General features: G+C 38.6%; 1 protein-coding gene across 1 annotated transcript; it reads left to right on the top strand.

The window, feature by feature from the left end:
* Positions 1-33,750: 33,750 nt before the first annotated feature.
* LOC100467389 (vesicle-associated membrane protein 714-like) lies at positions 33,751-64,143 on the top strand. Its single transcript, XM_034670937.1, has 7 exons — positions 33,751-33,859; positions 37,483-37,553; positions 41,192-41,288; positions 42,792-42,893; positions 49,710-49,868; positions 51,653-51,706; positions 64,005-64,143. The coding sequence occupies exons 1-7, from the start codon at positions 33,782-33,784 to the stop codon at positions 64,140-64,142; spliced, it is 699 nt and encodes a 232-aa protein (XP_034526828.1). The 5' UTR covers positions 33,751-33,781; the 3' UTR covers position 64,143.
* The last annotated feature ends 7,946 nt before the right edge of the window (positions 64,144-72,089 follow it).

Genomic DNA, 72,089 nt, shown 5'->3' with positions numbered 1-72,089 from the left:
CTCAGAACAAAGGCTCATACTCAATAGGAGTGAATGCTCGGGTCACCCACCAGGTAAAAAAAAAACACAACTCACTGAGGCACTAGCTGAAAGCATAGGGAATACAGAATGGGTAGTAGAAAAAGAAGTTATAAATACCAATTCTAATCTTATGGTCAGGTACATAAATGAGAATTGTAGTAACCATGTATTTTTTTTCCTTATTTTATCTCTACATTTTTCCATCTGCCTTTTCCCTATTTTATACAAGGTAGGTTGATGTGATAAACTTTTTTTTTTAGATTTTATTTATTTGAGAGAGACAGAGAGAGAGAGAGAGAGAGAGTATGAGTGGGGGCGGGGTGCAGAGGGAGAAGGAGACTCCCCACTGAGCAAGGAGCCCAATGTAGGACTCAGTCCCAGGACCCTGAGATCGTGACCTGAGCCAAAAGCAGACGCTTAACTGACTGTGCCACCTAGATGCCCCAATGTGATAAACTTTATAACGTACTTTTTAGGATATAGGATATCAAGTTGCAATTCTGACTTTATTAAGAGAGGTCTGAACATTACTCAGAACCAAAGATGAAAGTATATCTGATCCAAGGATGATGACTAATACAGTTCTGTAAGCTGGGTCCAACAAAGCAGGCAAGAAGGAGAAAAAACATACCCCAGAAATGGTGGCATTGACTGATGGGATGCTAGATCTCTCTTTTCTGGGGAAGAGACTGTGTTTCCACTGGACTGAGAGACAGTTGTATCACCTGAGGCAGGAGTATGTTATTGTTGTTGTTTGAAAATTTAAATATAGGTAGAAATGTATAAATAAAAACTAGCCATATAACATTCCATTAAAGAGATAAGCCACAATTGACCATACTATTCCCCTATCCTTGTAAGTTTGCATTTAAGTTCTTTCCAGTTATTGCCATTACAAATTATATACTGAGAACACTTCCAACGTTTTGTAATTTTTTAATAGAGTCACAGAATCGGGATCCAAGGATGTATTTCTAATATTCTCAGCCTTACACAGTTCTGTGAAAAAATTCCTTTTCTCTTTCTGGCAGAGTGGCCAACAGGGTCAGAAAACCAACTGATGGTGGCAACTTAGAGCCTCAGTCTTAATGCCTATTCATTGACTTCCCTGATTCTCCATGCTAAAATCTTCTTACTCAGAGGGGAGGAGAGCAGGAGGAAGCTCCTTCCCAAGCTGGGGTTGTACTCTTATTTATTTATTCAACAAACTTTTTGGAGAAACCACTGAATATTGTACCCTAACAGTGTTTCATTTACCACAAAATAAAACGTTATCACTCTTCTAGAAAATATATAGAATTTCATGGCATACCTGTTGTCCTCATTCCATCTTTCTTTTCCATCCTTTTTTATTTTTTATTTTTCACCTATTTCAAATTTCTTTCCTCCTACTGTATTGCAGGTGCCCTCAGTTCTTCCTGGTACAAAGAAGAGAAAGGGGCATTAAGAGTCTATCTTCATCCTTATTATTTATGACTGCAATCAACAGAACACCCAACTTAGAGTGCTTTAAACAATAAAGGCATATATAATCACTTCAAGTAATAAGTCTGAAGGCATACTGGTCAAGAATTGGTCCAGCAGGGGCGCCTGGGTGGCTCAGTCGTTAAGTGTCTGCCTTCAGCTCAGGTCATGATCCCAGCGTTCTGGGATCGAGCCCCGCACTGGGCTCCCTGCTCAGCGGGAAGCCTGCTTCTCCCTCTCCCATTCCCCTTGCTTGTGTTCCCTCTCTCGCTGCCTCTCTCTCTGTCGAATAAATAAATAAAATCTTTAAAAGAAAAAAAAAGAATTGGTCCAGCAGCTCAGTGATGTCATCCAGGGCCCAGGGTCTTCCCATTCTTTTGATCTGAGATCCTCAACACACTCGATTTTCATCCTCTGGTTTGGTTGTCTCATGGTGGTGTGATGGCTGCAGCAATGACAGCTATCACGTCCTCACACCATAGTGCAGAACACTGGAAGAGAGAAAGAAATGGCCTCCACATACAAATCTTTTGAACAAGGAGAAAAATCTTTCCCATTACAGCAGAATTCTCTTATGTCTCATTGACCAGAACTGGGTCACATGGATACCACTAGCTGTAAATACACTGACAAAATGAGAATCTGGCATTTTTAGCTTCATTCAAAAGGGGTGGTAGAAATGTGTATTGAGTAGAGAACCAAGTGACTGATATCAATACTGGATTATGCTGGTGAGTAGAGGGGTGGATGCATATTTACATAACTATGTAAAAACAAAGCCTTTTTTAAAAATTTTGAGGCCCAAATGTTGTGTTCTATGTTTCTACCTAACTATGTATCACAACATATGGTCACAACACTCACACACACTCTCTCACCCTGTCCTTGCCCACTCCCCTGTCTCTCCCATACATGAGAAGACTTCAATAAACTTCCTGCAACATATTTCCTAATATTTTCATTTCAATACTGTCGGTGATGCAATATCTAATTGTTCTTTGTTTGGAATGGTTGACATTAGCAGACGTATTTGCAACATTTCCTTCCTAGATAATACACCCTTCTGCTTAACAACAATCAGATGTGTCTGGAAGTCTAATGAGTCACTATGAATAAGTTGCTATATGTAATTCAGTAATTCAGGGAAAAAACTCCAACAAGAACCTTACATTCAAATACAATGATAAAATACCTACTTCTGAATACATAATGCTCCACCATTTATCTACTCAGTATTCTCCCATTCATCATCTTACTAATCCTCACAATGACCCTGGAAGGTTAGTATCATTATTAGCATTTTACAGATCAAGAAACAACTGGTCATTAGAATTAAGTTGACCTTGGCCAGTCGCAGAGAAGAAGTGACAGACCAGGACTTTAACTCACTTATCAAGACATTGTGCCAATTGCTTGCAGGTTCTACACAAGTAGGAAAGAATCCACTTATTTCTCATATTTTACTATATGACTATGTTTTTAAGAATTATGAAAGTTTAGGTATGTCACTTAAACTCTCTGTGATCCTTTTTGTTCTATAAATTAGGGTCTTAAATAGATTAAAGGTTCCCAACCACCAGTAGAGCAACCAGAAAAGCTGACCTAGTAAATCTCTGAGCCTCACCTGAGTAATATCTGAACAATTACCACTGCCACAATTCCTTTCCTCCCAACCCTTACCCCCAGTGTGGTTGTATTCATTCATATAGGCATTCAAAAAACATTTATGAAGCAACTACCATGGGCCAGAAACTTTCAGGGGGAAAGGTAAAGCAACAGGAACAGAGCTCTTCCCCAATGCTTATGCTTTCACTGTCAATAACTTTATACCCCTGCCCTGATTTTCAAAATTTTATGGACAGATTAAAAGTGGTTTATTTCTGATGCTTCTTTGTGTTCTAAAATGCTGTGAATCTATGACTTTAGACATGAGAAATCTAAGAGAGCAAATATAACAAAGAAGGACTGGGGCACCTGGGTAGCTCAGCCGGCTAAGCGTCTGACTCTTGATTTCGGCTCAGGTCATGATCTTAGGGTCGTGAGATCCAGCCTTGCATCGGGCTCCACTGTGGTGCCTGCATGGGATTCTCTCTCTTGCTCTCCCTCTTCCCCCCCCCCAAGAAAGAAAGAAAGAGAGAGAGAGAAAGAAAGGAAGAAAGGAGGGAGGGAGGGGGAAGAAGAAAGAAAAAGAAAGAAGGACTTGTAAGGAGAGAAATGATCAGTGAAAGAAAAGTACTAAAGCCAGACGTAACAGCCGAGTCATTTGTCACTAACAATTCCTCAGAAAACACACAGCCTCATTTGGGTGAGGTCCAGATGAAGCCAGCACTTCCACAGCCCCAAACAGAGTGGCCCCATCACATCAGCCCCATCTCCCTACAGGCCCACTGTGCCTTCTCACGAGATCAATGCCAGAGCTTGATGATCAGATCACAGTTTGTATTACAGGACCCACCTGGGACCCTGGGTGCAGCCCTATGCTGTGCCTGTGAAAGCTCAGATTTCCTAGTGGCAAAGATGGGTGGTGATGGATGTTTATGACTCCAGAGGGCCACTGTGAAGATTAATGACTTATGTTTTGCAAAGTGTTTTTAAATCCCCAGATGAGAGCTGCTCCTACAGCTGGCTGCTGCATGATTAGCATTTGCTTGCTTTAAATTGGTTGCTCCCACCATATTTCAAGGCCCTAAGAAAGACCTAGATTAAAGGAGATGCCCAGGAGTCCACTGATGGCTTTTAGATTGCACGTCCTCAGGGGCTGATGGGCTGACAGAGACAGAACACTCCCTTTCAGCACCACCTTTACAGAGACACACTGCATCTTGACTTTCAGATGTGGGATCAAGATCAGGAAAGTCACATTTGAACCAACATCTGATGTTCCCCTTGAGGCCACGCTGCACACTGCCAGCACGCTGTTCTGCTTTGGGAACATTTGCAGTCTAATAGCAAAATGATTTCTTATGGGACTATTGGAGGGGGAAAGACTGTGTGGAGATTTATCTTGTTATTTAGAAAAATAATTAGTAAATAAGTTTGAGTGATAATCACAAAAAAATCCAAACCCGTTTAATATGTGTGGCTTCTAATGATGTGAAAATTGATTAGAAATTATACTTACCATCTGATTATCCTTAGAAAATTTGGAACAGGGGCACCTAGGTGGCGCAGTTGTTAAGCATCTGCCTTCGGCTCAGGGTGTGATCCCGGGCGTTCTGGGATCGAGCCCCACGTCAGGCTCCTCCACTGGGAGCCTTCTTCTTCCTCTCCCACTCCCCTTGCTTGTGTTCCCTCTCTCTCTCTCTCTCTCGCTGTCTCTCTCTGTCAAATAAATAAATAAAATCTTTAAAAAACAAAAAACAAAACTTGGAACAAAGACCAATTTTGGAGCTCTGGATTATTTCAAGACTGATTTCTGGGGGGGTTGACAATTTGAGCAACTGACACTTTAAAAGATAAAAAATAAATTGCATTGATCCAATAAAGAGAATAAGATTACTGTATTGCTTTTCCCCTGTAAAGCGTTTTCCTTGGTCTTTCAAGTTTTGTTAAAGAATATTAAAAGAATCGAAATGAGCAAGAGATATAATCTATAATTCTGTGACCCATGCACACTCTAAAAGGTTTCCATAGTACCACTCACCCAGATTTGGAAGTCAACTTTGAAGCAGTTACAAGTGCAGTGAAAATCTGCATTTGAAAAGTTCTAATGGCCGGTGGAGTCAGAGTTTTCACAAAAATAGACAGACTAAACCCTTGCCCTCCAGATAAATTAGGTTTTAAATGAATAGCCAGTAATAATGCATGAGGTAGTCACATGAATATTATCAAACATTATTGACTAAATGTACCAAATGTAGAAGGACATTAGGAAAAATGGTGACTTCATCATGGCTTATTTTGAATTTTCAATTTTCTTAATATTTAGTTAAAGTACAAGTGGCTTGAGGAATAATAAGTTCTACAGCCTTTGGCTTCTGGGTTAGCCTCAGCAGTCCTCATTGAGTCTGTACTGAGAAAGAAAAAGAAAAATTTACAAAGGCTACCCTGTGACAACATCTTCTTATATTCTTGAATAAATTTCACAGGTGACTAGGAATAATATTGAAGGGTTAGGCTTCAATAAGTAACTCACAGAATATCCTTCTTTTGATCAGCTAAAAAGGAACCAGGGATTATCTGGCACTTAGTTCTATTTTTACCATTTAGAAGTAGCAATATTCACCAAGACACAGAGGCCCAGAAAGTGAGGGACAAAGCTACATCCGCTCTATTCCCAGTTTTAGTGCTGTTCCACAATGTAGATGAGACCAGAGTAATCCAGTAAGCATATAGTCTTAACTACATGTGACTACTAGGAGCCTAGTGGTAGGAACTGAATACCAAAGCACCAAGTTAGAAAATGGCCAAATAACAATAACAATACTTACCACCTTTCCTTGAGTGCCTACTATATGACAGGCACATTGCAAACATTATTATTAACATTCACAACTCCATAAGACCAGAATGATTATCCCCATTTTACAGATGTGAAAATCGAAGACCAAGAAATTAAATCACTTGTCAAAGTTCAAGCAGCACAACACAGGAAAAGCATAATTCAAACACAAGCTACTCTGATATCCAAGCCCATGTACCATACCTCTCCACAAACCCAGTGAGCTTGAATGGCAGAGCTGCAAACACGTATATGCACCTTGTATATTTACATACTTGGGTCTGTGTTATGGGCACAATCTTTAGTAACAAAAGCACAGAAATAATATAAAATGGTGATCATGCTCTACACAATACGTATTGAGAGCTATCATCTGAGAAATTATTTTTGTGTCCCTTTCCAGGTATGATAGTCTGCATGACATAATTGAAAAAATCAAGAATAATATACCTAAATCAATTGGATTGTCATGACTGGCTTAGACCACTGATTCTCCAAGTGTGGTCCTTGAACCATCAGCATTACCTCAAAGCTTGTTAGGAATGCCCCACGCCAGACCTGCTGAATCATATACTCTGGGAATAGGTCTCAGGGATGTTTAACGAGCCTCCCGCCGCAAGATGAGAGTGACGCATGTCTGAGAACACTTAGGCTTTGACCAGTCCTGATTCGACCTCTGAAGCTGGAGCACGATCACATCCCCGAGGACACCTAAACAAATGTGGGGCTCTGACGGCAAGAAAGGTGTCTGACACAGAGTCTCCAAGTCCAATGTTCCAGGGGATCAGAGAAAGTTTAGAGGCCTCAAGGGAAGTGACATGTGACTCAGCCAGCAGGATGGGGAGAACTTCACAGGACCAAAAAGGGCACTTCAAAAAGTGGAAACAAAATGAGAGAAGGAAGTCACTCTAGTTCCTTTAGCCCAGAGCCACTTAACTGATTAGGATTCATTTGTTGCTGATGAAGTAAAAATTCATTTCCCCTAATGTCAATCTAATATACATGAACACCCCCAACTCCTTCTTTTTCAATTATAAGTATGCCTAAAGGGGAATTGTAATTTAAAGTACCTCAATGTGAACAAAGCAACTAATTCCCTTGAGGTTATTTTTCATATTTAGATTAACTTAGTGAGACCTTATATTACCCACATCATAGTTCCTCTGTAAATTATTACTACTTTTCTCAAATGGCCAGTACAAATTTTAACAACAATATCTGGGGTAATATTTTCAACTACTGCTTTGGGGTTTTCTAATGGGAACAAGAAATGAATACCAAAATGTGGCAAATAAATAGGTTGCAGGTCAGTAACAGACTGAGGAGAACGTTCATAATACATAGACTAGAAATGGAGTTAATATTCATAATATATAAAGAGCTCCTACCAATAAAAAAAGAAAAACAACTCAATAGAAAAATGAGCAAAGGAAGCAAACAGGTCATTCAGTCATCATTCAACAACTACTATTTTTTAGATTCAATATCATTTGCATCCTGGCTCCACCCTTTCTAGTTGTGTGACCGTTAGCAGGGTTTTTTTTCTTTTTTAAGTAAACATGGGGCTTGAATTTACAACCCTGAGATCGAGTCACATGCTCTACCAAGTGAGTGAGCCAGGCATTCCTGGGCTTTAGCACTTTATTTAACCTCCCTCTGACTCGGTTTTCTCACCAGTCATAAGCATCCTAATAACATACCTACTTCATAGGGTCTTTGTAAGTAATAAAATATATGTAAAGTACAAGAAGGCTCAGAAATTGCTAGAGATTGCTATTATAATGTTACATATTATACGATGAACACTCTACTAGGCACTAGCAATTCTCAAAAGAAGAAAAATAAATGGCCAGAAAATAATAACGGATGTTTACTATCAAAGATATGCACAGGTTGGTGGGGAAATAGCATTCTCATACTGTGTCAGTGTAAATGGGAGGGGTGAAGATTGTGGGGCAGGTGCACAGTATCAACTTTAAATGCACATACCCTTTGATGTCAGAATTAGAACACTAGGAATTCAACAAAAGCAAGAAAATACTCATCACAATGTTCTTATAACAGAAAAAAACTGGAAATATCCTGAATATCCATATACAGAGATGATTAAAAGAAATATGGTACATTCAAATAATGGAAAACCCACTAAGAAGAATAAGATGGATGTGTAAGAACTAATATGAAGACATCTTCAAAATACATTGTTTTTCAAAAGAGTGTAATATGATCTTTTTGTGAACATCTCAAAAGGATTTGCTACACATTATATTGCATATGCATGAAAATTTTCTAGAAGAATAACTTAGTCACATTGGGGTAAAGAACTAGAGATTAGGGGTGATGGATGTTAACTAAATCTATTGGGGCAAACATTTCACAATCAATACATACATCATTATACTGTACACCTTGGACTAATATAATGTTATAGGCCACTTACATCTAAATAAAACTGGAAAAAAAACAAAGAGAGATCAGGGATGGGAAAACGAGTTTCATTTTAATTTTTCCTTTTTATACTATTGGAATTTTTCTGGAAATAGATATTATTCTTTCTATAAAATTACAGATTGTCTTTTTTCTCTATTTTTCAGTATTTTTCAAAAATCTAATTTAAAAAAGAATAAATATTTATTTTCTCACACAGTTTCCAAGAATCAGAAATCCAAGCACAGCTTTACTGAGGTGGTTCTAGCTGTGAGGTTGCAGGCAAGATGCGGACTGAGGCTACACACTCATCTGAAGGCTTCACTGGGACAAAGGGATCTGACTACAAGGTCACTGACATGTGTCTTGGCCAGAGGCTTCAGTTCACTCTGTGACCCTTCTCATAGGGAAATTGCTGTCTCTTTTACAACATGGTCTCTGTATTTATACACCATCGCTTCTGCTTCATTCTAGCTGAATGTTAACCAGCCCAAATGAATGAAGAAGCGAATTAAAAGTATCAATGAATTTGTAGACATTCCAAAACCACAACAGAAGAGGAATAGAGGAGAAGGAAGCTGGAATCAACATATTGAAGCAGATATGTGAAAAGAATACTGGCCTTGAATCAAGAGAGCTAGGGTCTATATCCTGACACATGGCCAGCACAAAATAAATGTTTGTTACGCGAATGCATGAATAACGACTTGTCTGAGATTGGTCTGAGATTGTTTTCCAGTCTTTGGCCACGGGCATAAGAGAAGTCACCACATTACAGGGCTCTCCTGAGGGCTGAATGGAGTAATGGATAACAGAGCTCTTTTTAAGTTCAACACTTGTATCCAGTGACACCTGGAGGTGAACATGGTCTGGAATATGAGGAAGTGGCCCCAGCACACGGGAGTCCTTGCCCATGCCAACTATCTTCTCTAGCTGTCTAGGGCCTAGAACCTAGGTCACTGCTCTGATTCCAGCTCTCTATCTCAGCCCCAGCCCAGACTCCTTAGTGTCCTCCCACCAGTTGTTGCTAACTACTTAATGTTTTATTTAATGAAACACCACCAAACTCTTCCAGTACTCCCCATCTCAATAAACAGCAGCTCCATTCTTCCCACTGTTCAGGCCAAAAACTTGGAGCTGTTCTCAACATCTGTCACTCTCACTCCTCCTGTCCGATCCATCAGCAAGTCCTTCTAACTATATCCAGAATCCAGCTGCTTCTCACCATTTCTATAACCACCACCACTCTGCCAAACATGTCAACTGATATACCAACATGATTTCTTCACCTCACTGCAAAAACTTTCTTCCACAAGCCAGTTGCCCAGATCGAACGTCCAACTCTGGATACAATTTCTTATGCTGCGACCAGCATTGTGTGCAACATCTTCCACAGATTATATAGCACAGTGGTATATAATAACTAGGCACGATGCCTGCCTAACAGCACTACGTTACAACCATATCATGATAAACCATCTGTGAGAATCATCTGTCTCCTGCATCCCAAGACCCAGGCCTGACCAAGGTCTACCATGGCACATGACATGTAGAACTACTGATCTATTCACTACAAGGAGGGGACACTGCCAAACACTGAAGTTCACAGAGCAGTAAAATAAAGTAGACATGGTCCTCTATGATATTGTTATACCATCCAATTTAATCAAGCCTTGAACTGTCAGTCTTGTGATGTCAGATAATAAAGAATTTATTGCTTGAACTAGTAGTTGGCTTTTCTGTTGCAGCAAAAACATCCTTACCAATATAACAGCTATAACTAGGAAGGAGGGTGGCAACTTAAAATAAAAACAAATACAATAGGTCAGTTAAAAATAAAGTCATAAAATGATTTTAGAAATCCAGCAAAGGAACAGAATAGATGATGCCACCAAAAATCTGAGCTCAGGTAAACATCAGCATTAAATTTAAAGTTCCCAACAAAAAAGAGAGAAAGAGAGAGAGAAAAGCATACCAACTCTTTAGAATGAGAAAACCTTTTCCTGATTCTAATTCCATAAGATATCTATCACGAAAAGATAAGGGACACAGAATAACATAATGGAGGCAGGGGGTCCGTAGCAAAAATTGTTGATGCTTCACCAAATATCTATGTGCTCCCCTCTATTTCCCAGCCCCCATAAATCCCAGTGGGATCATGTCACTAATTCTTTTTTTTTAATGGGAAAATTTATAGCTGCCACTGCTTTACTTAAAACTGTCTTTTAGTCCCAGGGCACCTGGGTGGCTCAATCAGTTAAGCATTTGACTTTGGCTCAGGTCATGGTCTCAGGGTCCTGGGATCAAGCCCTGCATCAGGCTCCCTACTCAGCAAGGAGTCTGCTTCTCCCTCTGCCCCTCCCCCCAGCTCGTGCCCTCTCTGTCTCTCTCTCAAATAAATAAATAAAATCTTTAAAAAACACATATATGTTTTAGTCCCTGAACTGTGTCAGGTTGTTACTCTTTTTTTTTTAATTCCACTTATTAGTTCTTCCAATCCATGACCGTGGAATATCTTTCCATTTGTGTCACCTTTAATTTCGTTCATCAACATTTTATAGTTTTCAGAGTATAGGTTTTTCACCACCTTGTTTATTCCTAGGTATTTTATCATTTTGGTGCAATTGTAAATGGAATTGCTTTCTTAATTTCTCTTCCTATTACTTCATTATTAGTGTGTAGAAATGCAACAGATTTCTGTATATTGATTGTGTATCCTGCAACTTAGTACTGAGTTCATTTATCAGTTCTAGTAGTTTTTCGGTGGAGCCTTTAGGGTTTTCTACATACAGTATCATGTCATCTGCAAATAGTGAAAGTTTTACTTGTTCCTTACCAATTCGGATGCCTTTTATTTCTTTTCTTGTCTTCTTGCTGTGACTAACACTTCCAACACTATGTTCAATAAAAGTGGTGAGAGTAGGCATCCTTGTCTTATTCCTTATCTTAGAAGAAAAGCTCTCAGTTTTTTACCATTGAGTATGATGTTAGCTGTGAATTTTCATATTTGGCCTTTGTTATGTTGAGGTATGTTACCCGTAAACTTTCTTTTTTGGGGGTTTTTATCATGAATGGATGTCATATTTTGTCAAATGCTTTTTCTGCATCTATTGAGATGATCATATGATTTTTATCTTTTCTCTTACTGATGTGATATATCACACTGATTGATTTGCAAATATTGAGCGAGGCTTACATCCCAAGAATGAATCTCACTTGATCATGGTGAATAGTTTTTTTAATGTATTGTTGGATTCAGTTTGCTAATACTTTGTTGAGGATTTTTGCATCTATGTTCATCAGAGATGTTGGCCTGTTGTTCTCTTTTTTTGTACTGTCTTTATCTGGTTTTGGTATCAGGGTGATGCTGGTTTCACAGAACGAATTTGGAAGCTTTCCTTCTTCTATTTTCTGGAATAAATAGATTGAGAAGAACAGGCATTAACTCTTCTTTAAATGTTTGGTAGAATTCACCTGTGAAGCTATCTGGTCCTGGACTTTTGTTTGTTGGGACTTTTTTTTATTACTAATTCAATTTCATTGCTGGTAATCATCTCTTCAAATTTTCTATGTCTTCCTGCTTCGGTTTTGGGAGATTATCTGTTTCTAGGAATGTAGCCATTTCTTCTAGGTTGCCCAGTGTGTTGCATATAACTTTTCATAATATTCTCTTATAATCTTTTGTATTTCTGTGGTGTCAGTTGATATTTCTCCTCATTTCTGATTTTGTTTGAGTCCTCTCTCTCTCTTTAATGAATCTGGCCAAATGTTTACCAATTTCATTGATCTCTTCAAAGAACCAGCTCCTGCTTTCATTGATCTGTTCTATTGGGGGTTTTTTTAGTTTCTATTTCATTTATTTCTGCTCTAATTTTTATTATTTCCTTCCTTCTACTGGTTTGGGGTTTTATTTGTTCTTTTTCTAGCTCCTTTAGGTGTAAGGTTAGGTTGCTTATTCGAGATTTTTCTTGCTTCTTGAGATAGGACTGTATTGTTATAAACTTCCATCTTAGAACAGCTTTTGCTGCATCCAAAGATTTTGAACTACTGTGTTTTCATTTTCATTTGTCTCTGTGCTTTTTTTTATTTCTTTATTTTTTCTTTATTTATTTTATTTCTTTATTCTTTGATTTCTTACTTGACCTATTCATTGTTTAGTAGCATGCTATTTAACCTCCATGTATTTGTGTTCTTTCCAGATCTTTTCTTGTGGTTGATTTCTACTTTCATAGCATTGTGGTTGGAAAAGATGCATGGTACAACTTCAATCTTTTCGAATTTGTTGAGACTTGTTTTGTGGCCTAATATGTGATTTATTATGGGAAATGTTCCATGTCATGTCACTAATTCTTAACAATGGAATATGAGCTGAAGTGATGTGTCACTTCTAATCCAAAAAGGATGCACCTTATCCATACTCTCTCTCCCATCCATGCAGTGGTATCCAAGTACTCTAAGACATCAGAGTTGTGAAAGAAAAACAACTTAGACCCTTGAGCCACCTCTTGGAGGAGAGCCAAGCCAGGGAGCTACCCAACCTACATCAGCCTATGATGTAAAAGAGAAATAAACCTTTGCTGTGTTAAGCCCCTGTGATTTTCAGGTTTATCTGTTCCATAGAAAAGCTTAGGCTAGCCTGGCTACTACAGTCTACTTAATCAAGATTCTGGAATCAAGAATGTCATTTAAAATAGATAACTGAAGTTTAATTCTTCTAGGTTGACCACACCCTTCCTTTTCTATAACCATCCTCAGCCTGTCTCCCACACATACACAGAAATACACACTTTGGCATCTTTCCTTGAGTCCACTAGGCATTCTATATCTCTAATAGATGCCCCCTTCTCAGGGAAGTCTTTTTCACATCAATTCCATTTCATCCATTTTCTGCAGCAGTTGAAAACAGAGAAGGAAGATGAGGGTAAGTTTAAAACAGAAATTTAAATGATGATAAGAAAGAGAAAATCACCTGAATGTTGTATATACATTGAGAGAATCCTCTGTTTTTCAGCAATAAAAATCATATCACACTAAATATATCACTTCAAATGCTCTGTTAAGAACTCAATAATCCATTGCTATAAAAGTTTGCCAAACTAAAAATATTTGAGATCTCCAAACAAGAGATTTTTCTTGACTAAAAAAATCATTAGCACATACATTATTTCAACTATATAAAAATAAACTCTGAAGGAGCTGAACACTGAGGGGATAAAAGGGATAGACATGCAATGAAAACCTGCTGAATTTCATCATTTCTGGTGCCAATTTACACAATTTTCCTCCCTCTGTCTTCCTGGGTATAATGCAAGTACTGATCTTCCTTTACTTGAGCTGTTCCAGCCATCACCCTGGAGATGTTTAATACTGAGGCATCCTTCCAGTTAGATGACTAGGGAAGGAGTTGCTAGATCTCCAATTCTAACCGGAGCCCCCTTTACCAGCACTCATACCCAGGACATTATCTCCAAAAACGACCACTAATTTCCTTTGTGAACCTTGAATCTTTCCCCCTTAAGTTCCTCTTATTAAGTTCCCACTTCCGAGTTTATAGAAATCTTTCTTTGGACCCTATTTCAGCTTATTGTTCCTAAAATTACTATTATTACTTGTCCTTCACTCCCTCCCCCCAAAAATCCCTACCCACTAAGTTTAGGGCATATACCCAAGGATAGTTAATAATACTAAGTACTCATCAGGCCATATGCTAGCAGTCTTTCTACATCTTTAAATCCCCACAACCATAATGAAGGTAGGTACCATTATTAGCCCCATTCTGCAAGTGAGGAAACTGAAACCCAAAAGTTAGATAACTTGCTCAGAGTTTCTAGCTAGGAAGTGGCAGGGTCACTGCTGTCTGACACTATTTAATTTAAGGAATTAAATGTACCACAGTATAATGGGTTTTAATAAATTAATGTCTTGTCTTAGAGGTCACATAGTGAGAGTGATCATTGGGTCAACAGACCACATGATGTTCCCAATCTGTCTAGGGCCTCCCAGGCTTGGGTGGATGGGGCAGCACCTGCTCAAAAGGGACCTGAGGATGTGTGTGCATGGGTGACAGTGGCAAGTGCAGGAAGGGGAACCTCATCCAGCCAGGAAAAGGTATCACCCAAGTCAGTCCACAAATGGGCAGCTTGGATTAAAAAGGTTAATTTTTTCCATCAGTAAATCAAGAAAAACAAAATGCAAACTTCCTAATTTTTGGTGTTAGCCAAATGTTTAGACAGGCTAATGCAAAAATTGAGTGCCCACACAAGGGAATCCAATTCATGTGATGTCTACACTGTCAGGACTGAGTAGGAGGAAAGGGTCAGAAGGGCTCCTTAAAGTTTCACCAGCTGCTGACCATCTTCTCATGCTGGTTTGATCCAGCCTCATTTCCCTCCTCACACCCTCCCTCCAGAATCAGAGTTAAATCAATCTCATTTTTGGAAGGTTCTTTATTCTTTTAAATCTGTGGTATATTCAAAGTAAGGGGAAAAGACAAGATTTCAGTTCTTTGAATAGGTAATATATATATATACATGTATATGTATATATATATATATATATATGGTATCTTGGTATCTTGGACCATATACTCAAGCTCCCACTCATTTATTTAATCAATAGGTAAAGTTATAAACTACATTTAACATCAATTCTCAAAACTTGCATTGAATGAGAGCACCTTCCTCAGACCACAACTAACTTACTGAGTTATATTAATAGTGCTAAACTGTCACTTGGCTTCCAAGAATAGAAAGTTGTGCAATAGAAGTGAAAATTACAGAAGTATATGTCAGCCATCCCATAATTACCCCCCAAAGTCATCTTAACTCAAATTCTCATTTAATAAAGGCAATTGCTGGGCAATGTTTTGTGTGGGGAAAAGAACACTAAAGTCAAAATGTTTTAGTTCAGGTTCTACCACTAACTCTGTGATCTTGGGTAAGGTGATGAACCTCTCTTAGTCTCCATTTACTCATCTCTAAAATGGGTATAACCCTTCCTAAGTCTGCCTCACAATAATCCAATAAAATACATCTCAAATAAATAAATAAAATACATCACAAAGTACTTTGTAAAATACAAAGCAATTTAAAAAATACAAAGCAATTATAAACGTCAGATAGTATTAGTATTAATCTTTACTGAAATGATATAGCATGAAAAATCACTTCATTTTGTTCAGATCTAGAAAAAAAGACATTTGTTATTTTTGTATAATAGGTATCCATTTGTTTAAAAAGTGAATAAAATCTTCAATTACAAAAACAAAAACAAAACACTTGTTCTGCAGAGGACCTTTGCCGCACATAAAAAGGTGTACTTCAGACTCACATCTTAGATGATCTGCTTTTCAGCTGTCAGGCTTTGAATCATTTAAATTAGAGGTCAGTATCAACAAAGATTCGTCAAGCATGAGGTAGGGCATTGTGTCAGGAATTCAAAGAGAGCTCAGTGAAAAGCACTGAATTTGTATTTAAATCTTAGTTGCTAAAAATAAATTAAATTAAATTAAAGAAAGAAAGAAATCTTAGATGCTGGGAAGCACTCAAGAGATCAACTAATGCACCGAGTAAGTTTCTCTTACAGCTCCTGTGTCAGAGAAAGATCTCAAAGGATAAAAATCTGTTAATTATGATTTACCTCTAGAAACTGTGGTTAAAAGTAGGACCGTCACATCCGTTTTGTTCAAAAGTTTTAAATAATAAATGCATGTTGCTTTGTCATCTAAAGAATCAAACAAAATGATTTGTAAAAGCTGGTAAACATTTTTTAAAGACTGAAGCCAAAAAGTACAATCAAAGCCTCAGTTTAAAGAACATTCTAGAGATAATGATGCCCAGCCTAACACAAAACTTCAGACTCCTTTGCTTCCACTTCACCTTTAGCAACTTTGTAAACAATGAATCTTGCACAGTTTTAAATGAAATATCTAATTTTATCACCATTATTTAAATATTTTCAAAGGATATCATTTCTGGCATGCTGTAAATATTGGTATTTTTAAATGTATACACGTGAATCTAAATGTCATAGTGGTTTCATATCCATTTATCACACATTAATAAACAAGCTCCTTAAAGTTGAAAATGCTACACCCTTCATCTCTCTCCTTAAACTCGGAGTGAACCAACCAGGGTTGGGTGGAAGAAACAGAAGCCCCTAAGGGCACCGGCCTGGCTCAGCCAGTGGAGTATGTGATTCTTGATCTTGGGGTTGTGAGGTCAAGCCGTACGTTGGGTGTAGAGATTACTTTCAAAATAAACAAATAAATAAATTTTTTTAAAAAACAGAAAGGGGAATGAACCATGAGAGACTATAGACTCTGGGAAACAAACTAGGGCTTCAGAGGGGAGGGGTGGGGGACTGGGATAGACCTGTGATGGGTATTAAGGAGGGTTAGGATTGGGTGTTATATGCAAATAATGAATCACGGAACACATCAAAAACTAAGGATGTACTGTATGGTGACTAACATAATAAAAAATTATTATTAAAAAAAAAGAAAAGAAACAAAAGCCCCTCACGGCCTTTTAAGTAAAAAGGAATGTAAGGAGCGCCTAGGAGTCTCAGTCGGTTAAGCGTCTGACTTCGGCTCAGGTCAGGATCCCAGGGTCCCAGGATCAAGCCCCACATGGGGCTCCCTGCTCAGCGGGGAGCCTGCTTCTCCCTCTCCCTCTGCAGCTCCCCTGCTTGTGCTCTCTCTCTCTGTCAAATAAATAAAATCTTTAAAAAGAAAAAAGAAAGGAATTTAATACAAAGAATTAGGTTCTCAGAATCACCAGAACAAACTCTAAGTAGCCTTCCCAAATTCCAGTCTGGGCAAATCTAGAGAGATAAAAGGTAAATGCCTCACTTACTAGGGCTGGTGTGGGGGTGAAGGGAGTGACCGTTAATAGGGGAAGTAACTTCACTGGAACACAGCCCTGTCCTTTCGGTATCATCTGTGGCTGCTTTTGCACAATAAGGGAGGGCTGGATAATTGTCACAAAGACTGTGGGATCCTCCAAGTCTGAAATATTTACTACAGGACCTTTAAGAAAAAGTTTACCACTCTCCCTCTTAGTCAAAGATGCAATGTTGAATTGTCAGAAGTAATCTGTAATTTTTCACCTTCCCTTCTTGAAATGAAACTAAATAAGCACCCAGGACACAGAATGAGACACTAGGGAAAACAAATCCTCACCAGGCTGTTTCTCACTAATAAGAATTGTAAAAATACAGAATGGTCCTCCTTGCAGGTTGGAATCTCCCAGCATGCTTCTTTACAAACTATAAATATTTTAAATATAAGAAAGATAAACAAGTTTTATTTTTAAATGGTAATATTTATAGTACACCAGAAGTTGCATCTTTTCCAACTATCTAAACTTATGATGAAAAATTTTAGATGTAAACTTTAAAATGTATATGGAGAACATGGCTGGTTTTTTGTGTTTGTTTCAAAATTTTTAGAGAGGATGTGCAAGCAATAAACTTTAAAGACCACTGCCCTAAAAAAGAAAATCATCTTTGATTTGCAGCAAGAGCCCTAGGTGGAGTTATAAACTCCCCCTCCTCAATTGCAAGTATTAGAATTGCCCTAAAAGTTAGCTATCTTCTTTTATTTCTTTGAAGATTTATTTATTTATTTTTGAGAGAGAGAGGGAGAGAGAGTGCACGAGTGCGGGGAGGGGGAGGGGAGGGACAGAGACAGAGAATCTCAAGCAGGCTCCCTGGCCAGTGCAGAGCCTGAAGAAGGGCTCGATCTCATGACCCTGAGATCATGACCCTGAGATCATGACCCTGAGATCATGATCTGAGCAGAAATCAAGAGTCAGTCACTTAACCAACTGAGCCACCCAAGCTCCCCATCTTCTTTTATTATTATTAGGGTACATAGTGCTTCTGTTCATTCAGTATATCACATTACAGAGGTTTCCAGAAGAAAAAGTGTATGTACAAGTCATTCTGTATATGGATACATAAGTGAAAAGCAAACTAACATTTACTGAGCATCTATTATTTGCCAGATTTTCTACATCAATCATCTTATTAATTCCTCATAATTATACTGTGGGGCACATATTATATTAATCCTATTTTTCAGCTAAGAAGCAAAACTGATACCAAGTGAGTTTAAGTAATGTACTTAAACCCATACAACCAAACTAGGATTCAAACCTAAGGCTGACACCAGAGCCCGTGTACTTTCCACTCCTTGCACTGCTGGGTTCAGCTTTCTTTAAAGATTTTTTTTTTTTTAACAGAGAGAGACAGCCAGTCAGAGAAGGAACACAAGCAGGGGGAGTGGGAGAGGAAGAAGCAGGCTCCCAGTGGAAGAGCCTGACGTGGGGCTCGATCCCATAACGCCGGGATCATGCCCTGAGCCGAAGGCAGACGCTCAACCGCTGTGCCACCCAGGCGCCCCAGGGTTCAGCTTTCTAATACCTCAGGCCTATACTTGCATGTATTTGAATCCATAACATGTAAGGATTCGGGAACCTACAGTGATAATACTCTGTTTCTTAAAGTCCCTGGTACTTAGTTTCCCTTCCACCATCAGTTAACAGGAGCAGTCAAACTATGTAATGACCAGTGAGGCACCAGGACCAGCCCCTGGGAACCAATGCCAGTATAAAGACAGGTACAGGGCTACCTGGGTTTACCAGCTGAACATCCGCCCTGACTATACCCAAAACCATAGCATTTTTAGAAAAATTGAAAAGGATAAACACGCCCAACCACCTCAGTTTTCAGATAAAGAAGCTAAAAACTAAGAGATTCATGTCTTGCCAAATGTAACACCATCAGTTATTGGCTGGGCCAAATTAGACCAGTCTCCAGAATCTCCCATATTTTAATGATTGATTGATGAGTGTGTGAATGACTGACCTAACTCTGCTTTCTTTCTTTTAAAATCTAAAAGAACTCAAGGTAGCTCCATGCTTACAATCTTCAGCACTAGAGCAGGAGCATTTCAGGATGGCTTCAAATAAGCAATTAAAAGTTCAGAATAAATCTCTGAATATCTTTTAAATGATTCCAGTCCTGATAACTGTCCTACTTCTTTTTCCTTTATATCTCACATCCACTGCTGGCATTTGACCAGTGGAGAACAGTGTATCTTACAGTGCATGCAAAAAACCTAACTGCAGTCTGATTCAGTAAGTATGAGGTGAGGGCCAAGATTCTGCATTTTTAATAAGCTCCCAAGTCCAAGTGATGCCAGTGTTGCTGATTAGCAAACCACCCTGTGAGTAGGAGGGACTTAAGATGACACTGTATAAGGAGTCTTACTTTACACAAGGATTTTTCTAAATTAAAAAAAAAAAAAGAGGGTGCCTGGGTGGCTCAGTCAGTTAAGCATCTGCCTTTGGCTCAGGTCATTATCCTGGGGACCCTGAGAACTGGGATTGAGCCCCGCATCAGGCTCCGTCTCCCTCTGCCTCTCACCCCACTCATGTGCTCTCTTCTCTCTCTCTCTCGTTCTCTGTGTCTCTCAAATAAATAAATAAAATCTTTCAAAAAAAAAAAAGAGAAAAGAAAGAAAAAATGGTGCTTAGGATTACCCAAATTAAGACAATTTCTAAAAATCCATATTTTTGAGCACTGAACTCTAACCAGTAAGCATGTAGCTTCATCTGACATACCGGGAAATGGAATCATCACACCTCTTTAGGTGTGATAAAAAAAAATCACTATTATATGAACATACCTACCTTGGATTACATTCTCTCTTATACTTTCATAAATGTAATGCTACTGCCTAGAAGAATACCTACTAAAAATATATGCTACATATATAAGAAATTAATGAGATTCTGTTTTTTTTTACTTAAACCACTACTCTTTACACTGCTTTCTAAAAACAACTCCACCACCAAGTGGACAATACAAAAATTAGTTTATGTGATACAATATTCAGGCTTTTTCCAATTCTACCTCCCAACTTCACAGGTTAGTGAAGGATTTATTAATTCTGGGCTAATTAATAGAGCCCCATAAGGACTCTCTGATTCAAGATGAACACCCTCAAAAGATAAACTGTATCAAAGAATCATTTGCCAGTACATTTTAAACAATGGCATCTGAACAGAACCAACACTGCTGATTAGGGAATGTATAACAAGTAAATATTTCCTCTATGATACCACAATGATTAGAGTACACAGTTAAAGCAGTTTTCTAACATATGAATTCATGCTAAGTATTAATTCACAACCAAGGATCCTGAACAATGAAAGCAACATGGTTTTCACTGCTTTTATCTTGGGTTTTTACAATTCTATACCTACTTCAAGAAGAGGGAAATAGAAACAAGCAACATTATAGGGAAGTACAATAGTGAGAGCACCAAGGCCCTCCCACGGTGAGGAGCGTTTCCTGCCCCTCCCCTTAACTCTGTCACGTAATTTATTTTAGCCAACAGGATCTAAGCAGATTTGTAACACAAGCAGAGGCTTGGAAAGAGCTTGCTTGACTGAGTTTATTTATTCCTGCTTCTCTGCTATCACATGAGCACATGCCTTGAATAGTATTCTGTATTTACCTGTCAATTTATAGAATTTGTATTTGGGATTCTTACCTCTATATATAATTTCCCTCTAAAGGCTTTTTTTCGCTATATTCTATATTTTGGCATGTTGTATTTTCACTTTGACTCATCTGAAAGTATGGATGAATTACTCTTGTGATTTCTACTTTGACCCACTGGTTAATTTAGGAATGTGTTATTTAATTCTCATATATTTTGAATTTTCCAAAATTCCTTTTGTTACTGATTTCTAATTTTATTGATTTGTAGTTATAGAACATATTTTCTAATGATTTAAATCCTTTCAAACTTACTGAGGCTTTTCTTATGGTACATATATTGTCTATCCTATAGAATGTTCCATGTGCGCTTGAGAAGAATGTGTGTTCTGTTCAGGGATGGAGTGTCCTATAGTTGTCTATTAGTCTGGTTGGTGTATAGTGTTACACAATTCTTCTATTTCCTTATTGATTATCTGCCTATTCTACCTATTACTAAAAGTGGGGCATTAAAGTCCCAACTATTATTCTTGAATTTTCTATTTTTTCCTTGAGATCTGAGAGTTTTAGATTCATATAATGGGACACTCTGCTACTACATGCAGATGTTTATGTCTTCCTGATGAATTGCCCCTTTCATCATTATAAAACATCCTCTTTGTCTCTAGTAACATTTTTTGTGTTAGAGTCTATTTGTCTCACATTAGTATACCTATAGAACTTCTTTGAATGCTAGTTGCATGGTATATCTTTTTCCATCCTTTTACTTTCAAACTATTTGTGTCTTTTAATCTAAAGTGAGTCTCCTGCAGACAGCATACCGTTGGATCATGCTTTTTAACTCATCCTACCAATCTCTCCCTTTTACTTGGAGTATAATCCATTTATATTTAATTACTGATAAGATTTACATCTCCCATTTTGCTATTTGTTTTCTACATATCTGATTTTTTTTGGTCCCTTGATTCCTCTGATACAGCCTTTTGTGTTAAATACTTTCTAGTGGACCATCTTAACTCCCTTGTCAACTCTTTTATTATATATTTTTGAGTTCGTTTCTTACTGGTTCCCCTGGTGATTACCAGTAACACCTAAATTTATCACAATCTGTTCCTGATTAATACCAACTTGATTTCAATGGTATATTTTATTTTATTTTTTTAATTTTTTATTTATTTATGTGACAGAGAGACAGCCAGCGAGAGAGGGAACACAGCAGGGGAGAGGGAGAGGAAGAAGCAGTCTCCCAGCCGAGAAGCCTGATGTGGGACTCAATCCCGTAACGCCGGGATCACATCCTGAGCCGAAGGCAGACGCTTAACGACTGCGCTACCCAGGCGCCCCTCAATGGTATATTTTAAAATCTGTTCCAAATAGCTCCATTCCCCACTACTCCTCTAAGCTCTTATTATCACAGACTATATCTGTATACATTGTATGCTCATCAACATACATTTATAGTTAGAGATTTATGCAGTTTGTCTTTTAAATCAGATAAGGGGGAAGGAATAACAAAAAGTACATTTATGTTATCATTTAAATTTAACTGTGTTTTCTTTAGTGGTGTTGTTTATTTCTTCATGTGGATTTGAATTACTGTATAATGTTCTTTTACTTAATTTTTCTTACAGGGCAGATCTGCTAATGATGAACTCCCTCAGTTCCTGTTTATCTGGCAGTGTTTTAATTTCTCCTTGCCAGATACTGAATTTGTGGTTGACAATGGTGGTTTTTTTCTTCTTTTTTTTCTTTCTTCTTTCTTTTTTTCCTTCAGTGCTTTGAATATATCATGCAACTGTCTTCTGGCTTCTATGGCTTTTGACAAGAAATCAGCTGTTACTATTGGGGTTCCTATATATGTAATACATCCCTTCTCTCTTGCTATTTTCAAGATTCTATCTTTGCCTTCAGCTTTCAACAGTTTCATTACAATATGTCTACGAGTGGATCTCTTTGAATTTAAACTACATGGAGTTTTTTTAATTTCTTGGATGTGTAGATGAATATTTTTCATCAAATTTGTGCCATTTGCAGCCATTATTTCTTCATGTATTTTTCTGCCGTTTTCTTGCTCTCCTTTCCTCTGGGACTTTCATTATGCTTAATGTTGGTACCATTTGTTGGTGTCCCACTGGTTTATGAGGCTTTGTTCACTTCTGTTCATTCTTTTTATTATTCTGTCATCCAGGCTAAATAATATCAACGTATCTATCTTCAAGTTTCCTGATTCTTTTTTTCTGCATCTTCAACTGCTGTTGAGGTCCTCTAGTGATTTTTTTCATTTCAGTTTTTGTCCTTTAAATTCCAAAATTTATATTTGTTTCCTTTTCATAATTTCTATCTCTTTATTGATATTGTCGATTTAGTAAAACGTCATTATCACACATAAAATCTTTAGATCAATTCTTAATTACTTCTTTAGTTCTTTGGAAGACTTAAAACAGCTCATTTAAACTCTTTTGTCTTGGGGGGTGCTGGGTGGCTCAGTCAGTTGAGTGTCTGACTCTTGGTTTCAGCTTAGGTTATGATGTCAGAGTCCTGAGATCAAACCCCACACCAGGCTCCATGCTCAGTGGGGAGTCTGCTTGAGATTCTCTCCCTTTCCCTCTGCCCCTCCCCCTGCTTGCACTCTCTCTCTCTGTCACTCTCTCTCTCTCGAATAAATAAATCTTAAATAAATAAATAAATAAATAAAATAAAGTCTTTGTCTTGTAAGTTCAGTATCTGGGGTTCCTTAAGGACAATTTCTATTGACTGCTTTTTTCCTTTTATGGAACATATTTTCTTGTTTCCGTGTATGTCTCACAATTTTTTGTTAAGAACTAGACATTTAAAATAATATAATGGGACAACTCTGACAATCAGATCCACCACCCCCACCTACAGAGTTTATTGTTGTTGCCACTTATTATAGTAATTGTTTGTTTAGTGACTTTTCTGAACTAATTCTGTAAAGTCTACATTCTTTGTCGTTAGTGCCTCTACTTAGCTTAATGGTCAACTAATGATTGGACAGAAATATCCTTAAATAGCTGGAACTAATAAATCTCCCAAGCTTTGTTGTGAGCAGCTCTGTGTAGGTGTTAGAGCAGACCTTTAAAACTCAGTCCAGGGGGCACCTAGGTGGTGCAGTTAGTTGTCTGACTCTTGCTTTCAGCTCAGGTCATGATCTCAGTGTTACGGGATCAAGTCCCAAGTCAGGCTCTATGCTCAGTGCAGAGTCTGCATGAGATTCTCTCTCCCTCTCTCTGCCCCTCCCACTTGTGCTCTTTCTCTCTCTCTAAAATAAATAAATAAATCTTAAAAAAAAAAAAACTCAGTTTATAACTCCATCTCAGCCTTCACTTCCTACTTGCATAAAATCTCAAGGTCAATCAGACATGACAGCTTAGGGCCCTCTCACATCTTTCCCAACCATCCTCAGAGCTCTTCCATATAACATGGACTTCTAGATTACCAGAAATATGTCAGAAGTTTTCAAAGCCCTTATGGACAGTGCATTCACCAGCTTTTCCTTTTAAGCTTTTGGTTTAGTCTACTGTCTTCCCAACTGTTACCCATCACCTAAAGCATCTGCAAGTTGAAACCCTTGACTGTGATTGTTTTGACAATAACCCCTGTGGGAGGAGAAGGCTTTTTAGCACTGAGTGAGCTCTGGGTCAGTCTTGTAATTGAACTCTTCTGGAGAACCACTGGACAGATCAGATAATGACAATTCTATGAGAATGGGGCTTTGAAAGAGTTCCAAATTCATTCTACGCTCTCTGGTGCCTGCCAAGCTGCCCCCAGGAATATAGACTGTTATTAAGACTACTACATAACTGGAAAGTGGGGGGGGGGGGGGTTTGGGANATAAGTTAAAATGTCACAGAGCTCACTATTCTTACTAAGATTCAGCCACTTTTCTTGAATAAATGATCCTTGGGTTAGTAAACCTTTGGTTAACTTCGAGGGTTCTAAAAATTTAATTCTGAATTTTTTTAAAAGTATAGATGACATATATTAGTTTCAGCTATACAATACAGTGATTCAACAATTATATGTTACAAAATAAATTCCAAAAAATTTTGCCTTTTTTTCATTGCTCTTATGAAGGGGAATATTTTTGGAGGTCCTTTATTCTGCCATTTTTTCTGACATTCTCCCAAAACCTTTTTTAAGCCAAAAATAACCCAAACCATGGCTAAGTACAAAAGCACTAGCAGCCAGACACCAGCACCATGGAAATGCAGAGTGAGGAACTGTGAAGTAATAAAGACATAACAAAAAGCCTGTGTCTTCTGTGAAATTGCCCCATAAGGCCCATTCAGAATATCCACTAATTTCCAACACCTCTCTAGTCTCCTTTAATTAAACCTGCTCTTCCTTAAACACCAGCACCAAGATGAATGGGAGGGAGCTAATTCAACCTTATTGATTCCCTGTTTTGTTTAATCACTAGAGTTGCTATTTTGTTTAATTACTAAAGATTGTTTTCTACTATTTCTATTACAAATACACCCTGACTCAGTTACAATATTTCTGCAGAAAAATGTGCTCTACATTCCAAACAAACAACTTATATGCTTTTTAAATCTTGTTAGCTGTATGTTATTCATGGCTGAAACCCATCCTGTAAAAAAATAAGTGGTATAGCTGGTGACCTCTGAAGGTCTTTACGTGGGTTTCGAAGGATGGAAGAAGAATTAGGACAATGCTGAGAAAATTATACGAACAAAAGCTTCCAGCCTGGAATCAACATAATATGATCTCAGATCAGTGAACAGACTAAATTGGCTATGGTGGTGATTAATGTGGGGAAAAGAAGGTTAAAGGTAGGGAGCTACTGGGGTTGGGGACGACAACAGCAAACCTTAAACAACAGGCAGAGAATTTTGTACTTGACTTGTAGGACAACAGTTCACAACCATTTTATCTCCTCCTCCAATACACCTGAGATGTACGATCCCTCCCAGTTACATAGTGGCTCACAATTCAAGAGAGCCTCAAATATGGGGGTGAGGTGATGAGAATGGTATCAGACTCTGGAGGGGGGTGCAGAAGGGAGGGACACGAGATTTCAGAAAGCCCCGCTTGAGATTCTGCTATTCCTTCTTTAACCACTCCGCTCATTCCTCTACACCTCCTTCAGTGGAAATGGGAAGTCACAGGAGATCTCTGAAGAAAACAGTGCCCTTTCATGGCTCTATCTCATGGAGCAATTGCCTAATTTCCTGAACATTAGACAAGTCTATTTCAGCACTTTCCAAAATGGGAATCACGAAATACTCATCCCATAGATGCCATCTGTTAAAAATGTTCAGTTCACATAAGTTTGGGAAATCCCATATACATATAATATCCCCTTTTACCAGAGATTCACAAATCATATTTACTAGCCTACTAAAGGATCTAAGAACTCCCACAGTACAGAAATCTGTTCAATTTTTTAACAGCTTCCACACACTTATTTGATCACAGACCTTATTCTCACTTAATATCTACCAACATCCTAGCTTTCCACAGAAAACACTGAGAAACACTGGCCTATATTAGCTTCTGTGGCTGGGGACATGTCACATGTGACTCTGCACGTGCCATAGATCTGCCTATGCAAGACAATACAGAGAGTGGCCCTCTCCCCACTCTCTAGAAACCCCACTCCCTACAACATGTCCAGTCCTCATTTGCCTCTCCAATTCCTCATGCAGAGAGGAATCCAACCCCGGGCCTTTCAGTCCCCCCAAATGGCTTTATTCAGAGAGAACTGTGAATCAAAGCACCTGGTTCCCTACTGTTTTTCTGGGACCCTCGCCAATGTCCATCCCCTGAATCTGAGGTAAGTAACTGAGCTAACTAACAGAGAAACTAGCCCAGAGAACAGAAGGGCACTTGTGAGTCTTGCTGTGTAATTAACTAGAGGAAAGGTAAGGGTTATGAAAAGCTGCTGAGCAAGGACTAAAGAAAAGATTGAGAAGAGGCCTGTCGGGGCCTGAATGAGTTACCAAAGAGAACGGGGTGAAGAGAACAAAAATGAGGAATGACCTTCTTCCTAGTCCTCACTTCCTTCCTCTATACAAGTCCTGAGTGGCCTTTTTCTTTATTCCCCAGTAGAGCTGCACCGCTTTCTCCTTCAAAGCTGTGCTCTGTGCTCCCTCTGCTGGCCACGATGCAGCAATGCGATTCAAAACCAACTACAATAGTTTGGGTGGCCTGCAGAGATGGTTGCCTCTACATACCCTCTCTTAAACCTGGCTACGCTTCCTAGCAAAGATGAGAATCCAATACCTTTTGTATTAGCAACAACAGAACAAAAACAACAACAACAAAATAAAGGTAGGCAAATGGTTAAATTATTGTGCTCCATACTATGAAATGCAGGCACCTAAATTGTGTCCACCACTGCATGAGGCTCTAGAGATAAGGAGATTGGTAATACTTGACCTCTGTTCTCAGGAAATTTATTACAGAGGGGAGACCAACAGATAAACACATTTCTTAAAAGGAAGAATTTTAGAAAACTTCTGTATCGTGTGCCTAGAGTGATGATTCAAATACGTTCACTGCATCTGTAGAGAGGCAACTCATATAGGCCAGGCTGTGCTTTCTTAAATGTGCATCTTAATAGATAGAGCTGGCCATGACAATATGGACTCAAGACGATCACAACAGCCATCCACACCGGAACACCTCCTGGGGGCAGTCATAATATGCTTTATGTATGTTAGCTCATTTTCTTTTTTTTTAAGATTTTATTTACTTATTTATTTATGGGGGTGGGAGCAGAGGGAGAAGGACAAGAAGACTCCACACTGAGCATGGAACCCAACACGGGGCTCGATCTCACGAGTCTGAGATCATGACCTGAGCTGAAACCAAGAGTCAAACACTCAACCGACTGAGCCACCAAGGCACCCCATGCTCATTTTCTGAATTAAGTTCAGAGATGAGCCTAAGAAAGAAACTGAGGTTCAGAGATGCCAAGATTACACAACTGGAAAGTGGCAAAGTCAGCATTACAGTCCTGGTCTGTTTGACTCCAAAATCCCTTCAATCTCCTCCCACTACACTATCTTCAATCATTATCTAGTTTTCACAAACATCATTGCGACCTAAGGTTCCCCTCCACTTGGATGCTGAATATAATGGAAAAGCCTAATACGAGAGCCAGCAACAGTATCCTACATCCTGTTCAAATGGAGGATAGCACTCTGTGCTGTACAGGGAGCCCCTGGCCTTTAGGAGTTTACAATATAACGGAGCAGGAGCTATATGTAAAATAAATTAAATATAGCTGATGAGGGATAGAAGCAGAAAAATGTTCAACTCTAGCCCAGAAGGCTGACCTGCATAGTTCTGATAAGGATCAAATCTGTGCTGGTTGCTACATCCTGAAAGGGACTCATGACTGCCTGGATATCTCACTGATAGTTAATATTGAACTGAATGATAAGCGCCACAGAAATCTTGTGAAAGTAGTTTTACGAGTAGAAATTCAAAGAAGACATTGATGATCAAATACTCCCTGCATGTCCCTTTCCCCTTGAGCACTAAGCTTATAACCACTAGCTTCATACGGCAACAGTGCAGCCCTTTCTGCCCATGGGTCCCGACCCCACGCTTCTTCAATAAACTTGCTAAGTTGTAAGAGACAGTATCTCAAGAATTCTTTTTTTGCGGTTGTGCTTAACAACCCCACATCACAGCCAACAGATTTCTGTATGCCCAAAACAGGGGCGCCTGGCTGCCTCAGTCAGGAAAGCACACCACTTTTGATCTCAGGGTTGTGAGTTCAAGCCCCACTTTGGGCATGGAGCCTACTAAAAAAAAAAAAAAAAAAGGAAAAACATATGCCAGAAACAGCCAATTTGAAGACAAAATGCGGAACAAAATCCATAATCAAAAATAGCCAAGGGACACCTGGATGGCTCAGTTGGTTAAGCATCTGCCTTCGGCTTGGGTCATGATCCCAGGGTCCTGGGATCAGGCTCACTGCTCATCAGGGAGCCTGCTTCTCCTCTCCCACTCCCCCTACTTGTGTTCTCTCTCCCTCTGTCAAATAAATAAAATCCTTAAAGCTAAATAAATAAAAATAAACAAGAGCAGTCAAAATACCCTAGAATAAACATTTTAAAAATTGGCAAGCCTTTATGAAAAAACTTACAGAGCTTTTATAGGAAGATATAATAAAGAATAAGTAGAAAGACAACCCATGTTCCTGGATGAGAAGACTCAATATTGCAAATATATTAACTTTTTCCAATTTGTTAAATTTAAAGCAATTCAAGCTACAGTTACTGAATCATTGTGATATCAGCACAGAAACAGACGTGTTAATCAACTCTAAAATCCAATCAACAACGCTGTGGAAGAATTTGGTTTATGGCAGAAGTGGCACTTCAACTATGTGGTTTGAAACGACTGGCATTACATTTGGATAAACACATATTTCTCCCTTACAGGAGACAGAAAAACAACTTCCAGTTGGATTAAAGATTTAAACATTAAAATAGGGGCACCTGGGTGGTTCAGTTGGTTAAGAAACTGCCTTCAGCTCAGATCATGATCCTGGAGTCTCGGAGTCTCGGAGTCTCGGGACTCCCAGGATGGAGTCCCATCAGACTGAGTCTGCTTCTCCCTCTGACCCTCCCCCTTCTCGTGCTCTCTCTCCCTCTCTCACTCTCTCAAATAAATAAAATCTTTAAAAAAAATAAACATTAAAGTAAACAAAAGCGACAAGAAAATTAAAGAAATATTTTCATATGGGAATAGGAAAGGAAGCCCTGCCTAACATGCCACTAAATTCCAACATCATAATAAAAAGTAGGGACATGATTCACTAAGTAAGAAACAAAAATATCTGCAAAAGAATAGGAACCAGAAAGAAAAATAAAATGATAAACATCAGAGGAAAATATTTGAACTATATGTGATAGTCAAAGAAAGCAATATATCAATTGAAAAACAAAACAAAAAAAACAGATTTCAGAAAAAAGTATGCATGTATCTGTTAATGTTAAATATAAAAATATCAAAACAGTCAAATATAAATTAGATTATTACTATCATTATTATTATTAGTGGGTTTTTAAGGGTTGGTAAAAATAAAGAGATTTTTACTGCTGTATTGTTTGAATTACTACAGCGATTACGTGCCGTAAGAAAACAATATATAAACATTCTCATTTTGAAGAACAGCATAAAGGCGGAGTCCTTCAGAGGAGAACTTCAATACTAAAGAAGGCATCGTGAATCAGTGAGGGCTTGATGCTCCCCAGCTTGTGGAGTATTTACAAACTCTGCAGTGACCTAAGAAATTGGATGATTCAAACGCCGGTGACTTTCCCGTCTGTGAAGCTAACCTGTAAAAAGCAATGACAGTAGATTCTCGAGTCAGTGAAAGCAGCCATGAAGTCTAAGAGCTTGTGTTAAAAGAAATGGACAATAGTGAACGTTCCATTTCTCCTTCCCACGATCCACCTTCTCGCCACTCACTGTGCTCCACCCTCAAGGTTTTGTCAGACTATCAAGGGAGAGATAAAAATGCCTGCGATGTTTTATATTACTGCTGCAGTTTTCATTGTTATTCTCTGCATAAAAATAGACAACAAAGAAAATGGAGGACAAGGACGGATAGAGGGAAGAGCAGGCAAAAAAGGAAAAGATTCTCCACTCTTAGAGTTTCAAAATAGGTTTGGGCAAGTCCCTGAAGAGAGAGTATATGAAAAGAAAAGGTCCGGGGCTGCAGAAGCCAACATTAATGCCATAAATTGGGAAGAATGCCCGGGGTGGTAGGACGTACCCCACCTAGACTTGCTGGAGTGTCTACAGGCTGGAGGTGGACAGAGGCTGAAGGAAGCAAGCCAATTAGCCAGAGTTCCCGCTGGAAGGTGAGGGGTGATGGAGTGTGGTGAAGAGAAGACTCTTGGTTAATTGGGAATCCAAGGGCTTGCTGCCCACGTGAGATTAAGGCCTAAGAGCTGCTCCCCACATGACAACAGAGTGACAGCACGACAGGAGGGGTGGCAGCATGACGTGGTGGCCAGAGGCCTGAGACAGCCTCTCAAGCATCCCACGGCCTCAGAATGGCATGAGGGGCCAAGAGAAAGTTTTCCTCACTCCAAGAGGGCTACAAAAGTGGCTGAGAGAGAACCAGAGAGCCTGAAGGGGCCTTGAGTTTCCAAGGGGAGTGTGTGAACTGATGACCAAAGACAGAAAACAAACATTAGGAGCAGGTGCCACCTTAGACAGATGACGATCACCAATCAGATCTCCCCCACCACCAAGTCCCTGACAGACACCCCAGCCCTACCCCATATAGAAACAGGGGAAGAGGGGCGCCTGGGTGGCACAGCGGTTAAGCGTCTGCCTTCGGCTCAGGGCGTGATCACAGCGTTATGGGATCGAGCCCCACATCGGGCTCTTCTGCTGTGAGCCTGCTTCTTCCTCTCCCACTCTCCCTGCTTGTGCTCCCTCTCCTGCTGGCTGTCTCTATCTCTGTCAAATAAATAAATAAAATCTTTAAAAAAAAAAAAAGAAATGGGGAAGGGGTAAATCCTGAGTTAACTGAGGAAACCTAGCATTGACTAGATTAAGCCTCAGATATCAGGTAAAACCGGCTCAAAGAAAGAGTTGTGGTATCACTTAAGTTTTACATTTCTGTGGGTCTAAATTTGTGGGCTGTGCAAAATGAACCCATCACACCTGCTTTACAGGATTGTTTTAACGTGACAAGGTGAGACCAAGAGGGGGGAGGCCCCATATACACCCCCCAACTATCAAATGCTCGTTGTCATTCCTACAGCTCATGATTTCATTGCCCAGTCTCTTTCGGCTCCACTAGTTACAAAACACAAGGGGTGCCGCCATGTGGCCAAGTTTATTTAGCTTATTTTTATCATGAGCAAGAATATTCCAATACATTACCTCAAAATTAACATATTTCACTTTCCCACATTATATAAACAATGTGACCAGTGCTCTTAATTCAGTCACCCCACCTGTAACACAAGACAGTCTCCCTAAGCTGATAAGGCACACGGATTCAAGATTTCCTTTATACAGGAGGATACATGATTCGACAAAGCATTTTTCTCAGGAGCTACAGTCCAGACAAGTTTTGCTACTTCCTAGTCAAATACAATTTGATTGCACTGGGCTAAAACAAACTCCATTGACTACCTGTCTTCGCCTCCGCCAATCACCCCAGAAGGACATCGATTGTTTTTCCTTTAGAGTTATACCACTGGGAGCAAGAAAGTAATTCTCACTAATGTATTTATCACACTAAGGGTGCAATTGCTTATCTACAGTATGCTAAGTATTTTGTATGATTACTTAATTTAAACTTGGCAACTATCTCCATTTTATAGATTAGGAAACAGTCTCAGAAAGGTTAAGTTACAATGAGGGCGCAGGGTATATGGCAATGTCTATATTTAATCCAAGTTTGTCTGATTTCTTTTCACTCTACCACTGATACCCTGCTAATGAAAATATATACACTTACCTGAAGCTTATATTTTTAAAAATGCCAACTTATTCTACCGCCCCTCCCCCTCTCATCTCCTACCCACTCTACCACACACCTTTCCTCTGCCACACTCATTCACATCCATTCCCCAAACCCACCTGCCTGCTCCAAGCCTTTACAGAAGCTGTTCCTTCTGTTTAGAGTGTACAGCCTTCCTCCCCACTTAAAGAATTCCGACCCCTCCTAAGTTAGGCAGTTCTCCCAAGAATTAGCTGCCTCCACTCCAGCTTCTGCAACTTAGTTTATCTTTCCACCACAACCCACACATATCACTTGAGATTGGCATCTGTCTGCACATGCCTCGGTAACCACTTCCAGAAAGAACCCTCCCAACCAGGGCCCAAGGCCTGCATGTTAGCATCCTCGCACTGTGAGAGTTCAACAAACACTAGTTGAGTTAATGGATGAATTTTATTTTTTTTAAGATTTTTTATTTATTTATTTGATAGAGATAGAGACAGCCAGCGAGAGAGGGAACACAAGCAGGGGGAGTGGGAGAGGAAGAAGCAGGCTCACAGCAGAGGAGCCTGATGTGGGGCTCGATCCCACAACGCCGGGATCACGCCCTGAGCTGAAGGCAGCCGCTTAACCGCTGTGCCACCCAGGCGCCCCGGATGTATTTTATTTTAAATCAAGGTCTATACTTTTCATGTTCTAGGCTGTGGATGAAGTGTAGGTAGGTAAGTACTGTGAAGTACACTGGCTCTCGCCAAATGACTTTTTTTAATGGGTTAAAAATTTTTAATTGTTAAGATTGTGGTTAAATATTCATAACATAAAATTTACCATTTTAACTGTACATGTTTAAGTGTACAATTCTGTGGCATTAAGTATGTTCACATTGTTGTGCAATAATTATCACCATCCATTTCCAGAACTTTTTCATCTTCCCCAACTGAAACTCTGTACCCATTTCACACTAACTCCCCATTTCTCCCTCCCCCCTCCCCCTACAACCACCATTCTAATTTGTCTCTATAAATATGACTACTCTAGGTAACTCTTGTAAGTGTAATCATATAATATTTGTTATTTTATGACTGACTTACTTCACTTAGCATAAAGTCTTCTGGGTTCATCCATGTTCTAGCATGTGTCAGGATTTTCTTCCTTTTTAAGGCTGAATATACCACATTTTATGTATGCATTCAACTAGCGATGGATTTTAAGGATAACCAGGAAGGAGAAAGGTTTCACTCGCCCAAAGCCAGTTTTTTCACGAAACCCCGCCCCCGTCTCATCATAGGCTCAGCCCAGGCTAGGGTTGGCCCCGCCTCCCTCCTTGCCAATCAATCGGTCCTCGCGCCTGCGCAAGCACCGTCTGGAGTCCCGCCCCAGACACCGCCCCGAGGCCGTCCTAGGCGGTTAAGTCCGGCCGAAGCCTTTCCTTCACTGGCCCGCCCACCATGACGATCACCTACAGCTGTATTGCTAATGGCCGAGCGGTCCTAGCGGAGCTGGCCCTGACCGGCGGCTCCTATCAGGTACCTCTGGGTCCGGACCTCCGCCTCGGCAAGTCCCGCCTCTTCAAGAGTGGCCCCTGCCGGGCCCGCCCCTCAGGACGCCGCGCTGCTGGGCGGCCGGGAGCTCACCGTGGGGGGTGAGGGGCTCCGCCCCGCGAGAGGCTGGCTTCTGTGAGCCGCGGAGCCTGTGAGCCCGAGAATCCGGACCGCGGGGCCGCACGTGCGCCAACTAGGGATTAGGGTTGGTGGTGCACGCGACCTATTTGGAGGCGATTAGCAGCCTCGTGCAGTTGCAATTCTGAGACCCTTAAATATTTTATCTCCCCTGCGGAGAAATGACTTGCAGTTCAGCACACATTTATTTTTTTTTTAAAGATTTTATTTATTTATGTGACAGAGAGACAGCCAGCGAGAGAGGGAACACAGCAGGGGAGTGAGAGAGGAAGAAGCAGGCTCCCAGCGGAGGAGCCCGATGTGGGAAACTCCGGGATCAAGCCCTGAGCCGAAGGCAGACGCCCAACGACTGCGCCACCCAGGCGCCCCAGCACACATTTATTGAACATCTTTTAGTTGCATAATCCCGGGATAAAGGTGTAGGGGATGCAGCAATGAAGAAAAGACGGGACCTGGAGTTGCCCCTTGATGAGCTCTTTGTCTCTTTTGACCAAGGGCTGTATACAGTTTGTCTACAGTGTAAAAGCCTTACAGTTGGAGATAGATCGAGGTAGATCGAGGATACTCCGGTAGCATGCAGGATGGTGGCTGCTGGTGACCACAACAGAGGTGATATTAGGATGGTTGGCTTAGGAGCCTTGTAAGAGTTAGTCTTCGCCTGAGGCATGAAAAGGAAATGGGTACTCCTTTCAGATGAAACAGTATGGTGTGTTTGTTTGGGGAACCTCAGGAACCTCAGTGTGGCTAGAACACAGGGTCACAGTATGTAGGGCTAAAGATGAGGCCAAGAAAGCAGACAAGATAGTTAATGAAGGGTCCTATATTATTCATTTTCTTATTGTAGGGAAACTGGGGACCAATGAAATAGGGGAATAGCAGGATCTGATTCATCTCTGGAAAACTTGGTTTGGTTGTAATATGGAAGGTGAACTGGAGGGGAGAGAACCAGTTAGGATGGCATTGTTGTAGATTCTGTAGGAGATTGAAGGGTGTGAGTGAAGGGCAGTGAGGGTGCAGATGGAAAAAAGGGGGCAGATCCTAAAGAGACTAAAACTAAGGGAACTGGGTCGTTCCTAGAATGATTCTCAATTTTTTTTCAATCTTTTTTCCCCAGAATTATTAAGACATAATTCACATATCACGGTGTATAAATTTAAGGTGTGTGACATGATAATTTGTCAAATTTTTTCTCAGGTGGCATTAAACAAGATTGAAACTACAGATGGAGGAGGATTGTGAGGGAAGAAGTCAGAGGGAATGCAAGGGAGGAGAGTGCAGTTTGGGACACGTTGAATTTTGTTGCCTGTTGGAAGTGGCCAATCTATTTGTGTCTTTTTTCCTCCACCTTATTCCCAAAAGACTTAAGTCAAAAAAATGTCCGTTAGGTAGCACTAATAGGTAGCATTCAGAGGGTCATGGCTAACAGTTGAAGCTAGTAGAAGAGGGTAGAAAAGAAAAGTATGAGAGTGAGGAGAGAAGAGGACCAAAAGTCAGAACACCGTTTAGGAGTAGGATAGAGAAGTGGGACCCCAAATGAGGGCACTGGTGTCCTGAAAGCCAAGAGAAGAAAGTTAAAGAATGTTTTATGTCCCAAAGAAGTTGAACAAGATCTAAAAAGTGCTCATTGGACCCTACAATTAGATGATTGGTGGGGGTGCCTGGGTGGCTCAGTCGGTTAAGCATCTGACTTCGCCACAGGTCGTGATCTCAGGGCCCCTGGGATCGAGCCCCATGTTGAGCCCCACATCGGGCTTCCCGCTCATTGGGGAGTCTGCTTCTCCCTCTCCCTCTACCCCCTGCTCCTGCTCTCTCTCTCACTCATACTCTTTCTCAAATAAAATAAATAAAAGTCTTTAAAAAAAAAAAAAAAAGATGACTGGTGACTTTACAGTTTGGAAGAAGCGGTAGAGGCAGAAGCCAGATTGCTTGAGGCCAACTGAATGGGAGATGAGGAAGTCAGGAGAGTGAAGTTAGACATTCTAAGCATTTTTTTTTAAAGATTTATTTATTTATTTATTTATTTATTTATTTATTTATTTATTTGACAGAGAGAGAGACAGCCAGCGAGAGAGGGAACACAAGCAGGGGGAGTGGGAGAGGAAGAAGCAGGCTCATAGCGGAGGAGCCTGATGTGGGGCTTGATCCCAGAACGCCAGGATCACGTCCTGAGCCTAAGGCAGATGCTTAACGACTGAGCCACCCAGGCGCCCCTAGACATTCTAAGCATTTAGAAACGGAGTGAGATAGGGTGAAAGCTAAAGAAGCATGGTCCAGGAAGGGGCCTCATTTTTCAAAACAGGGAAGATTTTCAGTGTATGGTAGGCTATTGGGAAGCATCTGACTTGGTTCCGGCTCAGGTCATGATCTTACAGTTGTGGGATCAACCCCTGGAATCTCATGGGTTGTGAGATCAAGCCCCACGTGGGGCTCCAGGCTCAGTGGGACATCTGCTGGAGACTCTCTCCCCCCACCCCTTCACCCACCCCCAAGCACATGTGTTCTTTCTCTCAAATAAATAAATAAATCTTAAAAAAAAAAAAAAAGTATGTGGCTATTCAAGTTTTCCTGGGTAACTTTCAGTTTCCTTTCACACTTCTAAAGTAAATTAATAGGACTCCATACAATTAACCATAATTAAGATATTCTGGATAATCGTCAACACCTTGCACATTTTCCCGCAGAGAATGAGCCTTACAAGAAACAGAAATTAAAAACCTTGACAATTATTTGTTTCATAGAAAGAAATCAGTGAATAATATCAAATTAAAATTTTTATCTTAATCAAAATAAGGAAAGAAGAATGATGAAAAAAAGAAAGAGAAAGAGAGAGAGAGAAAGGGAAAGCTTAGGATATTCAGAGAATAAGGGCTGAATACTTTTTTTTAAGATTTATTTTTATTTTAAAAAGAGAGAGAGAGCTCAGACAGGGGAGGGGCAAAGGGAGAGAGAAAATCTCAAGCAGACTCCCTGCTGAGCATGGAGCCCCCCCCCCCCAAGGCTCAATCTCATAGCCCTGAGATCACGTCCTGAACTGAAATGGAGAGTTGGACACTTAACCGTGAGCCGCCTAGGCCCCCCAAGGGCAAATACTTTTAATCCATTAACATTTTTAGGTATAGTTTCAGTGACTTCTAGTCACTGAAGATGTTTGATTAGATAGTGCTTCCTAAGCCTTAAAGCCAGATGAAAGATGTGACTCTAAGAATAAAACTGATTAGTACAACCTATATTTGCACACATATAAGTATACACACAAGTGTATGTATAGTTGTGTAATTTTAATATTTTCCTTCATAGTCAAATGACTATTTCATAACTTGCTTCTAACCACACATTATGACTAACTACCCATTGGTTCTTCTAGTGAACAATTGTTCTTTAACAAACCAAACCATTGGTAAATTTAGGGAGAGAAATAATTAAAGACACTACAATGTTCCACAAAGTAAATGCTGTTAATTTATTTTTAGGAAGCAGTGGCAACAGTGCTTAAACTCGTGCTTCTTAGAGCTGAGCCAAAGACCATAATGCAGATGGGAAGGTAAGGTCTATTCTCATAAAAGTCTGCTTGCTTTTTAACAATAGTAATGACATGAGGGGAAAAAATGTTAGCTGCATGTGCTCTCAGTTGAACCCTCAGAAAGGAGAACTTCTGTATGTAAAAGTGTAAGATCAAATGAGAATGATTAACACCAAATTCAAGGTAGTGGTTACCTCTGCAAAGGGAAGGGAGGAAAAATGAAGTTGGGGAAGGGTATCCATGGGACATAAATTGTTATCTATAACCACATGGTAGATCTAAAATATTCTTGTTATCTTATTCTCCAAACTTTTTTAGTATACCCAAAATATTTCATTAATAAAAAAGGAAACTTTCACTTGAAAAATCTTTAATAAAACCACTCTAAGCTACACTTGGGACACAACATGATATGGCCTAAACCAATCTTGACAACATTTTGCTAGTAAAAAACCAGGTGGGAAATAAGAGCATCTATTACTTTTAGACTCCTTTTTTTTTTTAAGAGCAGGTTTGTTTTAACCTTTATATTGTAGAATAAAACAAAATACAAAAACCACATCACGTGAAAGTATAGCTTTTATAAAGCTTTAAAAGGGAACCTCCCCACCAACTCCAGCTACCACCTAAGCCAAAAATATGGAATACTGTCAGCCATCCCCGAAACTCCCCACCACACGTCCTATCCCATCCACAGCTTCCTCCCTCTTCCCCAACTCAACCACCATTCCAGCCCCTGTCGCAGTCATTTACCCTGGGTCCTCATTGCCTCAGCAAATAAGCAACCTCAGACACAAGAGCCTGATCCTGCCCCGTTTTTCTCTTTTGGTGTCTTTTAAATCTCTTTAATCTATATTTTCCCGCTCCATCCCTTTCTTTTCCTTATGGATTATCATTGAAGAGCCTGTAGAGTGTAGTGTCCCACTCTCTGGTTTTGCTGATTGCATATTCAGAACACAGTTCACCATGTTTAATGTGGCTGGATCCACAGGCTGGATCCCTTCTGTGAGACTATAGGTGTTTTTTTCCATCAGATGGTACATGTGTCTACTTACATTTCCTTTTTTTTTTTTAAGATTTTATTTATTTATTTGACAGAGACAGCCAGCGAGAGAGGGAACACAAGCAGGGGGAGTGGGAGAGGAAGAAGCAGGCTCCTAGCGGAGGAGCCTGATGTGGGGCTCTATCCCAGAACACTGGGATCACGCCCTGAGCCGAAGGCAGACACTTAACGACTGCACCACCCAGGCGCCCCTACATTTCCTTTTGACATGCTAGCAGCCAGTGATATTCCTTGCCTGTATCCTGGACCCATTCATTGATTGGGGAGTGCAAAATGGTGCTATTCTAGTTTTGTTCTCACTTATTAGCCAGCATGATTTCAAAAGGAGGTTCTTTTCTCATCTACTATTTGCTTTCCTAAATTGTGCATTCTGATTTGAATCTTTTGAAGATCTCTTCCTGAACTCCTGATTCGTATATCCAACTGCCTGTTCTGCATCTCTGTTGGATGTCTGATGGGTATCTCAAACTTATGCCCAAAACCAAGCCCCCCACCCTGCAGTCTTGCACATATCACTTTTCTAGTTCCTCGGGCCTAAAACCTTTGAAATCCTTGACTTTTGTCTACTTGACATCCAAACCCAATCAATCAGCAAATCCTGTTTCCTTTCCCTCCCAAATATCCAGAATCCAACCGCCTCCAGCCCTACCACGGGAACCACGCCACCATCATCTCTTGTCTGGGTTCCTCCACACAAGTTAGGTTCATTTTTGTCATCACAGTTTTTCATTTTCAAGGATATCTCAAAGTTTGATTTAATAACTTTTACGATTAAGCAGAATATGCATGTGGTTCCAAAGTCAAATTGAGAAAACAAGTTTTCTTTAAGAAGTCCAATTTTCAGGGGTGCCTGGGTGGCGCAGTCGTTAAGCGTCTGCCTTCAGCTCAGGGCGTGATCCCAGTGTTCTGGGATAGAGCCCCACATCAGGTTCCTCCGCTATGAGCCTGTTTCTTCCTCTCCCACTCCCCCTGCTTGTGTTTCCTCTCTCGCTGGCTGTCTCTCTCTCTCTGTCAAATAAATAAATAAAATGTTTAAAAAAAAAAAAGAAGTCCAATTTTCAAAAAAAAATAGAAAGAAGTCTAATTTTCATTCCTTTCCTCTCCATACTATTCTCCCTTCCCACCTAGACAAGTGACCATTCTGAAAAAGTTTTCAGTTTGCCATTTTCTTTTTCTTTTTTTCTTTTCTCTTCTTTTCTTTTCTATAAGAGACACATGTACCTCATACACACTTTTCCTCATCTTGCCTTTGTTAGTTACAGTGTATCCTAGTCATCGGGTATTCAAGTTTTTTAACTTTTAAAGATGGTTTCTGAATGTTACTCACTAATAACATACTAAGCATAAATTTAAAATATTTCTTCCTCACATCCAATATCAATTTACTTCAAATCACATATATGCCTTTCAGAGAGATGATAGAATTAGCAACTCTTTTTCAACAAAGACTCCTCCCAACTTAGAAATAAAAATATTTTCCAGGTAAGGATTATGTGTATCAATCAATATCATCATTAAAAATATTTGTAGCATATTGTATTCATGATACGATATGAAGGATTTACCTGGAAAGGCTGGGCACATACTTTAAATTTTCTGCCTCTGGGATAATCTTTCCTCCCTGTTTCTGAGATTGGTCATTTTTGTGGACATCCAATTTAGCATTTGACCAGGTCTGTTGCCTGCTAACCATTTGGATAGAGAGTGTTCAGAATGACTAGATTAAAAGTCTAGGCACCAGGCAACTATTTTTGTTGCCATGTTTTTAAATATTCTGGATTATTGCGCAGTAAATATGGAGGCACTTTCCAAGAGTCTTCTAGCTTCCTAATATGTGACTCTGAGAAGGCAAAAAAGGTCAGAGAAGATACACTTTCACATACTATAGAGGAGTTTAATTTCCCCCTCCCCAATTCATCCTGTTCGTCAGAATATTTAGTATTGGCAGTTTACAACTTTTAAATTCTAATCTATCATAATAGAAAGCCAAGAAGTACCAAAATTAAATATGTCCACCTAATATATAGGGATAGTAAAAATCAGTGAACATAGCATTTTCTATTTGATGAGAATCTTTATTCAGTCTTGGAATGAGTGATTATCTATCAAAGCCATTTTTTTAAGATTGTATTTATTTATTTGAGAGAGAGAGAGCACAAGCGGGGGGGGGAGGGGCGGGAGGGAGGCAGAGGGGGAGGCAGACTCCCTGCCGAGCAGGGAGCCCTAGGTGGGGCTCCATCCCAGTTCCCCAGGATCACAACCCAAGCCGGAGGCAGGCACTTAACTGACTGAGCCCCACAGGCACCCCTATCAAAGCTATTTTAAATATAGGTAGATAAATAGAATGATAGAGTTTTCTCTTTATTGTATTTCATTTTTATTGATGAAATTTTAAATGCATATTCTAATTTAATAGAGTTTTTATTTAACATGATTTAATTTTTCACATGTATGAAAGATTTTCTAATTCTTATTATAGAACGTTATCTATACAACTTGTATACACTACTGAGAGCTTGGAAATAAAAGTAGATTCTCTACGAGGGTACTTAATTTCTTCAATGTTATCATGTAAATGAATGTATTCTTTTCAAAGCTTTGTCTACCACACTCTCTTTATTGATGGGATCACATACCTATGTGCTACAGACAATGCCTTGGATACCATAACACCATCTGCATTTCTTAAAAATGTAAGTAATTTCTTATGCTACTTTAAGGACTTTTTCAGTTATTGAAATTATGAGGTCTTTGTTTTATAGTGTGTTAGTAGTAGTGTCACTAACTAAAAGCAGATCACTCATTTGTCTATAAAGCAGAGCTATTAATGACCTTCAGAGATTTCTTTTCTTTTGTCTTTTTTTTTTTTTTACTTTCAGAGATTTCTTACCCCTGTCCTTCATCTGCCCTGTTTCCACATTTCTCCCAACCCTAAAGCAAGGTCTGCAAAGACTACCCACATAGATCTATTAGACTCTCTCTTTGTATTTATCTTGCTCTTTAAAAATAAGAAATTAAACTTTACTAATATTTAATATACCATTTCAATAACGTGTGTATTTAATTTACAAAGAGGGGTGCCTTGGATGGCTGAGTTCGTTAGGCATCCAGCTCTTGATTTTGGCTCAGGTCATGATCTCAACATCATGGGATCAAGCCCCACATCAGGCTCCCTGCTCAGCTGGGAATGTGCTTGGGTTTCTCTCTCTGCCCCTCCCCCCATTCGTGCGTGCTCTCTCTCTAAAATAAGTAAATAGATCTTTCCTAAAATAAATAAATAAATAAGTAAAAAACATTAATGGAAAAATCAGTCAGCAATACTATAGTTACTAACAGTTATTCTCCAGTCATATTCATGAATCATGCATATACTTTGTTAGCATACTATCTTGCTTTAACACAATTCAAACTGTAATCACATATAGAATCAAGGATTATAAGGACTAATACTGAAATTCACTCTTCAAACATACCTTAATAATTGCTAGAGTCTAGATGCTAAGCACTGTTAGCCATTTAAGTGACTATACTCTAATTTTTCTCCCTCTCTGCTACTATGACAAAACATCTGAACTTTACCATCTTTTCAAAACCAGATGATACCAAATTGCCAACCACATGCATTTTACCACTATTTCTGGGTAATACAACATTGAGTACAAACATTTGCAAGAATTCCTTCTTGAGACTTTGAAATGTCCTATAATAACCATAAGGGTTTGGAAAAAGAAGAAAAAAAAAACAACCATAAGGGTTTTGAAAGATAGTACCATGACATTCAGTTGGGATTGTTTTGTCATCGTTGAATGGATTTGGGGGGGGGGAGGCAAAATGAAAAACACTTATTTAGAAAATATCATGGACTCCCATCTTTCTTTGCCTGCCAGAGGTGAACATCTGTTCTTCCCCTCAAGTCCTTAGACATACCAAAGACTCAAAGTGCATTTGCAGTCTCACTGTGTGAGACTGTGATCTGTACTACAGCAGTGGAGAAGACTGGGCAAGCACAGTTTTCATAAATACTGCAGTTTTGATTAGAAAGGACACCCTGCCACTAAAAAGCTAGAAATAGTGTGGAAATAGAATATTCTTTTATTTCACATTTCTGCCAGACTTTGCTTCAAATAAACATTTGCTCTGTAATTCTCCAGTTGAAATTATCTATATAGGTTAAATATTTCCATTAATGTCCCCAGGTTAGTGATACTTTTCTGAGAAATCCTTTGATGTCGCAAGAACATTTTTCTCCTTCAAATGCAGTTGCTACAGATTTTCAACAAGTATTAGGAAAGTATATGGTATGTAACCTCAACTGTACCCCTAAACATTGTATTACAGCTGACAAAACAGTCTGGAATTAGGAGATAAGAGCTGTAAAGATGAGTGAGAATGGAGAACTTCTATCTTTATGAAATGATAAAGAATGATATTCTTGATATACAGATAAGTTAATAAAACAAGATAGAGAAAGTATGTATGGTATACATACTTTACCATTCTTATTTGCAACCATTTAAGAAAGAGGGAGTAAATACAAATATATGTATTTGTTTGCTTATAGTAAAAAAGGGGGGGGATGGGGGCAAGAAAAGGATAAACCAAAAACATTTTAATCATTGCCTGTGTAGGGATAGGGGACAGGAATAGAAACTAGGCCTCTCTGAATGAAACTTGTTTTCCAGATTGGACTTTGGAGCCATGTTAATATTTTACATAATTATAAAATAAAAAATAAAAGTATATAAAATTATAAAATTAAATATTTAAAAAATTGTCCATAGAGTGAAATAAGACAGTCAGAAGAGGACAAATACCTAAGTAATCAGATTTATAAAGACAAAAAGTAGAATGGTTGTTGCCAGAGCCTGGGGGAAAGGGATGAGGAGGAATTAGTGTTTAATAGTACAGAGTTTCAGTTTGGGAAGATAGAAAATGTTCTGGAGATGATGGTGACGATAATTGCACAACAATGTGAATATACTTAATGCCATTGAACTTATAAAGTTAAAAATCATTGTAATTATAAACTTTGTTATGTAAATCTTACCATAATAATTGTTTTAATTTTAAAAAGTAATCCCTAAAACTCAAAAGAAAAAAACATTAAGAACCTAATTGTGTATTGAGTTGATGGCTTGAAAAGACAGCAAAAATTTATTTCAAGTGATTTTAAAACACAATAATCCGATTGTATATTCCTAGTGAGAGTATACCCTAATGACAAAAGAACTAAAAATAAATCTTAACGTATTTATGTTCAAGTGTCACATTGTTAGTGATAACATTGGGTTGCTATTCTAAAATTGGTTTGTATAGATATATTACTTTGCATAATCAAGTTAATGTCATTAGGAATCAGGATTTTCAGCAAGAGTTGCAAATGTAAGATCAAAGAATTAAGTAAACCTTTTAATCCTAAATTTTAATTGAAAATTAAATATTTTTAAAAGAAAATCAAATTGTGACAATTTTTAATTGAAAATTAAGTATTGAATTTTTTTTCTTTTTTTTAAAGATTTTATTTTTAAATAATCTCTATACCCAGTGTGGGGCTCAAAGTCATGACGCCCAAGATCAAGAGTTACGTGCTCCACCGACTGAGCCAGCCAGGCGCCCCGAAAATTTTTTCATTGAAAATATATCACATGAATAATTTTCTCTTTCAAAAAAAAGTACTTCCCAGCATATCTACTGAAAAACATTAGAAATAATGAACAACCCAGGAGCAGTGTGACCCCTTAGCATCTAAATTATAGTCTTTAAATACCATTTTACACTAAAAGGAACCTGTCTGATTGCAGATATCAGGCAGGAAACATATAAGCCAGAAGCATTTGGTCATACCAGAAGCAAGGAAGCTATCAAAGTTCACTGTGCTCATGTCCAAAGGCTTTAGGAGCCAACTTAAAGAGGCTAACACTGGTCAGTAATGGGATAGCTTGAAAGTGGAAAAGAATAATAACTTCAGTGGATTGTAACACATCAAATATGTTAAATTCCATCAGTTCCGAGATACTATCAAAGACGAAATAATCCCTCATCAGTCAACTCTGGAAGATACTAAGGATCCACCTCATCACTCTAAAAACCAATAAATAAAAGACTCAATCATTTATTCTGACTTTCCTATATGAACTGTACCTCAAAGAAAACAAGTAGTTGCTAGGGAAAAGGTTCTTTTGGTCTTTATAGAAGTATTCCAGCTAATAAAGAAGATGTGATAAATTTCACTATTTTATTATCCCTGATGAAAAATGGATCTAAGCAGTCATAATCAATGACTGAAAAAAATTAGGTGAAAAGCTGGTAGGGAACTTCATAACAGAGGAAACGGGCTCAAAACACCTAAAACCATTGATTTTTCCTAAGGTCACAATAAGGGAGATGATCAATCATTAGTTATGTTTCCTATTGTTACACAATGAGTAGTATATTGCACACATCTGACGTATGCTTGCCCAAAACAACAAACCTGAATATGACCAAGCCTTCATATCGAGCTACCAGTTTACGGGAAATAGAGAGAGCAGTGACCACATTAAATGATACCACAGCAATGAAATCAGCAAAATCCAGAGTATGAGAAAATCTGTAAGACAATCCAATTTCTTCAACAAATAAATTGCAACAGGGAAAAAGTTAGGGAGAACTCACAGAATGAGACTTACACATATCGACTAAATGTGGACTTTGGATCCTGGATCAACAAAACAAATGTTAAAAAAAAACTGATTTGTTTTTGATAAATATGTACACAAACTGGATGTTTGATGATATTAAGGAATTTTTGTAGATATGATAATTATGTTGTGGTTTTATTTTTAAGAAAAATGAGGCTATATCTTTTAGAGATACAAACTGAGGTATTTACAGATTAAAATAATATAATGTCTGGGATTTGCTTTGAAATAATACATTTGGGGAAGGGGTAATCAGTAGTAGCACAGATGAAACAAGATTGGCCATGTGTTGATACTAGGTGATACTAGGGTACATAGGAATTGATTATACTGTTCACTCTCATTTGTATATGTTTGAACTTTTCCATAATAAAATATTCTAAGTATACCTGTTTTAGTTTTCTCTTATGTATCTAACAAATCAGCAGCCTAAAAGAGCACACACTTACCATCTCATAGTTCGTGTGGGTCAGGAATCCAGGCCCCACTTAACAGGCTCTCTTCTCAGGGTCTCACAAAGCTGCGGTGAGTGTCATCAGCCAGGCTGCGCTCTCATCCAGAAGCCTGGGAAGATTCGGCTTCCAGGCTCATTTAGAGCCTGTTGCAGGATTCGTTTCCTTATAGCTGTGCCAGGGATGCAGGTTTTTGCTGGCTGTTGGCCAGGGGACACCCTCAGATCCTAAAGACTGATAATAGTTCCTTGCTACTTTGCTGCTTGCTTCTCAAGGCCAACAGAGCAATCTCCCTACTCCAGTTTACTGAATTTTGTATAATGTGACATAATCACAGGAGTGACATCCTAATACCTTTGTTATTAGTTAGAAGCAAGTTATACTTGGGGGGGGTTTCAAGAATGTGATACATCGGGGGTCACCATAGGGTGTGTCCACCACAATGCGTGAAAAATAATTAAGGATAGATGCTTTTATATTAAATTCATAAATTTTCTTGTGAAGAATTCTGCATATTCAACACAGCCAAAATATATTATTGACATAGCTCCCTGAAAACTAGTTACCATATGAAAATATGCACATTTTAAGCAGTTAACACATCTGACATCAAAGAAATTTCTGTTTAACATTTATAAGCTAACCTGGTAAGCATTAAATCTGTAGAAAATTTTATAAAAGTTGTTGAATTTCTTATACAATAGTTAACAAAATAAAAATAGCTTTGAGATTTAAATATATGTGTGTGTGTGTGTGTGTGTGTGTGTGTGTGTGTATAGAAGCTGAATGTCAATGAATGGACTATGAATACATTATTCTAACAAAACTTAAATGATTCCCTTAGGTTAAAAAATAAGCTTTTTTTAAAAGGAGAGAGAGAGAAAAAAGGAGCAAAAAAAATTAATCATTGATCTTAACTTGATTATATCTGCAAAGACCTTATTTCCAGGTAAGGTCACATTCACAGCTATCTGGTGTTAAGAATTGCACATATCTTTTTGGAGGGACACAAATTCAGCTAGCAACCTTTTTTTTCTACATTTACCTAGTGAGCTCCTCACAGAACATCAATGTAAATTGCATGGTCCAATAATCAGCAAGATCAGAGTTCTGTTTAAGGTGGATTTGAGGGGGGCCTGGGTGGCTCAGCTGAGTGTCTGCCTTGGGCTCAGGTAATGGTCCCAGGGTCCCGGGATTGAGCCCTGTGGTGGGCTCCCTGCCCAGCGGGGAGTCTGCTTCTCTCTCTCTCCCTCTGCCCCTCCTCCCACTTGGGCGTGCCCTCTCTCTTGCTCTCTCTCTCGCTTGCTCTCTCTCAAATAAATAAATAAACCATTTATTTTAAAAAGATATTTTTTTTAAAAAATGGGTGATTTGATCACTTGCCAAAGAGCAGGGGTTTCTAATATTTTTTACTTAAAAAATAATTATCATTAATAAAGTAAAATAACACAAAATATATAAAGCAAAATATGAATATCTCCTACAATTTCAATCAAAGCCCCTGAAGTGAGCACTTTTAACAGACAGCCTAGTGTATAACTTTCCAGAAAGATTTACGTATAAATATGCATATAAATAAATATATAATAAGTATATGTGAATATACATTTTATATGCATATATGTTTATAATATATGTAACATAAGTTATATGTACCTTCTAAATTCACAAAACTGAGGTCATTAATGCAATGGGTAAAGGCTTGATCTCTGGATCCTGAGTCTGTCCTTGTTTTGCTGGGTAACAATTTGGTGACCTTATTACTTTCAGTCTCAGTTTTCTTTCTTTCTTTTTCTTTCTTTTTTTTTTTTTAATTTTAAGTAGGCTCCACACCCAACGTGGGGCTTGAGCTCAAGACCCTGAGATCAAGAGTCAAGCACTCTAGCAACTGCACTAGTCAGGCACCCCTCAGTTTTCTTCTTTAGAAAATAAAAGATGATAAAAATACTACTTTATATGGTGGTTTGGGAATTAAATGAGTTAATATGTGTGAAGTGCTTAAAACAGTAGCTGGTACATATTAAGTGTTCAATAAGTTATTATTTAACACTGTTCTGCAGCTGCAGCTTACTTTTTTATATAACACTATCGTAGAGATCATTTTTGTTTAATATGGATAAAGTAGAAGACAAAAGTAGGAACAAAGGACAAGAACAATGAATGGAAAACAGTAACAAATATGGTAGATATTAGTCCAACTCTATCAATAATCACTTTAAAAGTTAATGGTCTAAATACAACAATTAAGAGAGAGACTGTCAGATTGGATCCAAAAACTGTCAAGAGAATGAGAAGACAAGCCACAGACTGGAAAAAACATTTGCGAAAGACACATCTATTATCCAAAATAGACAACTGTGAAAACTCAGCAATTAGATGATAAACAATCTGATTCAAAAAAGGGCCAAAGGGGCACTTGGCTGGCTCAGTCGGTAGAGCATGTGACCCTTGACCTTGGGGTTGTGGGTGTGAGCCCCATGATGGATGTAGAGATTAGTTAAAAAAATAAAGTCTTTAAAATAAATGGGCCACTGACCTGAATAGATGGTCTCACCAAAGAAGATCTACAGGTGGCAAATAAACATGAAAGATGATCAATATAACACATCATTAGGGAATTGCAAATTAAAGCAACAATAAGATACCCCTACATACTTATTAGAAAGGCCAAAATTCAGGGGTGCCTGCGTGGCACAGCGGTTAAGCGTCTGCCTTCGGCTCAGGGCGTGATCCCGGCATTATGGGATCGAGCCCCACATCAGGCTCCTCTGCTGGGAGCCTGCTTCTTCCTCTCCCACTCCCCCTGCTTGTGTTCCCTCTCTCGCTGGCTGTCTCTATCTCTGTCAAATAAATAAATAAAATCTTAAAAAAAAAAAAGGCCAAAATTCAAAACGCTGATGACACATAACCTTGACAAGGAGGTGGAGCAATAGGAAGTCATATTCACTGCTGATGGGAATGCAAAATGGAACAGTCACTTTGGAAGATAGTTTGGCAGTTTCTTACAAAACTAAACATACTCTTACCATAAGATCCAGCAATCACTCCCTTGGTGTTCACATAAGTTGAAAAATTATGTCCACACAAAAACCTGCATACAGGTTTTTATGCAGTGTTATAGCAGCTTTATTGATAATTGCCAAAACATGGAAACAACCAAGATGTCTTCCCATGGGGTAAATGGATAGACTGTGGTACATCCAAACAATTGACTCTTATTCAACACTAAAAAGAAATGAGCAAACAACCCATGAAAAGATATGGGGGAACCTTGAATGCATATTACTAAGTGAAAAAAAGCCAATATGAAAAGGCTACTTGATTCCAACTATATGACATTCCGGAAAAGACAAAGCTATGTTGACAATAAAAAGACCAATTGCTGCTAGGCTTAGGGAGAAGGGATGCTTGAATAGGTGGAGCACAGAGGATTTTAAGGGCAGTGAAACTGTTCTGTATGATACTATACTGGTGAATACATGTCATTATACATTTGTCCAAACCAAAGGAATGTACAACACCAACAGTGAACCGTACTGTAAACTATAGACTTTGGGTGATAATGATATATCAATGGAGGCTCCTCCATTGTAGCGGACGTACCACCCTGGTGTGAGATGTTGATAGGGACCTGGGGCAGCAGGGGGTGGAGGGGATAGGGGTATGTGAAGACTCTGTACTTCCCACTCAATTTTACTGTGACCCTAAAACTTCTCTTAAAAATCTATATAAATATATAAATAAACAACTTTAAAAAAAAAAGACTTTCACCACTGATTGAATACATTGAAATACTGCTCTCCCATCCACCCCCCTCTTTTCTTAGAAAGATTAAGGTGGGACAATCTGAAGCTTAGTTGATTCCTTATGCTGAAAAACAAGTGAAATGTACTTTTGACACTTCTGTTCAATTTGTACAATATACTATAATAGATTTCAATTATAGAAAATAATATTTGTATTATATTTCACTTCTATATAGATGAAATACAATAACAATCAAGATGGTAGCTCGATATCTACACTAAGGAGTCAAGTAACTGATGTAAAAAATATTATGTCCCAAAATATTGATGAAATTTTGGAAAGCGAAAACAGATTGAATATCTTCACTGATAGAACTAATGATCTCCAAACAACTGTAAGTGATGCTCACCTGTCTTGATACTTAAATAGTGCTTAAAACAAATGGCCAAAAGCAAATACATACCAGGGATACTGTGAGATAATCCTATGTTGCCAAACTATGGCTTTATCAAAAAATGATTGGAATGCAACTAAAATATTTTTAAAAATTATAAAACAATGAAAATTAAAAGCCCATTAAAGTAATAGGTAGTTATTTGCATAACAGATGTATTTCTTACGTTAAGAAAGATATGGGTTAGTCAACAAATAAATTGCAAGGGAAAAAAAAAGAGGGAGAACTTACCAAAAAATGGGTTGAGAAGGTGTATCAATTGCAAAGCGTGGTCCTTATTTGGAATTTGACTCGAACAAACTATAAAAATGAAAATTTGCAACTTCATAAGATAATCAGATATTTGAACTCTGATATTAGATGACATTGAAGAGTATTATAAATTTTAGGTGTGATAATGGTATTGTGGTTACGCTTTAAAGAGTCATTACTTATTAGAGATACATGTTAAAATATTTTGAGTGAATTTTTATAATGTCTGAGCTTCAGAATAGTTCAGGAGTAGAATGGGGTATAAATGAAACAAAATTGGCCATAAATTGATAACTATTAAAACTGGTTGTTGAGGGTGCCTGGGTGGCTCAGTCGGTTGAGTCTGCCTTTGGCTCAGGTTATGATCCTGGGGTCCTGGAATCGAGCCCCAATTCGGGCTCCCTGCTCAGCGGGGAGTCTGCTTCTCCCTTTCCCTCAGCACCCCCCAGCTCATGCTTTCTCTCTTTCAAATAAATAAATAAAATTGTAAAAAAAAAAAAAAGAAAGAAAGAAAAAAGAAAAAAAACCCTGGATGTTGAGTGTATAGGGGTTCATTATACCATTCTGTCAACTTTTGTATATATTCAAAATTCTCTGTTAGAAAATACTTTTAAAGCAATTAGTAAGGATTGAATAGTTAATTACCTTAGACCATTTTAAATTTTATTTTTACAGATCTTTTCTAGAAACACAGCCGCCATGTAAAACAAAATATGCACATAATTTTTACTCACCAAGTTCTATTGATTCTACCTCCTAGATCTTTTTTGTTCTTGGCCTCATTTTTTACTTTTAGAAACAATTTATTAAGATATTATTTATGTAAAATAATATTTACCCACTTTTAAGTATAGAGTTTGATGAATTGTGTTACTTGTGTACAATTGTGTAACCACAATCAAGTTATAGAATAGCTGTTTCATCTTAAAATCTTCCTGCTGTCCTTTGCAGTTGACTTCGCCACCCCTGACCCCCGCCTACCACTGATCTGCTTTCTGTCACTGTAGTGTTGCCTTTTCTAGAATTTCATATAAATAAAATTATACAATACATATTGTGTTTGACTTTTTTTTTAAGATTTTATTTATTTGACAGAGAGAGAGAGGCAATGAGAGAGGGAACACAAGCAAGGGAAGTGGGGGAGAGAGAGAGGCAGGCTTCCTGCTAAGCAGGGAGCCTGATGTGGGGCTCAATCCCAGAACACTGGGATCATGACCCAAGTGGAAGGCAGACGCTTAACAACTGCGCCACCCAGGCTCTCCTGTGTTTGACTTCTTGACTTAGCAATAATTTTTGATATTCATGTTGTCGTGTGTATCAATATTTTATTCCTTTTCATTGCTAAATAATAGTCCACAGAATAGCTAAGTTCCATCTTCTGCCCATCCCAGTGCCACTTACTGTGTCATTCCACGCTCTATTATTTCTTGTCTAACTACTGTCTTTCCTCTAATTGTTCTCCCTTTTTTTAGTTCTATTCTACGCCAGTCATCCTCCACACTGAAACTAGACTGTTCTTTAAAAATGCAAGTATCATGGTTTCCTTTCCTATGCAAAAATGTGTGTTTATCTTGGCATAGTCCCAATAGTTTGTTTGCTTTTGTTTTCCTTGCCTAAGGAGACATAGCCATAAATAAGTTGCTAAAGCCAATATCCACGAAATTATTGCCTATATATTTTTTAGGAGTTTTATGGTTTCAGGTCTCACATTTAAGTCTTTAGTCCATTTTGAGTGTATGGTGTAAGACAGTGGTTCAGTTTCATTCTTTTGAATATAGCTGTCCAATTTTCCCAACACTGTTTGTTGGAGGCTGTCCTTCCCCCATTGTATATTCGTGCTTCCTTTGTCATAGATTAATTGACCATATAAGCGTGGGTTTATTTCTGGGCTCTCTATTCTGTTCCATTGATCCATGTGTCTATTTCTGTGCCAATACCATACTGTTTTGATTACTATAACTTATATGTGGAATCTCAAAAATAAAACAGATGAACAAACAAAACAGAAACAGACTCATAAATACAGAGAACAAACTGGTGGTTGCCAGAAGGCAGGGTTTGGGAAGAGCGGGCAAAATAGGTGAAGGGGAGGGGCACCTGGGTGGCTCAGTTGGTCAAAGCAGCCCACTGTTGTTTGGCTCAGGTCATGATCTCAGGGTTGTGAAATCAAGCCCCATGTAGGGCTCACGCTCAGTGCAGTGTCTGCTTGAGATTTTTCCCCCTCCCTGTTCCTCCCCCTCTGCTCCTCTCTCTGCTCTCTCTCTCAAATAAATAAATAAATAAATAAGATCTTTTAAAAAAAATAGGTGAAGGGAATAAGAGGTACAAACTTCCATTTATAAAATAAATCACAGAGGGGCGCCTGGGTGGACAGTCGGTTAAGCATCTGACTCTTGATTTTGGCTCAGATCATGATCTTAGGTTGTGAGGTGGAGCCTATTTAAGATTCTCTCTCTCCCTCTCTCCTGCCCCTCCCCCTCCCTCCCTCTAAAAAAACCGCACAGAGGTGAAAAGTACAGCATAGGGAATATAGTCAATAATATTGTAATGATGTTGTATGGTGATTGATGGTGGCTACACTTATCATGGTGAGCCTTGAATAATGTACAGAATTGTAGAATCATCATGTTGTACACCTGAAACTAATATGACATTGCATGTCAACTATGCTTCAATAATAAAAAAAATTAAGTAAAATGCAATTAGTATTATATATAGACGTCTCTAATTTTTTTTTAAGATTTATGTATTTATTGCTAGAGAGAGAGCACACAAGAGAGCAGAGGAAGGGGCAGAGAGAGAGACGTCTCAAGCAGACTCCCAACTGAGCGCAGAGCCTGACACAGGGTTTGATCTCACAGCAATAAATTACGACCTGAGCCAAAATCAAGAATTGGGTGCTTAAGGGACTGAGCCACTCAGTCACCCTTATCTATATATAGCCTCCTTAAACCCTCCCATGGTGCACCTTTGTCCACACAGGGTAGAGTCCAACCCCCTAACATAATGAGCTTTCTTCTGACTATATTTCTAGTCATATCTCCAAGGGATCACAATCTTGCAATTTATAAATCTCAAAAAATACCGAACTATTTGTAGGTTTCCAAAATACGTATTGCGTTATTTCACACCTTTACACATGCTGTTCCCTCTCTTTTTCCTTGCCCTAGAAAACTTCTACTCACTCATCAAAACTCAACTCAAGAGTCATCTCCTCATTGCCCAGACTGAGTTTATCACTCTCTCATCTCTGCCAACCCTGCAACTTTTATTGATTGATTTCTTCAACAAATATCTTTTGAGGATCTACTGTCTGCCAGGCTCTATATGAAGAATTAAGAACATGATGATGAATAGTTACCTACAACCCTAGCAAACAAGCCCTCAGCCTTATTTAAATTAATACTATTTATTTGAGCAAAGCAATCCTCTACATCATTTTATAGCAGAAAAAAGATAAGGTCACATCAGTTTATATAATCTACAAAGGAGAATCAATAAAGTAAATCATTATCTAAGATTGCATTTGTATTTTATGAAAGTTCTAACACAAGAGCCCAGATAATACTGTCCAAGCCATTTAGATTCATTCAATATTCACTAAAAAGTGTTCTTCAGGGGCCTAGTATATACAAAACAATATGTTGGTCATCTTCAGGAATAAAAGAATATAAGATATTTGCCACAGCTTAATCTACTGCAGAAGACAGATTTATATAAACGTAACTGCAATATTAAGTGTGGATTAAGTATCGCAATAGATGGATAAAGTGTAACAGCCAAAGAGTGGAGAACTGACATTACATTCTTACAAAGAATTTTAAAATGGCAGTTATAAAATTACATAATCAATATTAACTCATTCTGTTGTATTAGGAAGCATGTGTAGGGGCACCTGGCTGGCTCAGTCAGAAGAGCATATGTCACTTGATCTCAGGGTCATGAGTTTGAGCCCCACATTGGGTGTAGAGATTACTTAAATAAATATTTTTTTTAAGAAAAGGAAGCCTGTCATAATATTTAAATACCACATGATCAGAGGCCATAGTTGGGGATCAAAACTATTTTATTATTAAAATTAATTTCAAGCATATGAAAAACTTTTAAGAATAATGCATCTAATGCCCTTGTAATCATCAGCTTACTTTATCCAACCTAATATTTTGTCATCTTTGATAGGAGCCTTTGTTTTTAAAAGAAATAAATTAGACATATGATTAAAGTCTCTGTGTACCTTTCCGAAGCCCATTCCACTCCCACACCAGAAGAACCACTCTCATGAATTTGATATGACTCATTTGTATGCATGCTTCTATTTGTCTGATATGTATCTATAGGAACCTATGTATCTACACTCTTGGTTTGCATTTTTAACTTTATATGTGTGACAGTATAATATACATATAATGAATTAAAACCTGAGTTTTTAGTTCAACATTATGTTAATGAAATATATTCATTTGGACACACTTAGCTCTAATTTATCAATGTAATTTCTGACAGCATATCATTACTATTTAAATAAACACAGTGTACTTATCTTCACTCCTTTTAATAAACATTAATGTAGATTCCAACTTTATCATGAGCAATACTGCCTTGAACACTCTTATTCATGTCTCTTGGCAAACTTTTGCAAAACTTTTTTTTTTTTAGATTTTATTTATTTATTTGAGAGAGAGGGAGACCACGTGCACACAGGGGAGGGGCCGAGGGAAGGACAAGCAGATTGGTTGCTGATGGCGGGGCCTGACCGTGCTGGATCTTAGAGACCCCAAGATCATGACTGAGTCGGCAGAAGTCAGACACTGACTGAGCCCCCAGGTGCCCCTGCAAAACTATTTCTAAGACAATGATCTGTAAAGTTTTTTGATCATGCATACGTACTTGTAAAATATTCCTGAGAATGCATTTAAATATATGTATCTAAATTATATATTCTTCTATAATAACGTTTTAATAAAGCACACAGAAAAATAGAAATAAAAGAATGGGATGAAGATGAAATAAAATATTAGATGATTTGGTTTTTTAAGAAGATGAAAGCTGTTCCTCTCTGATTAAGAAAAATAATAATAATAATGTATTTTAATGATAGTAATTTTGATTAAAAGTCAAATCTGATTATAATCACTATTTATCTCTAAATATGCAGATGGAGTACTCAAACTAGAAGCAAAAATATATCCTCTTTGCCATGTTTTTGTTGTTCATGTTTGCCTGCCTTATTGGTATAATTTTAAGTTTATTTATCTATTTAAGTAATCTCTACACTCAACGTGGGGCTCAAACTCAGGACCCTGAGAAGCATTCCACGTTCTTCTGACTAAGCCAGCCAGGCACCCCTTAGTTGGTATAATTTTTAAGCCACATGTCTACTTTTTAGTTCAGTTAAAACTAAATAATATGGGTGCCTGGGTGGCTCAGTTGGCTAAGCATCTGACTCTTGATTTCAGCTGAGGTCATGATCTCAGGATGATGAGATCGAACCCCACGTCAGACTCTGTGCTGGGCTTGGAGCCTACTTAAGTTTTCTCTCTTTCCCTCTCCCTTTGCCCCCCACCCAACTGGCATGCAAGCGCTCTCTCTCTCTCTCTCTAAAAAAAAAAAAAAAAAAAAAAATAGTTGCCAAATGTTCAAATAGATAATAAATAAGGGAATAAAAATATGTTAAAAAAAAAAACTCCTTCATTTCCCCAGGTTATAAAGAATACTCATATTGTTTCCTCAAAGTTTTAAATTCTGCTTCTTAAACGTGGATTTTTTTAAAAGATTTTATTTATTTATTTGAGAGAGACAGAGATAGCAACAGAAATAGCAAGAGAGGGCAGGAGCAGGGAGAAGCAGGCTCCCCGCTGAGCAGGGAGCCCGATGTGGCGCTCCATCCCAAGACCTGGGATCATGACCTGAGCCACAGTCAGACACTTAACTGACTGAGCTACCCAGGTGCCCCTTAAACACGGATCTTTAAAAATCTGGAATTTTATTTTTGCATGTAGTATGAGATAGTGATCAAAATTTTATTTTTTTCTTTTCAAAAAACCAGTTTGCCCAAACACCATTTATTGAACAGCTCAGCCTTTCCCATTTGGTTTGTAAAGCCAACCCTATCATATATCATGTTTTTTTTTTAAAGATTTTATTTATTTATTCGATAGAGATAGAGACAGCCAGAGAGAGAGGGAACACAAGCAGGGGGAATGGGGGAGGAAGAAGCAGGCTCATAGATGAAGAGCCTGATGTGGGGCTCGATGCCATAACGCCGGGATCATGCCCTGAGCCGAAGGCAGACGCTTAACCGCTGTGCCACCCAGGCGCCCCCATATATCATGTTTTCATTCTTTTAACTTATATATGCGTATTCTTTTCTACTGGTCTATTTCTTTATCCTTGGACCAGTACTATACTGTTTTAGTTACTGTGATTTTATAAGAAGTCTTAATATCTTACAGTGCAAGATACTTTCTACTTTCGGAAAATTTTGAGTCTTTCTTTCTCTTTCCATGAAGTTTAGAATCTACATCTCAGGTTACACACACACACACACATACAAATTGTTGGAATGTTGGTTGGAATTACATTAATATGGGGAGGATTGACATCTTTAAAATATTGTTTTCCCATCTCTGAACATGCTATGTCTCTTCATTTTTCTAGGTCTCTTTCAAAAGCTTTTTTTTTGGTTAATAGAAACACAATCAATTTTTGCATCCCAATTTTGTATCCTAAATCTTAGTGAACCTTTTCATGGTAAAATTGTTTATCTATGGATTTTTTTGCATTTTCTACATTGAAATTTTATCATATATACATAATGACTATTTTTTCATCCTTTCCAATATGTATTTCTTTTTTTTTAAGATTTTATTTTTAAGTAATCTCTATACTCAACATGGTCCTTGAACTCACAACCCCAAGATCAAGAATCATATGCTTTACCAACTGAGCCAGCTAGGTTCCCCTCTTTTGTTTATGTTTTTTTTAATTTTTTTTTAAATTTTGCTTGTCTTACTGTTAGCTGGTAATGCCAGGAAAATGTTGAATAGAAATGGTGATATTTGAAATACTTGTTTTGTTCCCAATTTAAAATGATTATTTCTAATGCTTCCCAATTAAGTATTAAATTTGCATTCAGATTTTGATACTTTTTAACAAGTTATACAACTCCCTTTCTATTCTTCATTTGCTAAGAAATTTTATCTTGAAAGGGGGTTGAATTGTATCAAATGCAATTTTTACGTTGAGATAATGATTTTTCTTCTTAAAAGTGTTAATATGATAAATTGCACATTAAATATTTGTGTGTGTTGTAGGATTCAGTTTTATAATTTTACCTTTGTTTCCTCAAAAGATTGACTCTAGCAATGTATAAAAGCTGTATACTATTTGCAGTGTGAGGTTGTATTCTTATATAATTTTTATAGTCTATCCTGTGCCTATGGTTGGTTTAATTTCCTCATTCCTAAACTCTCTTACTTTTTTAATCAAGTGGGGTTTTTTTTTTGTCTTTTCAAAGAACCGGATTTTGGTTTATTTATAATTCTGTTCAAAACCTGATGATTTCTAATCCTTTTGCTTCTAGTTCTTTCCAATGCCTGTAGCCAAATGTAAAGTTCTTTTCTGGACAATATTCTGAAACCTGGTTATTTCTTTGCTTCCTTGCCTTCGTGCCTCCCTCTCAATGTAAAGACAACTACCTTGAGGTCATAAGGCTTGGATAGGTAGCTTATATACCCTTAATCTGATCTCTACCGCAGGGCAGGATCTTTTTACTTTTTTTATTATTATTTTTTTTATTTCCTTATTTGAGAGAGTGAGAGAGAGAAGGAGCTGGGGGAGGAGCAGAGGGAGAAGCAGACTCCCCGCTGAGCAGGGAGCCTGATGCGGGGCTCGATCGCAGGACTCGGGGATCATGACCTGACCCAAAGGCAGTTGCTTAACCGACAAGCCACTCCAGCACCCCAGAATCTTTTTTTTCCTAATTGGGGTAAAATTAGTATTTTAAAGTATATAATTCAGTGGCATTTTTACATTCACAATGTTTGTATACCCAACACCTTCCTAGTTCCAAAACATTTTCATCCCCCAAAATGAAACATCATACCCATTAATCAATTATTCCCCAGTCCTTAGGAACCACTAATTTGCTTTCTATCTCTATGGATTTACCTATTCTGGCCATCTCATATAAATGGAATCATACAATCTATGATCTTTTGTGTCTGGCTTCTTTCATTTAGCATGATGTTTTTCAGCTTCATCCATGCTATAACATGCATCTGTAATTCATTCCTTTTTGTGACTGAATAATATTCCATTGTATGGGTTTACCTCCACTTGTTTATCCATTCATCATCAGTTGGTGGACATTTGGGTTATTTCTGCCTTTTGGCTATTGTGAGTAATGCTGTCCTGAACATTCGTGTACAAACTTTTTTCTGAAAACTTCTTTTCAATTCCTCTGTGTGTATACATAGGAATGGAATTGCTAGGTCATATGGTGTTTAACTTTTTGAGGTAACTTCCAAACTCTTTTCCACAGTGTTGAACCTAGTAATGTAAGAGGGTACCCACCAGTAGTGTAAGAGGGTTCCAATGCTCCACATCCTCTCCAACACTTGCTCTTTTCCTTTATTTATTTTTTTTAAAGATTTTTATTTATTTATTTGACAGAGATAGAGACAGTCAGCAAGAGAGGGAACACAAGCAGGGGGAGCAGGAGAGGAAGAAGCAGGCTCCTAGCGGAGGAGCCTGATGTTGGGCTCGATCCCATAACGCTGGGATCATGCCCTGAGCCAAAGCAGACGCCTAAGGACTGCACCACCCAGGGGCCCCTCCTTTATTTATTTATTTATTTTTGTGATAGCCCTCCTACTGGGTATGAACTAGTATCTCATTTTCTTTTTTGATTAGCATCTCGTTTTAATTTGCGTTTCCTTAATGACTAATTTCCTTAATGATGTTGAGCATCTTTTCACATGCTTACTGGCCATTTATAGATCTTCTTTGAAGAAAGTCTATTCAAGTCCTTTGCCCATTTTTTAATAGGTTGGGGGGGTTGTTATCGAGGAAGGGCAGAATCTTAATGGGCATTTGTCATTAAACACGTTTTCAATCTTATTTCCTACAGTTCGGACCAAAAAAAAAAAAAAAAACCATCAGCTTATCCAATGTTTCAGTGTTCCACATTTTGGCACCCTCTCTATTCCTTTTTCATTTCTTCTTGCAGATCACCATTTGGTACCTTGATAAATGCACCCAGTAATGAGAACTCACACCACTACCATTCTGTTTTCCAATATTTTCTGCCAAAGTGAGACTCAATAGGCAATTTGTTTACCTTCCAAGTTGTCACAGGAGATAGTAAAACTATCAAATATTTTATTCTGAAGAGCATAGGTCTTTATCTTTCCAGCCCCTAACAGCAGTTTCTTCACAGGTTTACCTACCCTGATAGTTAAACCAATGCCACATGTTTTAGATTCTTATAATAACATCTCATCCTACCACCAATTGCATTAGAGAAACACTAGCTGTACCAACATACCTCAGTTTTCAGTGTTTTAACTAAATAGAGGTTTATTTCTTGGTTGTATAACAGTCTAAGACAGGTTTTCAGTGGGCATACTTTCACATGGTAATCCAGGAACTCAAGCTTTTTCCATTTTGTGACTCTGTCATTGCCTCGGACTTCAGAGTCTTTCAATTTCAGGTGGCAGATGGTTAAACAGGGAGTAGAGGAAGCACATTTGCTTATATCCACTTCAGTCCCAAAGTGATACCCATCACCTCTACTCACAACCGATTGGTAAGAATTAGTCTTAGAGCTTTGCATAAATGCAAGAGGCAGAGAGGGACACAGCATAGGGTGGGCTGAGGAGCCTGAGAAATGTGGCCTGAGATTGGAGAGTCTCTTGCCAGCAACAATTCTACATTGTGGAAGGGGAATGCAAGTCTTCAGTGGATAGTTGGCTATCTTTGTCCCATCTGCACTAAAGAAAATTCTAAAGGAAGTTTTTTGGTAGTTGGAAAATTACCTCAGAGGAAAAGTCTGAGTTTCAGCAAAAAATTAAAAAGCAGAGAAAGTCGTAAAGGTATAGGTAACATTAAATGAATATTTACTGCAGTACAAGTGGGGAGAAGTGGTTGGATTCTGGATATACTTTGAAGGTGGAGCAAATCAGAGTCACTGACAGACTGAATGTGTAGTAAGAAAGAGTTAAGGAAGACTCCAAAGTTTTGAGTTTAGTTAACAGGAAGGATGAAAATTCAGTATAGTTCCATTGCTCTCCTCATGTGAGCCCAGAGCTTAGCCTGCTATGCCTATGAGCAGTGGAACCCCAAGCCCTGGATGACAGAAGCCAACATCTTCACCCCCCCCCCCAAATACAGAGAAGCTGCACCATAAGTGCAATTTTTCACTGCTTTTCTAGGTTCCTGCACCAGGCCTTACTCTTACTTTCTTCCAAATTCAGTTATGAATTTAAGTTTGCCTGTTATATTTTATCTAGCACTTCTGAGTAGTAATAGTGGCAGGAGGATTATGGGGTTACCTAATCCACCATATTGCTAGATCTATTAATTTTTTGTTAAATTGTGTTTTTTAAAAAACATATTTTATTTATTCATTTGAGAGAGAGAAAAACAAAGCATAAGCAGGGGGAGAGGCAGAGGGAGAAGCAGACTCCCCACCCAGCAGGGAGCCCAACACAAGACTCGATCCTAGGACCTGGAGGTGATGACATGAGCCGAAGGCAGACACTCAACCATCTGAGCCACCCAGGTGCCCCAGATTATACGTCTTTCATATGGGGGAAGTGGCAACATCTAAATACCATGAAAATATGGCAAAAAAATTTTTTAAGAGATTTTATTTCACTTTATTGCCTTACCTTTTTTTTTTTTAAGATTTTATTTATTTATTTGACAGAGATAGAGACAGCCAGTAAGAGAGGGAACACAAGCAGGGGGAGTGGGAGAGGAAGAAGCAGGCTTCCAGCAGAGGAGCCCGAATGTGGGGCTCGATCCCATAATGCCGGGATCACGCCCTGAGCCGAAGGCAGACGCTTAACCGCTGTGCCAACCAGGCGCCCCTATTGCCTTACTTTCTAAACAAATCTCACTTTTAAGCATACACAATTACACGAAGAAAAAATGACTTCCTCTTTGAAGCCAGCTGAATAGAGCAGCACAATAAAATATATTTGACTGAAGTATTTGTTTTTCTCACAATATTTTCACACAGATAGCACATAATCTTCACACTAAAACCTCTATTTTTTGCCTAGCAAAAATTAGTTCCCTCTCTCTTTTCCCTTGGTCTTTATGTAAAAGACTCTACTGAATGTCCTTAGAAAGAAGAATTGGCTTTTTAATAAAAACTAGGCCAATAAGCTTTCTCTCAGTCAGCCTACAGGTAAATGTGGGTCATGGACTATAATTTGGCAGATTAAACAGGTACATTTATCTTGGTATACTCTCAAAACTCCAATAAAATGATAGGTAAAGCAATAATTAGGGATTTTAATGTATAAAACACTAGGATAAAAAACAAGAGAGGAGCACCTGAGTGGCTCAGTCAATTAAGCTTCTCTTGATTTTCGGCTCGGGTCATGGTCTCAGGGTGGTGGGATTGAGCCCTGCAACAGACTCCACACTCTACAGGGAGTCTGCTTGGGATTCTTTCCCCATCTCTCTCCAATCTCTAAGATAAAATAAATAAGTCTTTAAAAAAAAAAAAAAACAAGAGAAAAGACAACAGGTAAGAAATGTCAATAATTTTGGAAACTAGAAAATGGATTGTATTTGTTAGCCTCAATAGAGTAGAAAACTCAAAACGTATGTTTGTAGCAGAAGACATTAAAATGCTAATTGATCTGGGCCACAGAACCTTGGAAAGGATCAGAAATTGGAGATACATGGTACTTGTAAAAGTAGACATGCAGTAAAAGTCTAGGAAGAAGAGACTGGGTATAAAGTCTCTAAAAGGAACATGTTACCTGTAGAGCCCTTTCCCTACTCTTTACAGCCACATTGCTTCCTCTCCTTATCCTTGACAAAGGATAATAAATGTTATTATCTAAAGACAATACATCAGAGAGGCTCTGAACAAGGACACCATGTGCAGTTGAGGCCAGAGTGGCCAGCATATTAAAACCAGATGGATTAAGTCAACAATCTTATCCTGAATATCTATATTTTGAATATGGTGGCCATTCCCTAACCTCTATCTGTCTATAGAGAATAACATAAGGTAACTCATCCCTGAAACAAGAATAAAAAGCTATATGAAAGCTTATTCATAGAACAAAAGAGATTTTTGGAAATTAAAACAATAGTAAAAATTTAAAATTCAGTGGAATTATTTTAATATAGAGTTGAGATATTGTCTCAGAAAGGAGAGCAAAAAGAGAGAGAGCAAAGATAAGGAAGACGGTGAATCTAAGAGATCCAACATATGAATAACAGGAGTTTCAGAAAAAGAACATGAAGGAGTCAAAGGAGAGAAAATCAGAGAAATACAAGAAACATTCCTAGAAGTAACATGAGTTCCCAGATTGAATGAACAAAACGAGGACCATGGCAGGGCATTTAATCCTGAAATTAAAGAACATCAAAAAGAAAGACAGATTTTGAATGTTTTCAGAGAGAGAGAGAGAAAACAAAGGCTTGGCAATTAGAATAGCAGCACATTTCTCAATAGCAATATACAGGTGCTAAAGAAAAATAGAAGAATGTTCTTTGTTATGTACTGTTGGCAATATAGCAGTGAGTGGAACATACCAAAACCCCTGCCTTTATGGAGCTTACATTCTCAACAAACAATAAGTAAAATTTACATAATGTGGGGCACCTGGGTGACTCAGTTGGTTAAGCATCCAACTCTTTTTTTTTTAAAAGATTTTATTTATTTATTCGACAGAGATAGAGACAGCCAGTGAGAGAGGAACACAAGCAGGGGGAGTGGGAGAGGAAGAAGCAGGCTCATAGCGGAGGAGCCTGATGTGGGGCTCGATCCCATAACACCGGGATCACTCCCTGAGCCGAAGGCAGACGCTTAACCGCTGTGCCACCCAGGCGCCCCAAGCATCCAACTCTTGATTTCAGTTCAGGTCATGATCGTAGGGTTGTGGGATTGAGTCCCATGTCAGGCTCCATGCTGAGAGCAGAGCCTGCTTAAGATTCTCTCTCCCTCTCTTAAAAAAATTTTTTTTACATAATGCTAGATAAGAGATAAGAAAATTATTTAGAGAAAAATAATGTATTGAAGGGGAATATTATTTTTCTGGGATGGAGATGGGGGTAGTAATTTTTTAAATTAATTTTTTGAGAGAGAGTAAGTGGGCAGGGAGGGTCAGAGGGAGAAGGAGCAGGAGAATCTCAAGCAGACTCCACGCTGAGCACAGAGCCCAATGTGGGGCTCCGTCTCATGACCCTGAGATCGTGACCTGAGCTAGAATCAAGAATCGTCTACTTAACCAACTGAGCTACCCCGGCCCCCCATGGGGGGTAGCAATTTTAAATAGGGTTTTGAGGGACTTAAGTAAAATCATAAAATGAAGATGAGGAAACTGAAGTTCAAAGAGTTAGTAACTTGATCAAGTCATGGAGTTAATAAAGCTAATAAAGTACTGCTGAACACAATAAGGAAGGCACCCATAATCTTGGTGCATCATATTGTAAAAGCTGTTCAGACTTATTGAGACTCTGGGATTGATAAAAATCAAGCTAAATCTGTTTAGACAGCTCTGATAAGTATTGACGTGTGCCCATTAATCCACATACAGAAAGAAAACATTACATTTGTGTTTATTTTTATTTCAGGCCAAAGAATCCCAAAAAACAAGAAAGATTCTTAGGAGGATATGGTGGAAACACTGCCGAAAGATCGTAGTCATCACTGTGGTAGTTCTCCTTTTGATCATCATCATTCTTTTAAGTACAAACGTAATACCAACCTGATCCTTTCTCTCCCCATGCCCAGCAGTTATCAATAAACAGTTGTGTGTAAACAGAATTCCACAACCAACAATTACGAAAGCACTCTCTGGTAATGGGAGACTGGAGGAAGAGGGGGTTGGATGTTGTTCCCCGTCCCTTCAGTATGTCCCCGTACCTCTTCCATTTCTGTAATCCCATTTGTTTTTTCCCACTGTTCCAGCTACTTCCCCAGCCTCTCTTCCCTTTGTTAAGATTACGAGTTCAAACTGTGGAATCAGACCGCTGAAGTTTAACTCGCCTCAGCCACATACCATCTAGGTGACTTTGGACAAGTTATTTAACCTGTGCCCCTGTCTCCTCATCGGTAAAATGGAGCTAATAAGAATACCACATAGTAAGTGCTATCTAAGTGTTAACTATTACTTAATAGGAAAAAATGATTGCATTTGTAGCATTGATTAAATCTGTTATCTTACCCCTTAGAAGAAAAATGACTGTGAACTTATCATTCCCTTAGAAATAGGAGTCTACATGAGTACACAGTCCAGAAATAGACATTCACCTCTTCTACATATTCTTTCATTTGAAATGACAACTCAAACCATTGCTTAATACTAGACATTTCCTTGTGTAAAAAATTTTAATTAGGAAGCTGTATTATTTCCCTAATAAACCACAGGTCCTATTTTACCACCTTAACGGCCTTTTTTTTCCCCTACATGATATCCTTCATCCAATAACCTCAAATCGCTAAGATTTCTAATAACCAAAGCATCCAACTCCACTTTATAGTTAACAAGGCTTCATGAGTTCTATTTCCTAAGTGGGAACTTGGAATTCTAAAGTTGGTTTTAATAATCATTTAGTGAGGTGCCTGGGTGGCTCAGTTGGTTAAGCATCTGCATTCAGCTCAGGTCATGGTCTTGGGGTCCTGGGATCAAGCCCCATATCAGGCTCTGCTTCTCCTTTTCCCTCTGCCCCCCACCCCCTCTCGTGCCCTCTCTCTTCTCTCAAAATCTTTTTAAAAAATAAAAATAAAAAAAATAGAAATTATTTAGTGATCCACAGGGAAGAATAAAAGAACAGGGCTTCCTGTCTGCTAGATAACTCATTTTAATTCCGATAATGATCAAATATCAGCATTTTATTTTTTTTTAAGATTTTATTTATTTGACGGAGAGAGAGACAGCCAGCGAGAGAGGGAATACAAGCAGGGGGAGTGGGAGAGGAAGAAGCAGGCTCCCAGCAGAGGAGCCTGATGTGGGGTTCGATCCCAGCACTCTGGGATCACGCCCTGAGCCAAAGGCAGACGCTCAACGACTGAGCCACCCAGGCGCCCCTGAAACCCATACCTTTAATTCAAAGTATACTATTTGACACCTTAAGTTAATTGTGGGCCAGATAAGACACCAGACACATGAGTATTTTGCTTTTTGCCGGTTGGTTGTTTTGGGGAGGGTGGGGAGACAGGAATTTGAAGAGGAATATTGTGAGAGGAAGAATTGCCATGTGTTTTGCTGCTGTTATTTTTGAGGCCTATATAATGTGTCCCCTAACATTTCTGTAATTTATAATTATGTATAAAACAATGTATTTGTGGGGCGCCTGGGTGGCTCACTCAGTTAAGTGTCTGCTTTTGGCTCAGGTCATGATCTCAGGGTCCCAGGATCAAGCCCCGAGTTTAGGGAGCCTGCTTCTCCCTCTCCATCTGCTCCCCCCACCCCACCCCGGGTCATGCGTGCTCTCTCATACCTACATAAAATCTTTAAAATATATATATGTTTCCCGATTGCCAGTGAGTACTAGCATATTTATTGCTAGAAGACATGGACTTAAAGATCACCTAATCTACCCCCTCCCCAACTTTACATATTAGGATGCCAACACCCAGGAGCTTAAAAATGAAGAACATGTGACAAGCTCCTCTTCACTCGCAGTACCACAGGCTATCACCCTGGTTCCAGGCAGTAAGTTCCACGTAACGCCTGTTTTCCTATGCAGTCTTAGCGTTTAAGAGTTAGGAAGAAGAAGGGCGCCTGGGTGGCAGAGCGGTTAAGCGTCTGCCTTCAGCTCAGGGCGTGATCCCGGCATTGTGGGATCGAGCCCCACATGGCTCCTCTGCTAGGAGCCTGCTTCTTCCTCTCCCACTCCCCCTGCTTGTGTTTCCCTCTCTCGCTGGCTGTCTCTATCTCTGTCAAATAAATAAATAAAATCTTTAAAAAAAAAAAAAAGAGGAAGAAGAAAAGCACTTGCTTAACAAGGAGTGTTACCTGCTATTTTTGCTGCATTTGTCAGAAAATAACCGAGTAGAAACAGACAAATATTAAGGCAATCTTAGACTTTTATTTCTGCATTCAAATATCGTTCAGCTCCTACTCTGCACCGCAACAGTTCTAAAACATTAGGATTTATTGTTAAGTCACCATATTGATAAGGACAACTGATGTTTGAGAAATTAGTGACTATATATATAAAGTATAAGAAACGGACGTAATCCCAAAGAAAGCTTACATTCCAGTTGAGGTGGCAAGACCAATAAAAATCATAAACACATTAAAACAACGTCTACTCAAGTGGTACATTGCGTGGCAGAGAATAAATTCAAGAAAGATAATGATCAACACCAGCTCCAGTCACTGAGGAAGATTTCATGGGTTGTAAGTGGGATAGTAATTGAATCTTTTACTAGAAATTGAATTTATCTCAATAGGTAAAGGCAGTCAACAGTAACAGTTACGGATTGAGCACTTACTATGCACCAGCAGCCGTTTAAGTACTTTAAAGATTCTTATTTAATCTTCACAACAACCCTGAGGTAGGGACGATTATTTCCATTTTACAAATAAGAAAACTGAAGGTCAAGCAGTGTCATTTGTCTGATTGCACTGGGCTAGTAGGAGGAAACAGGATCAACAAATGGAACACACCGCTTGCTGTGGGGGTGCAGGCGGACTAGGCCATGGAGTCCAACATGCACTCATTCATCAAATGGCCTGCAACAGAGCTCAGCCTGTGTTTCTCTGCATTTCCCACTCTACGGTGCTTGTATTTACTCCCCTGACATTGCCTTCTCCAGCAAGTAACCTCTTCTGAATTCCAAACCGTTTTCCAACTCTCTATTGGATACACCAACTTGGATATCATGCAAACACCTGACATTTTAAATCTCAAAACTCAGCTACGTATTCTTCCCCCTTTTCCACAAAAATGCTTATGTGACTTTCTTACCTCTCTAACGTCACGCTATTCTGTAATCCAGACTGTTTTAGCCTACTTTCTGCTCCTTTCAAAATACTTACCTAACTCAAGGGACTTCTACACCAAATCTCCCGAAGGTTCATAATCAGGGAAGCCCAGAAGAGTTACATAAGTAAAAGTGGGGAGTCCTAGCAGATGCCCAGGCAAACTTTAAAAAGGGCACTCATCCCATCATGGTGGACAGCTGTGTCTATCCCAAGCCCGGCCATATTATACTCCTCATGTTCAGATCGCCCAACACATATAGGCATTAACACTTGATACCTTTTCTTACGCGTGACTTCCGTAGCTCTTAAACAGTCATAGCAATAAATATGAAGTTTTGGTTTTCAACTCTCAGATTTCCCTAAGTAATACAAATGCCTGGGCTCCACCCCCGCCGGGTGGATATGGGCTCGAAGTGTGTGCTTAATCTCACAATAAAGTTGACAACCACTAACCCATAAGCACTTTCACATCCCTTCATCTAATACCCATACCTGAGGAAAACAAGAGGTTGGCTGAAAAGACTGATGCTTGGAGAAGTTAAATTTTATTTGCCCAACATCACAGGGCAAATGACAGAGCTGAACCTCAGAAACATTCATTTGAAATAATCTATTCCACTGAATGTATTAAACTAGAAATCGTTCTAAGTCTGCGAGATAAAATGTCTCACACATTTTAATAAATCTGAAAAAGGAGTATGTTAACTTGTTTTAACAATTCATATTATCTCATTATAAAATCACAGCAGAGATTAAAAGAACAAAACCCATTATTTGGCCTGATTTTTAGGGAAAAAAGGCAAATCACAAGCTGGATATAGACAGGTCATTTGTGGCAGAGCAGACCTGCCCAGCACCACACCATGACCTGTCATAATGGCAACCTCTCTTTTGGCGGGCCAGCAAGAGGATTTGACCCACATTCCTCAAAAAGTTCTCAAGGGATACATAGGAAATGGAATAGTGAAACAAATGTTATGTTAGGCTTCCTCTGTATTTACACTGAGTATGAGTACCCTGGCTAACATTAGTGCTACTTTACACATCTAATACAATTTGCCATCCTCTGCAAACTTGACAAGTTTGCATAAATAGATGCCTACCAGCACTTTCACTGGCCTCACCACATTTGACAACAAACCCAGTAGAGGCCAGAGACTGAACATCTCCGTATAAAATCTTCCTATTCTTCGTCATGAACATTCCGGAAAAATCTTGAAATTACCTTTTCCTTCCATTAAATTCAGTGACTCTTCAAGTTAAAACACTATTTGACCATTATGCCTAATCTAACTTTCGAAAGAATCCCATCATCTAACATCGTTATGACATTTTAAACATGACAGTTGTCTTACCTTTTCAACTAAGAAAATAAGGCCTGTTATTTCAAGGTATTCATCCAAGAGGGGAAAGCTTAAATTAAAAAAAAAAAAAAGAAAAAACAAAAAGACAGTGCAAAAAATGCATGAGTGCTGTAAGAGTTTAATTGTAAGACAAAAGCACTACATTATAATTTGAACATAAGTAATCTTCCAGAAAAGAAAATTTAGTGCGAATTAAAACCCCACTAAAGCCCACTATAAACCTAGTATGAAGACTAAAAATAGGCTTCTAGAAATGTTAACACTTGGTTCTAACAGAATTGCTGGGGAAGGTCTTGAAAATGGTAAGTGGTACAGAGAACATCATGTTAGTTTAAAATCAAGTCAACCAGGTACTAAAAAAAGACATGCCGATAGGTCTTAATAAATAAAACTAATTGACTAATAATAGCATGCTTTATATCAATGACTGTAGAAGCAGTGTACAACAAATTTCTGAGCATTTTAAGGCTTTATTGCCTTAGTCAACTTCTTAACTACACTGTAATAAAGAGCCATCTTCCAACTTTTTTTAAAGGGTTCATCAGTGAGACTGCAAAGTGTCTTCTAAAAATGTGATTAATTCCTGTGTAATCCAAGGCCATACATACAACCAAAAAAAGGGCAATCATAGAATTCCTTTTCTTGAGTACTTATTCAAAGCATAGCTTCCATAACATGTTAAATGTCACTTTTAGGTACTGACATTAACAGACCTCTTAAGTTTCTTCCAATATTTTATTTTTGAGAGAAATAAAAGATCCAGAAAAGTAACCTTGCATTCAAATTCGAAAATGCAAACAGAATATAGCCTATCCAATTACAAAATAAAATGTATACCAATTAACCTTGAAGTAAACGATCTTCCTATTAAGTGCTTAAGTTTCTCAAAACAGAATTTTAAAAATCCAATAACCTTATCATTGTTTAATGAATTAATGCGTATCTATCTGTACTTTCTCTGAAGACTTTAAAGATCTCCTCTCGTGTGACCACTAAAGTAACGGATTTGAACTGCTATTAACAAAGAACACCTTGCTCTTACTTAGGATCTAATTCCTATGAAGCCTCACCTTTTAAAAGAAGTACAGTAATTTTGTAAGGTCCTTTCTTCATGCCCTTAGAGCACTTCTTCCCCCCAAATTTACAAGGCTTACTGGGGAAAATTGACATAGCAGCTACCCATTGCTTGGTCTTCCTAAATTGCATAGTCCCTTGGATATGAGTTATTACCTAAGGCTACTGTACCACAGCCATTCAAAATGGGAGGCTGCTGGAATTACTGGAGAACCTAAAAGACACTAAGGAAGTGGGGCAGTATGTAACCATACCACAAGACAACTTCAGAGTTGCTTATTACCAATTCATAAAGGAATAGATGAGTGACATCAGCGACAAACCAGAGGGACAATATGCAATGAGAGCATAATGCCTGTAGACAATTTAAAACTCATAAAACCAACTTGCCATGTTCCCAGGCTACTGTTACTCCTGTATCCCTTATCCCATTTGGTACACTACTGCTGTCATCTTGTACACTCGTTAGGATACAAAGTCTTTCCGGTTTAGACTTGAGGGATGTTAAGTCTTAGGAACATGCACCTTTGTCTTTACACGAGATAAAAGTAAAAACAAAAAATCCTTATGAAACAGCGTATTTAACCATCTTAAAGGGACAATATGTAAAACTTTAGTGTAGCTAAGATCACTTTGGGGTGGCGGTGAAATACAAGTTCCCAGGCAACAGCCCCAAACAATTCGGATTCTGATATAAATGGGCTGCAGGCCTCTTTGAAATGAGGATTATAATCAACCCTTCCCCAATTTACCAGATTACAGGCAACAGCAATTAACAAGCCAGGCTGACTCAATTTGCACAAGTGGATATTCAATCTTGCCAGAATCACTTTGGCTGTGGAATTTCAGGCTGGACTCTCAAGCATGGTCAGCAGTGAAGAAGGGATAAAGAATACACTCTCAGCCTGTCAAAAGTCGATAGTAAACATCAGTTTTTATGAATAGTTTGGAGTCATGCTTAAATGTTAGAATGCTGATACACTATTAAGTAAAATGCTCCCAAAGAAATTTACTGAGATCTGTTAGTATATTTATGGACCTAGATTTTGACATTTCAGGTTAATCTGACCCCAAACCAAATAAAATTATGCATTTCAGAACCAAAACAAATGCTGTGGTAGATACCGGGTTCAGTTCTGGTTTTCAAAATTCCCAATACCTCAAGACACTAAAGTACTTTTTTAAGGTACAAGATAACAATTTCAAAGAACTTTCCCAAGCAATAAAAAAACAAAGCACATATAAAATGCAAAGGTCTAGTAACCTGGATCCTAATATTAATGAAACCACCCTTCAAAATGATTCCCGCATGAATGACGCCTGGACAGATGCTCCACATCATGTATTCTAACTTGTGCACAACGTTGGAGCAACTATCAACGCAGCGTGGAAATACCGTAGTCAACAAAACTTGCAACCTTATAAAACTCACTGAAGGTTAAGAAAGGAATAAAAGACAAACCCAAAACCCCACGAGATATTATAACTCACCTGGTAGCACACATCTAGTACGCAAAAAAGTATTAAAACTTGAACTACAACAGCAGACCAAGGAAGCTCACACATTACTTGAAAAGTAGGAGCTCTTGTAAGTCTACAAAACTGGAGAATTTAAATCAAAGCTACCGAACACTGTTAATAAACAGAAATCGGTTCTATAATCAACTAGCAAACTTGTGAAATTTACTGTGTTGGCCAAATTCTGGAATACTATCTGTATTTTAATTTACCTGCCCCTTTATGTTCCCCCACACCTTGTATCACCAACCACCCCCACGCAAATAAAAACGGCTGTAAAAAATTGACCATTATCACTTCTAGTCCCTTCTGAAATCCTACTAAAACCCAGTACTTTGAAAAGCTGGGCGGGGGAGGGAGGGGTGAACAACATTTAAAAACCGTGAGTGACAACAGAATCTTGGAAACTGCAAAGCTTATGAACAAGTGGTAATGGACTCAACAGACAAGAAAACCGAATATGCTATCAGCAATGAGGGTATCTGCCACAGAACCCCCGAAAGGCCCAGCAATTGACAGCTCAGTACCTTTCAAGATAGAGAGAAAAGGACTAAGAGGATTGGTTCAAAGTCTGTTTGACAAGCAGTTAAACCCCCAAGTTCCTCTCTACTGACAAAAAGAACCCTACATTCCTGGCAGAAAACTGAAGATTACCTGAAGAGGGTAAGAAAAGGTGGTGTCTTTGTACTCAATAGGCATAGAGTGAACAAAGTACTTTCAGAACCCTCAGCTGTCTTCCCTCACTGGAATCCCAAAACACTGGGAGC

The sequence above is a fragment of the Ailuropoda melanoleuca genome, chromosome 11, assembly GCF_002007445.2.
Source record: "Ailuropoda melanoleuca isolate Jingjing chromosome 11, ASM200744v2, whole genome shotgun sequence".
In the NCBI taxonomy this organism is placed as follows: domain Eukaryota; kingdom Metazoa; phylum Chordata; class Mammalia; order Carnivora; family Ursidae; genus Ailuropoda; species Ailuropoda melanoleuca.
Note: the sequence above shows the minus strand (reverse complement) of the source record. Positions and strands in the feature narration are given on the sequence as shown.

Bases quoted from the DNA above. Each gene is read 5' to 3' on its own strand.
- LOC100467389 (XM_034670937.1), top strand. From the start codon at position 33,782: ATGACGATCACCTACAGCTGTATTGCTAATGGCCGAGCGGTCCTAGCG. The intron at 42,894-49,709 runs GTATGTAACCTC...ACTTCTATATAG, and splicing joins AAGTATTAGGAAAGTATATG to ATGAAATACAATAACAATCA. The intron at 51,707-64,004 runs GCAAGTATCATG...TTTTTATTTCAG, and splicing joins CTAGACTGTTCTTTAAAAAT to GCCAAAGAATCCCAAAAAAC.